Source organism: Vicia villosa, linkage group LG2 (assembly GCF_029867415.1).
Source record: "Vicia villosa cultivar HV-30 ecotype Madison, WI linkage group LG2, Vvil1.0, whole genome shotgun sequence".
Classification (NCBI taxonomy): domain Eukaryota; kingdom Viridiplantae; phylum Streptophyta; class Magnoliopsida; order Fabales; family Fabaceae; genus Vicia; species Vicia villosa.
Genome location: NC_081181.1, coordinates 34,575,242 through 34,647,330, shown reverse-complemented (window position 1 = coordinate 34,647,330; position 72,089 = coordinate 34,575,242). Strand labels below are relative to the sequence as shown.

Sequence of the window (72,089 nt, the reverse complement as noted above, 5' to 3'; positions counted from 1 at the left end):
TTCAGCATGCAACATCAGAACATGGTCTGGCAAGACATCAGAAGATGGTCGAAGCAGAATCAGAACATGGCATCAGAAGAACATGAGATCAGAAGCACTGAAGATCAGAAGATGGTATCACGCAACAGAAGCACTTCAAGATCAGAAGATCAGAAGATGCTATGCACCAAGCTGTTTTGACTCTGATGATATTCAAACGTCGTATTCACAAACATCAGATCAGAAGGAAGTACAGGTGGCAGACTACGCTGACTGACAAAAGGAACGTTAAAGCTACTAAAGGCAACGTCAGTAGACACAGCGTGAACAAGGCTCGAGGTAGTTGACAAAAGCGTATAACATTAAATGCAATGCTGTACGGAACACGCAAAGCATTAAATGCACTCAACGGTCATCTTCTCAACGCCTATAAATATGAAGTTCTGATGAGAAGCAAGGTTACCAATTCTTAACAACTCTGAACGAAAATAAACTTGCTGAAACGCTATTCAATCAAAGCTCAGAATCTTCATCAACTCACTACATTGCTGTTGTAATATCTTAGTGAGATTAAGCTTAAACGATAAGAGAAATATCACAGTTTGTGATTATAGCTTTTAAGAAGCATTTGTAAACTCTTGAATAGATTACATTAAGTTGTAAGGAACTAGAGTGATCGTGTGATCAGTATACTCTAGGAAGTCTTAGCAGTTGGCTGAGCAGTTTGTAACTAGAGTGATCAGGTTGATCAGTAGACTCTAGAAAAGTCTTAGAAGTTGTCTAAGCAGTTGTTCCTGGAGTGATCAAGTTGTGATCAGAATACTCTAGAAGACTTAGTCGTGGACTAAGTGGAAAACCATTGTAATCCGTGCGATTAGTGGATTAAATCCTCAGGTTGAGGTAAATCATCTCTGCGGGGGTGGACTGGAGTAGCTTCGTTAACAGCGAACCAGGATAAAAATAATTGTGCAATTTATTTTTATCGTCCAAGATTTAAAGTCACACTTATTCAATCCCCCCCCCCCTTTCTAAGTGTTTTTCTATCCTTCAATTGGCATCAGAGCGCCGGTTCTAAGGTGCAAGCACTTAACCGTGTTTAGAAAAGATTCAGGAAGAGAAAAACGCTTCATTTAAAAGATGGCTGGTGAAACTCCGACAAATCCACCTGCATCTACATCTGGCTCTGCTGAGCAATACAACGGTAACAATGGTTATACAAGACCGCCGGTATTTGAGGGTGAAAACTTTGAATACTGGAAAGATAAACTGGAAAGTTACTTTCTTGGTCTAGATGGTGATCTATGGGATCTTCTGATGGATGGTTATAAACATCCAGTAAATGCCAGTGGCGTAAAGCTGACAAGGCAAGAAATGAATGATGATCAAAAGAAGCATTTCAGGAATCATCATAAATGCAGAACTGTTTTGCTGAATGCTATTTCTCATGTTGAGTATGAGAAAATATCAAACAGGGAAACAGCCTATGATATATATGAATCCTTGAAAATGACTCATGAAGGAAATGCTCAAGTCAAGGAGACAAAAGCTCTTGCCTTAATCCAGAAGTATGAAGCCTTCAAGATGGAGGATGATGAAGACATTGAAAAGATGTTTTCGAGATTTCAAACTCTGACTGCTGGATTGAGAGTTCTTGACAAAGGATACACCAAGGCTGATCATGTGAAGAAGATCATCAGAAGCTTACCCAGAAGATGGGGTCCTATGGTGACTGCATTCAAGATTGCAAAGAATCTGAATGAAGTTTCTCTGGAAGAGCTGATCAGTGCCTTGAGAAGCCATGAGATTGAGCTGGATGCAAATGAGCCTCAAAAGAAAGGTAAATCTATTGCATTAAAATCTAATATCAAGAAATGCACTAACGCTTTTCAGGCCAAAGAAGAAGATCCTGAAGAATCAGAATCTGAAGAAGAAGATGAACTGTCCATGATTTCCAGAAGGGTAAATCAACTCTGGAAGAGCAAGCAAAGGAAGTTCAGAGGCTTCAGAAGTTCAAAGAGAATTGGACATGGAGAATCTTCTGATGACAGAAGATCTGACAAGAAGAAGGTCATGTGCTATGAATGCAATGAACCAGGACACTTCAGGAATGAATGTCCAAATCTTCAGAAGGAGAATCCCAAGAAGAAGTTTCATAAGAAGAAAGGTCTTATGGCAACCTGGGATGAGTCAGAAGATGATTCAGAAGATGAGCAGGCTAACTGTGCGCTGATGGCGACAGAAGATGACGGATCAGAATCTACATCAGAATCAGATTCTGAAGAGGTATTTTCTGAACTTACTAGAGATGAGTTAGTTTCCGGATTAACTGAACTTCTGGAATCCAAGTCTCAGATTTGTATTAAATACAAAAAGCTGAAAAAGCTATTTGAATTTGAAACAAAGAGGCTTGAATTGGAAAATTCTGAATTGAAAGATAAACTTTTAAAATTATCCAATGATGTTGGATCTCCTTCTAATTCAGAAAAATTCACTCCTAGTCTAAACCATATTCTGAAAGAATATGATTTAAGTTTCAGGAAGTTCTTATCTAGAAGTATTGGCAGAAGTCAGCTAGCTTCTATGATATATGCCGTATCTGGAAACAAAAGAGTTGGCATTGGTTATGAGGGTGAAACCCCATACAAACTTGAACCTGTTGATGAAATGAAACTCACATACAAGCCATTGTATGATCAGTTCAAGTATGGCCACTCTCATGATATTAGGCACACTTCACATGCACAAAGTTTTCACATAACACACACCAAGAAGCATGTGACACAACCTAGGAAATATCATGAAACTCATATTAAAAATTATCATGCTGTTCCTCCTATTGCTTATAATGTCAAACCCAAGTTCAATCAGAACTTGAGAAAATCTAACAAGAAAGGACCCAAGAAAATGTGGGTACCTAAGGATAAGATTATTCCTATTGCAGATATCCTTGGCTGCAAGAAGGACAAAGCACAACATGTCATGGTACCTGGACTCTGGATGCTCACGACACATGACAGGAAGAAGGTCTATGTTCCAAGACCTGGTGCTTAAGTCTGGAGGAGAAGTCAAGTTTGGAGGAGATCAGAAGGGCAAGATAATTGGCTCTGGAACTATAAAGTCTGGTAACTCTCCTTCCATTTCTAATGTACTTCTTGTAGAAGGATTAACTCATAACCTCTTATCTATCAGTCAATTAAGTGACAATGGTTATGATATAATCTTCAATCAAAAGTCTTGCAAGGCTGTAAATCAGAAGGATGGCTCAATCCTATTTACAGGCAAGAGGAAGAACAACATTTATAAGACAGATCTGCAAGATCTTATGAGTCAGAAGGTGACTTGTCTTATGTCTGTTTCTGAAGAGCAGTGGGTCTGGCACAGGAGATTAGGTCATGCTAGTTTGAGAAAGATCTCTCAGATTAACAAACTGAATCTTGTCAGAGGACTCCCTAATCTGAAATTCAAATCAGATGCTCTTTGTGAAGCATGTCAGAAGGGGAAGTTCTCCAAACCTGCATTCAAGTCTAAGAATGTTGTTTCTACCTCAAGGCCATTAGAACTCTTGCACATTGATCTGTTTGGACCAGTCAAAACAGCATCTGTCAGAGGAAAGAAATATGGATTAGTCATCGTAGATGATTATAGTCGCTGGACGTGGGTAAAATTCTTGAAACACAAGGATGAGACTCATTCAGTGTTCTTTGATTTCTGCATTCAGATTCAATCTGAAAAAGAGTGTAAAATCATAAAGGTCAGAAGTGATCATGGTGGTGAATTTGAGAACAGATCCTTTGAAGAGTTCTTCAAAGAAAATGGTATTGCCCATGATTTCTCTTGTCCTAGAACTCCACAGCAAAATGGGGTTGTAGAACGAAAGAATAGGACTCTGCAAGAAATGGCCAGAACCATGATCAATGAAACCAATATGGCTAAGCATTTCTGGGCAGAAGCAATAAACACTGCATGCTATATTCAGAATAGAATCTCTATCAGACCTATTCTAAATAAGACTCCCTATGAATTGTGGAAGAATAAAAGGCCCAACATTTCATATTTCCATCCTTTTGAATGTGTATGTTTTATTCTGAACACTAAAGATCGTCTTGGTAAGTTTGATTCCAAAGCTCAAAAATGTTTTCTTCTTGGATATTCTGAACGCTCAAAAGGCTACAGAGTATACAATACTGAAACATTGATTGTGGAAGAATCAATCAATATCAGGTTTGATGATAAGCTTGGTTCTGAAAAACCAAAGCAGGTTGATAATTTTGCAGGTTATGATATTGACATATCAGAAGTTGTTGAGCCAAGAAGCAATGCATCAGAAGCAGAGCTTCTCAGAAGCAAAGAATCTGAAGATCAAGTATCAGCTTCTCTGGAGGATCTAAGTATTTCTGAAGAACCATCTGTCAGAAGATCATCTAGACTCATCTCTGGTCATTCAGAAGATGTCATTCTTGGAAAGAAGGATGATCCAATCAGAACAAGAGCATTCCTTAAGAACAATGCAGACTGTCAATTAGGTCTTGTATCTTTGATCGAGCCAACTTCTGTTGATCATGCTCTAGAAGATCCAGACTGGATAATTGCTATGCAAGAAGAACTGAATCAGTTTACAAGGAATGATGTTTGGGATCTTGTTCCTAGACCAGATGGATTCAATATAATTGGTACAAAATGGGTCTTCAGAAACAAGCTCAGTGAGAAAGGTGAGGTGGTAAGGAACAAAGCCAGATTGGTGGCTCAGGGTTATAGTCAGCAAGAAGGGATTGACTATACAGAAACCTTTGCACCAGTGGCCAGGTTAGAGTCTATTCGTCTATTAATTTCTTTTGCCACTCAACATAACATCACTCTCTATCAGATGGATGTTAAGAGTGCCTTCTTAAATGGTTATATAGATGAAGAAGTTTATGTCCATCAACCTCCTGGTTTTGAAGACTCTATGTCTCCGAATCATGTGTTTAAACTAAAGAAATCATTATATGGATTGAAGCAAGCTCCCAGAGCTTGGTATGAACGCTTAAGTTCTTTCCTTCTAGATAATGGTTTCACTAGAGGAAAAGTGGACACTACTCTCTTTTGTAAAACCTTTGAAAAGGATATTTTAATCTGTCAAATATATGTAGATGATATTATTTTTGGAACATCTAATGCTACACTTGGAAAGGAGTTTGCTAAGTCTATGCAGGCTGAGTTTGAAATGAGCATGATGGGAGAACTCAAGTATTTCCTTGGAATACAAATAAATCAAACATCAGAAGGAACATATGTTCACCAAACCAAGTATGTGAAGGAACTTCTGAAGAAGTTTAATCTTCTGGACTGCAAAGAAGCCAAAACTCCTATGCATCCAACATGCATCCTAGGTAAGGATGAGGTAAGTAAGAAGGTAGATCAGAAGTTATACAGAGGTATGATTGGATCTCTTCTATATTTGACTGCTTCTAGACCTGACATTCTGTTCAGTGTTTGTTTGTGTGCTAGATTCCAATCAGATCCTAGAGAATCTCATTTAACTGCTGTTAAGAGAATTCTAAGGTATCTGAAAGGTACTACTAATGTTGGTTTAGTTTACAGAAAATCTAAAGAATACAACTTAGTAGGATTCTGTGATGCTGATTATGCTGGAGACAGAATTGAAAGAAAAAGTACTTCAGGAAGTTGCCAATTTCTTGGAAGTCATTTGATCTCTTGGTATAGCAAGAAGCAAGCAACTATTGCTCTATCAACAACAGAAGCAGAATATGTCGCTGCTGCTGGCTGTAGTACACAGATGCTCTGGATGAAGAGTCAGTTGGAAGATTATCAGATATTTGAGAGTAACATTCCTATATTCTGTGATAATACTTCTGCTATATGTTTATCTAAGAATCCTATTCTTCATTCAAAAGCTAAACATATTGAGATTAAACATCATTTCATAAGGGACTATGTTCAGAAGGGTGTTATTTCTTTAAACTTTGTGGATACAGACCATCAATGGGCTGATATCTTTACAAAACCCCTGGCTGAAGATAGGTTTAAATTCATTCTGAAGAACATCAGTATGGATCTATGCCCAGAATGAGAAGATAAGATACTCTTATATATAAGTATCTTCTGAAATGAAATTACTTTTATAAGAAGTTCTGATTGAAATCTTTTAGAAATTATGATTCGGTTATTACTAACGTTTCATTGTCTAAGTTGATTTAGAACCTCTTTTAAAGCAAAACAGCTGTTACGTTTTATCTCGGGATGGTAAACCTGTCGTTACTATTCATGGATAAACGCGCGTGCAGTTGAAGGGACGCCGACCATAGGTAACTGTGCTAGTCACCTCATTTGTCTTTATTATCTCTCCTCACGTCACGTAACATTAAATGCTAGTCATCATTCGTTTCATTTTATTTCCTTTTAAATACTCTTCAAAATGGTTTTTGGTTTCCTATCTCTCTGTTTTCCTCTTAAAGTTTTTTTTTTCTCTCTCTCTCTCTCTCTCTCGTTTTTCATTTCTTCTCTCAAAGCCTAGCCTTAACCCTAAGCCTGTTGTAGCTCCATGACTCAAAGGCGACAGATCTCTGTGCATCTCGGGATGGCTCTTCTAATACCTCTCAAGTCAGATCCTTCTTTGATGTTGTTATCAACTTTCATCCAAAGACAGAAGACTTTCTTGAGTTGTGGGAAGATAGGCTCAACGTCTATGTTGAGGGAAAGCCCCGTTTGCAACATTAGCTCTCTGTCTGTGAACTGTCCCTCACTTCCTCCTTGGTTCTGGGATCTCTCCTACAGTGGAGGTTTCAGTCTGGAAGACAAGAAGTCCTCCGGGATTCTTGATGGGTTGACACAGAGCGTGTCTAGCTAGGGTTCTGTTTTTAATTTTTGTAGTAATTTCCTCTTTGGAAATTCTACTTTGTATTTGCTAGGAATGTTTCTCATCTTGTTAAACATAGGAACCTTTTGTAATATCTTTTGATTATCAATGAAAAGTTTCTTTGTGTTTTACATTCCAGTAAATGTTTTCTTTTGTTGTTTTTTTTGCATCTGAATCTTTTTAAATATTCTTTTTGATGTTATGACAAAAAGGGGGAGAAGATAAATGATAAATGATTTGATTAAATCTATCAGTTGCTGGGTAAAGAGGCTCCCACACATTCACTAACAAGAACTGCAAGTTCTATATGGTTTAAGTGTTTTGCAGGTACAGAGAAGTGAAGTGAATCTTCAGAAGCAAACACTAGAAGCAAAACCATAAGAAGCGTTATTCTGTAAAAGGGATAAGCTCTTGGAAACTGAAGCAAGCTGAGTGCTGTCAAGCTTCAGAGATCAGAAGCAAGAAAGAAGAATGAATCAGAAGCACTGATAATAGAATTTGAATATCATTGTCTATCCTGTTCTGACAAAATTCTATTTGCTCTGATACATATAATGTTATGGCTCTGATACATTATTTCAGCCTATATGGCTCTGATACATATAATGTGTTCAAACATACATTTTATGTTCTAACTCGTTCATGCTGACTTTTGTCGTTTAGTTTTTGTTCTGTAACATTTCAGGATGTAGAGATGCTCTGATGATGCTCTGGTACATTCAACAATGTTCTGATACAAATCTAGCATGAAGTGATGATTGGTAGATATTCAAAGTTCTGAAGCTATCCGAGGGAAGCAGAAATCAGAAGATGTGAATGTTCTAAAAGATCCAGAAAACTCAAGTTCTGAAGCTGTCCTGAATGGAAGCAGAAGTCAGAAGCTGTGAATGTTCTGAAGATCAAAGAAATTCAAGTTCTGAAGCTGTCCACGATGGAAGCAGGAATCAGAAGCTGTGAGTGTTCTAAGGATCTAAAGAAATTCAAGTTCTGAAGCTGTCCAATGGAAGCAGAAGTCAGAAGCTATGAATTCTCTGAAGGCAGAAGCTTATATGATCGTCTCTACCGAAATAATCAGGGAAGTCTTTTATCAAAGTTCTTCGAGTATTTATTTCAGGGGGAGATTATTTATCTCAGGGGGAGATTGTTAATCTCAGGGGGAGACATATTCATATGCTTATGCTATAGCTGTGTCATTTGTCTTTTGCCGTCTACTCTTTCTGATCGCAAATTCATATCATTTATATATGTTTTTGTCATCATCAAAAAGGGGGAGATTGTTAGAACAAGATTTGTTCTTATCAATTATCTTAGTTTTGATGATAACAATAATATGAATTTTGCTTAAGATAATATGGTACTCTAATCCAATGCAATTTCCCTTTCAGGAAATATATATAAAGAGTACGCATAATTCAGCGCTCAGAAGTTGTGTCTCAAATAGTTCAGCATGCAACATCAGAACATGGTCTGGCAAGACATCAGAAGATGGTCGAAGCAGAATCAGAACATGGCATCAGAAGAACATGAGATCAGAAGCACTGAAGATCAGAAGATGGTATCACGCAACAGAAGCACTTCAAGATCGGAAGATCAGAAGATGCTATGCACCAAGCTGTTTTGACTCTGATGATATTCAAACGTCGTATTCACAAACATCAGATCAGAAGGAAGTACAGGTGGCAGACTACGCTGACTGACAAAAGGAACGTTAAAGCTACTAAAGGCAACGTCAGTAGACACAGCGTGAACAAGGCTCGAGGTAGTTGACAAAAGCGTATAACATTAAATGCAATGCTGTACGGAACACGCAAAGCATTAAATGCACTCAACGGTCATCTTCTCAACGCCTATAAATATGAAGTTCTGATGAGAAGCAAGGTTACCAATTCTTAACAACTCTGAACGAAAATAAACTTGCTGAAACGCTATTCAATCAAAGCTCAGAATCTTCATCAACTCACTACATTGCTGTTGTAATATCTTAGTGAGATTAAGCTTAAACGATAAGAGAAATATCACAGTTTGTGATTATAGCTTTTAAGAAGCATTTGTAAACTCTTGAATAGATTACATTAAGTTGTAAGGAACTAGAGTGATCGTGTGATCAGTATACTCTAGGAAGTCTTAGCAGTTGGCTGAGCAGTTTGTAACTAGAGTGATCAGGTTGATCAGTAGACTCTAGAAAAGTCTTAGAAGTTGTCTAAGCAGTTGTTCCTGGAGTGATCAAGTTGTGATCAGAATACTCTAGAAGACTTAGTCGTGGACTAAGTGGAAAACTATTGTAATCCGTGCGATTAGTGGATTAAATCCTCAGGTTGAGGTAAATCATCTCTGCGGGGGTGGACTGGAGTAGCTTCGTTAACAGCGAACCAGGATAAAAATAATTGTGCAATTTATTTTTATCGTCCAAGATTTAAAGTCACACTTATTCAATCCCCCCCCTTTCTAAGTGTTTTTCTATCCTTCAAATATGCCTCCCACACACCAGCCTTCCTTGAATTGCTTCCTTAAAGTCATCTTTTGTGTTAAAATAAGTTCCCAACTCCCATTTATAATGAGACATATCTTTCATTAACTTAAAAATGGGATACTTCTTCTTTGTTGGTTCATCACTCTCCTCACTATCACATCCACTATCTAACTCCTCACTGTCATATAAACTTCCATTCTCTTCTTCACATTTCTTACTTTTACTTGTTCCTTGGTGGTCAGCATAATCACTCTCAACAAGATTATCTAAGTTTTCAGCAGAATAATCCTCACTCATATCAGAATCACTAAATGTAACTTCCAAAGCACTGTCATACTTGTAACTCTCATCCTCACTGTCATCAGAGCTTGTATTCTCTACACTAGCACCATTCAGACCCTCAACACCAGCATTGTTCCCTTCACCAGATACATTCAGACCCTCAACACCATCATTGTTCCCTTCATCACATACATTCAGACCCTCAACACCAGCATTGTTCCCTTCACCAGATACATTCAGACCCTCAACACCATCATTGTTCCCTTCATCACATACATTCAGACCCTCAACACCATCATTGTTCCCTTCATCATTACCTATATTTAAGTCCTTATTGACATCTTCAAAAAGATCTTCAATGATGGAATCTACTTCAGGATTAACAACATCTAAAGTTTCTTCCTCTATGGCTTCAGCATATTCTGGTTGGGATACAATATGTGCTATGTAAATCTCAACTTTCAAATGTACCCTAAAGATTTCAACCACCTTATATGCAGCCATATCATCTGTAAGAACACACATCCCAACAGAGGGGTCTTTGTAATAGATAGTGTCTACCTCAGTGTAACCTAAATCTTTCAAAACACCAACCAATTCAAAGTATGACCATCTATCCACATCTACATCTAACTCAATACATTTACCACCCACATAGTCAGTTTTTTCAGAATCGACAAAGTCACCACTATGATGAATTGTCAAAGTTATAATATCATCCATTTCTACCTAAGACAACAAAACAAACATTACAAACAATATTACGCAACATTACACGCAAGGATTCGTAACATAATCACAGATTTCAAAAGGGGCAAAAAAAACCCTAAAAACCAAATCATTTCAGAAAACGCAACAACATAAATACACATTCATACTAGACAACGACATGCAAACTAACCGTTTTTTGAAGTTTGGTTTTCGTCTTCCTCAGAGCATTCTTCGTTCTCTCTTCGCCTTCTCACAGTCTTCTTCGTCTTCTCACTTTGCTGCTACGGCTTTCTATTTCATCATATGCCAAGTAATAATGTTAACCAAGTAATAACATGTTAATCCAAATGACACCTCAACAATGAGTTACTTTCCAGCACACAAACAATTTAACACGTCAGCAACTCAACTAACGTTTCTAATAGTTGGGACAAACGTGGTACATTTTACTAACGTAAGGGACCAATTTGAAACTTTTAAAAGGAAGAGGACCAAAATGGACCCAGAGGCATAGGTACGGGGCCAAAAAGGGTATTAAGCCATTTATTAATTATATTTGAATCACTTATGGATGATCGAAGTACCACTGCTTCACCATACAAATCTCGGATTCCGAAGCATAGTCAACAACGAACATCCAAATCATACAAATACATGATATCAATATTTAATATTAAATAATAAACACTTTATTATTTTATTATTATTTATAACAATTAATTACTATTATAATTATAATTAATATATAATAATAAACAAACTCTAACCTTTGTCAAAACAGCATGTAGCTATAATCCGGTTGCCTTAATTTTGATAAGGAGATAAACTGTAACACCCTATAAAATTCTTTATTTAATTTAATTGATTTTTGGATTAAATATTAGAATTATTTGAGTTATTTGAGAAAAATGGAATAATAAGGCTAATGGGCCAGTGTTGCTTTTAGTAGAAGGGGGTGTCAGTCGTGAAGCCCATTGCTAATAATAAACTTATTTTCATAAAATAGAAAAGAGAATGATTTGTGAAAATAGAACCAAAAGAGAAGATAAGTCTGAATGTGAAAGAGCATAGAAGCGAGGAAGTGCGAAGAGAGGAAGAACGAACAATCAACCTTCAGGTAAAGGGGAACTCTTCTGTTTAACTTCTATTATGGGATTATAGATAGTAGGATAGAGTGAGCATGTTGTTTGTATCAATTGGGTTATGTTTAGGTTTTAGGATGTTAGGTTTGGGAGAATTGTTGAATTGTTTGTATTGATTGTGTATGGTAGTAATTGGATGTTTGAAATGAGTTATAAACATGCCAAATTGTGTTTGTTGATGCTGTTTGATGTTGCAATACGTTATGGTACGTTCTGGTACGGTTTGGAATTGATACAGGTATTGTAAAAATGGTGATTTTGGATTGCAGACTCGAAGTAATCGGTTACCATAGGGTGGGTAATCGATTACTCATAGTAAAAACAGCAGAAATGGCTTTCTGTGAGTCGGTAATCGGTTACCGAAAGGGCAGTAACCGGTTACCCATAATAAAAACAGCGTGGGGGTTATTTTGAAAGTCAGTAACCGGTTACCCTGGTTTCAGTAACCGGTTACCACCGATTCTTTTTTGAAAAATTATTTTATTTTCTAAAACTCATATCTTTCAAACCGTAAGTCAGATTTTGGTGTCGTTTCGAGCACGACGAAGCTAATTAAATGATTTATACAATAAAATGGTGTTTGCAGTCGTGACTCGATTTTATTTTAAAGCACTCGATTTTATTTGGTGGTGATGGTTTATGCGTACAAGTACATTGGTGAATGCTTTATCTGTTATAATGTCGTGGTTGTGATTGATGATTAATATACATATATTATGGATGTAAAATATATGTTTGTGATGGTTGAGAAATAGCATAACTATGTGTGGCTATTGATTGTTGCATTGGTTGATGATTATGATATTCAGTTGATTGGTGTTGATGATTAGCATGTTATATGTGATGCATGCATTTCATAATCATGTTGTGGGTTGTATCCCTTATGGTGGTGGGACAGCGATAGCTAATTCCCATTGTGTGGAATTAGTGAGAGAAGTAGCCGAATCATTATGGTGGTGGATCGGTGAGATGGGTTATCCCATGTTGGTACCACTTGCATATAGTTGCATTGCATTAGGCTACTTGTATTATTATAACATGAATGGAAGATTGTCCAATGTTATAATATGTGATGATTGTGTAATTGTTGTGATTAATTACGTTGTGGTGAATCTGATCATAACTGTAATTGGGTGAATAATATGTGATTGATATTTTATTATTTATATCTTATAACATTGGTTAAATGTGAATGAGACTCACGCTTACTGTTGTTATTTTTCAGATTGAGGAGTAGCTTTTGTACTTGGTGAGGATTAGCTCGTCAAGTAATTCGTTAGAGTCAGTTGGGTCTGTGTCATGCTCTGGTCGTGTAACACTGGGAACGTTATTTAGAGTTAACTGATAAACTCTTGTTTTTGGATATTTGTTTTATGGTTGAATTATGAGTCTCCGACTCCGGATGTTTTATTATTCAGATGTTAAGAATATTCCGCTGTGTTAACATGTTATCTGGATAATTGTGGTTTATCGTTCCTTTTATGGCATGACATGAATATTCGTTTATTTTGCTAGAACTATAATGCCCTTTTTCATGTTTTACTCTGATTATTGTTAATTTTCCGCGGGATTTAGAAGGGTGTTACAATAGTGGTATCAGAGCATGGTCGGTTGTCGAGTCAGAATCTTAGTGTCAGTTAATCCCTCGTATGCGATTAGTGTAAGGTTGACACTGTCGATACTTCTTGTTCTAATGAATATTGTTTTATATTTATCAGAACAATGGCCGGAAGAGGAGGAAGAAACGACGATGCGATTGCTGAGGCTCTGGGCATGATTGCTGGTGTGTTGGGATGGAATGCCAATGGAGCTGGTATTGGTGCTGACAGACAGCTGAACAGTTTACAGAGGAACAATCCTCCGTTGTTCAAAGGCACTCACGATCCCAAAGGCGCTCAGAAGTGGCTGAAGGAAATTGAAAGAATTTTCCGAGTGATTGATTACGCTGAAAATCTGAAGGTGAGATATGGTACTCACATGCTGTCTGAAGAAGCTGCTGATTGGTGGATGGCTAGTAGGGATGAACTTGAAGCTGCGAGAATTCCTGAGGAGGTACTTTCCTGAAGATGTTTGGGGCAGGAAAGAGGTTGAGTTTTTGGAGCTGACACAAGGTAATATGACGGTACCGGAGTATGCTTCAAAGTTTGTTGAGCTGGCTAAGTATTATGTCCACTATAACAATGATGAAGCGAGTGAATTTTCAAAGTGTGTTAAGTTTCAGAATGGTCTCCGTGATGAAATTAAGCAGGGTATCAGGTACCAAAGGATTCGTCGGTTTACTGATTTGGTAGATTGTAGTAGAATCTATGAAGAGGATAATCTCAAGCTGAAGTCATCTCACTCTCGCGAGTTAGTTGACAAGAAAGGGAAGAAGCCTATGGACCGTGGTAAGCCATATGGTAGAGGTAATCAAAAAGCTGGAGCTTGGAGGAAGCCTAGTGGGGGAGACTCTGGTGCTCCTGTTAAGTGCTTTAAGTGTGGAGAACCTGGACATCGCGTTCACGAGTGCGAAAGTGAAGAAAAGAAGTGTTATAGGTGTGGTAAGGCAGGCCACGTTGCCGTTGAGTGCAAAGGAAAGATTGTGACTTGTTATAATTGCGGTGAAGAAGGTCATATTAGTCCACAGTGTCCTAAGCCAAAGAAGAATCAAGCTGGGGGTAAAGTTTTCGCTTTATCAGGTTCAGAGACTACTCCAGAGGATCGAATGATTAAAGGTACGTGTTTTATCCATGGCACTCCTTTAATTGCAATTATATACTGGAGCAACTCACTCATTTATTTCGTTAGATTGTGCTAAACGACTGAACTTGGAAATATCTGATATAAATGGAAGTATGATCATTGACACTCCTGCGTCGGGTTCAGTGACTACAGATAATGTTTGATTGGCAATAAAGTACTTAACTCCACCACATCAAGGGTCCATAGTGGGTTTAGGTCGATGGGTGGTATACACCTCTATCACTATGAGAATAACTTATGACACTTACATAACAAACTATGTAGTATTCTCATGGTAGGTCAATCTAGTATAAATATTATTCCTAATATTTATACCTATGTGAAGACTTGATATCTCCTATTCATGACCCGTGAGATGCAGTCATCAGTCTACTCCCATAATAGTCGCTATGCATTACTGTTGTCATATTTGACAGTAAAGCTTGACTACGAATACTTAATGAATAACGTCCTTATGTTTAATGAGGTCTCACGATTAAGTCAAACTTAATAGGTCATTAATAGACTAATTATTCTAAAGACTTTAGTATGTCATATACAAATAACATGATAAATATAATGCCTAATAAGTATATATTAACAAACAATATATGTCAATGTTATGATACAAAATCATATAAAGCCATTACTGATTGGATATTAGGGCTTAGTCCAACACCTATGAGGATGATTCTTTTTGCAATGTGTTCATCATAATGAGAAGATCATTTGACTCAAAGAAAATTGAAAAACGCACAAGCCAATTGTGAAAGGCCTTGGTTCAAAGTAGTGTGAAATTCTGGTATGACAGACTCAGGATGTCATTCACGATGTCAAGACATTTGATCTGTTATCAACTTAGCAAAGGCAAAACAGAAAGATCCCCTAGTTTTTGATTACCCCTAAGAATAAGGAGTCTATTGAGTACTTGGATCATGTTAGTTCAGTCAGCATAATCAGATTGTAAACTTTATTAGTTCTGTAATTGGACAAGCTATCAAAACTGAACCTGATGTTATATACGATGTTACAACATCCAAGACTGAATAAACAATACAATGCAGAAGATAAATAACACAGTGAATTGTTAACCCAGTTTGGTCTAACTACTTGCTCCGGGGGCTACCAAGCCAGGAAGAAGATTTTACTATCAGTAGTACTATTTTATGTAAACAACCTCTGGTTTACAGATAAACAACCTCTGGTTTACCTAGTCACTACCCAATGCAACCTTTATCTTAGAACTCCATCTAAGACAAGAGAACCTCTGCTCACTCCCTAGTGATACCTAACTGTTACAACCCTACAACAGCTATTTAAACAATTAACAATAAACACTAACTTGATCTGAAGGATAGAAAAACACTTAGAAAGGAAGGTTTGAATAAGTGTGACTTTAATAACTTTTAAGATAAAAACAATGAACGCAATTATTTTTATCTTGGTTCGTTGTTAACGAAACTACTCCAGTCCACCCCCTTAGAGTGATTTACCTCAACTGAGGATTTAATCCACTAATCAATCTTGATTACAATGGTTTTCCGCTTAGATACCTTCTAAGTCTTCTAGAGTATACTGATCACAACTTGATCACTCTAGGAATACACCACTTAGAAACTTCTAAGTCTTCTAGAGTCTACTGATCTCACTGATCACTCTAGGAACCTTTTACAATCAATGTAAAATAAATGTTTACAAGAGTATGAATTGCTTCTAAGAAAGCTATAATCACAACTGTGATATTTCTCTTAAGTTCTAAGCTTAACACTCACTCAATATTACAATAGTTGTGAGGTTGGAGATGAAGTTCGTAAGCTTTGAATTTGACAGCGTTTCTGTATAATGCACAAGTGTTGTGTTTAGAGCTTCACATCAGAACTTCTATTTATAGGCGTTTGAGAAGATGACCGTTGGGAGCATTTAATGTGTTGCGTGTATAGTACAGCTCTGCATTTAATGTTTCACACTTTTGTCAACTACCTCGAGCCATGCTTTTGCTGCTTTTACTGACTTTTCCTTTTGTAGCTTCTAACGTTCCTTTTGTCAGTCAGCGTAGCCTATCATCTTGTACTTTCTTCTGATCTCAGATTTGTGAATACAACATTTGAATAATCAGAGTCATTCAGCTTGGTGCAGAGCATCTTCTTGTCTTTAGACCTTGAAGTGCTTGAGCGTGATACCATAAGAACTTCAGTGCTTCTGCTTCTGATCTCATGTTCTTCTGATGCTTCATAGACCATGTTCTGATTCTGCTTGATCATCTTCTGATGTCTTGCGAGAGCATGTTCTGATGTTGCAATCTTGAACCTTCTTAGTCAGTGATTCAGAGCGCTAAATTGTGCATACTCTTTATGTATTTCCTGAAATGAAAAATGCAAAGGATTGGAGTACCACATTGTCTAAAAAATTCATATACATTGTTATCATCAAAACAAGAATATTGATCAGAACAAATCTTGTTCTAACATGATCTTGCTTCACAGCTTGAATCAAGAACATAATACTCAACTCTTACCTATAGGTTTCGAGTGAGAACAATAACTTCTCTTACCTACAGGTTTCGAGAAGGACATGGCAGCCAACCCACAGCCTGGGTGGTCTTCCTATAGAAACCTTGATGACTACATCTTTCCTAAACACGATTTTCTATATAAAACTAGCTGTTACAAATCGCAGCACTACAAATCGCAACACTACTGGCTGTTATAAATCTGCAGATATCTTCTGCTAAAAGAAATTGTTGAATCTTCAATATTCTGATTTGATTCTTTAATATTCTAACTGGATTCTATTGACCTTTAAATCTGCGTCACATTGGATTACATAATATTCCATAGAATATTTTGTATCTGTTGAGTATCAAACTGAATCTTCATGTTCCAGTTCTGCAGGCGCGATATCATGAGTTGATGTCATGACATTCCATATAACATCTTGCTTTTGTACCTGTTTTATTCTTTTATATTTACAAGACTTATACAATCTATTACATTTTGCTGCTATTATATTTTAGCCAAACATATATGCCAATCAGCCAATAAAAACATCAACAGTCTCCCCCTTTGGCTTATTTTGGCTAAAACTATACATACGTTAAACTGCAGTAAAACATAAATACTTCAACTTTCAAGACAACAAAGAAGAACAGATTTTTACATTCTCAGAATTGGACACTTCTGTTCTTCAAGGCTCTTCTGCCTGCAAATTCCTTTGTTTCTTTTGACAGTAGCAGAATCAGAAACTTCTCCCCCTTTTTAGCCATAATATGACAAAGACTGGACCGATGTCATAATATGCAGTGGAACATCTTCATGCAACACTAGTGTACATGAGGAAGACGATGGGAGAAGGCCTTTGTCTTTGAGTACCAAGGTGGCATAAGAGAACTTTTTCTCAATCTTTAACTAGAAACAAAATCCTAGCTTAGAGCCTAAAAGAGAACTTGAGTGAAATCTGACCACCACTCCTCATAACTCAGAACACAAATCACAATTATAGTCATAACTCAGATCACGAATCACAACAACAAAAGATCCTATACCGAATGTTGTATATGATGGAACTCGTTTGTTGAACTAAAAAAAACTCATGACAGAAGCGATTAACTTCCCCAGCCCGTGTTTTTCTTTGACTTTCCAACCTTTGGCAAAGGAACCCTTCACAGTACTAGACCCAGACATGACTTATAAGGACACACACGAAGCACATATTGAGAGAGTTTAATTTCTGTAATCTGTGGAGACGCCATTTTATAGCCATTTGAGATCATAGGAAATAACGATGGTCATGGTCTTGTTCAATGGTCAAACGGTTGATTAGGAAACAGTTCCAAAAACAATTAATCTTTCCAAAGCAGTTTTTTACTGTTTTTCTGATAGGAGTTATATTTAAAACCAGTGCATGCATAGTCATTGATTGAACTTTACACCGTCCACTGATGTGTAGAGATAAACTCAAGACAGATTTCCTTGTTTGACTCAGTAGATTCAATATCTTTAAACATGTCATGACATCCTGTCAAACATTGTCACTTTTTCACATAGCTCAAGATTCTTCAGCAGATTTTGACAAAGCATCCTATGGACCAAGTAACAGACCTCCTATTCACTCTACTAACTCACTAGTCATAGACATAGACCTCTGTTGTTCTGAGTACCTTGACACTGTTTAACGCAACCGTGAAGAACCATCCAATACTTGTTGATACACAGACACCTCATCAATCGAGAGAAAGAATTGTGGATTCCAGTTGCACATGGTTAGGTTCAACTATTCACAGATAACTGACAATAATGTTACACTTTCTCTATGATGTTAGAGCATTTTTGACCAAGACAACTTTCTTGAGAAAAATATCTTGACCTAGGAAGTCACTCCCCCTATCTGAGATAGTCTGAGCTTCTTCAAGGAAAAACTTGTAATGATGAATGGAAAACATAAGACGTATCTTCATATCTTCAAGAGCTCACTCTCTGTTCAACTATCCTGCTGAACACACTCACTATAGCAATGTTGCTCCTTTACATTAGATACTCTCTGTTCAACTATCCCGCACCACATTGGATTACATAATATTCCATATAATATTCTGTATTTGTTAAGTATCAAACTGAATCTTCATGTTCCAGTTCTGCAGGCACGATGTCATGAGTTGATGTCATGACATTCCATATAACATCTTGCTTTTGTACCTGTTTTATTATTTTATATTTGCAAGACTTATACAATCTATTGCATTTTGCTGCTATTATATTTTAGTCAAACATAGATGCCAATCAGCCAATAAAAACATCAACATAGTGCACTCAAATGTGTAAAAAACTTAGAAAATGTTCTAAGTGTTCAATCAGTTTTTATCACCAACTTGATGGAATCATAAATTTTGATCAAGATACCAAATTCAACCTTTCCAAGCACATTATGATCTTTGTAACCTCAGCTTTCCAAAGAGCCCAAGATTGAATCATAAAGCCTCTTACATTGCTTGCCCCGTGAATTCAAAGTTGTTTACTTGAAGTTGAAGTTACATGACCACAATGATTTGCACAAACCTCTAATTCTCAATTTAATCAAGCTTTGCACGTGTTTCTTTCACTAATTCACTCTAATGAATTTCCAGAAGATGATTAACACCTTAAAATGCAAGAATTGAGTGAGTTTTGAGCAAATACAAGTCACACTTCTCACGCCTTTGACCTTCACACGAATTCACTCAATCCTTGATCATTTTACATGCTTTTTGATTCCATCAGCTTCCCTATAAATAGAGGATCATTATCCTCTCATTCCCCAAGCTTTGAGAGCCAAAAAAACCTTGCTGCAACTCACACTACCCTCCACTAAAATTGAGATTCTAATTCAGTCTTTCCTTTGAATTCCCTCAAAATTCTTTGTTGAGTTAACTTCTTTGATACTTCCTGAAGCTAACCGAGCAAGAATTAAGCCTTAACTCTACTTATATCAAGCTCACAAACTCCATTTTCATAGCTTCCCAAGTGAACTTCTACAGTTAGATTCCTCCACCAATTATCTTAAAATTTGTGGCTACAATGTAGCTCTTATCACTCTGATGCTCGTGGTATGGTTTGTTTTCAACTGTAAGTGAGTTATGTTTGCTTATTTTCAAATCCCCTTTCAAATGATCTTCTGGTTTTTTCCCAAAACGACTAAGCTACAATTTAAATAAATATTTCTCGAGGGTATGGTTGTCTTTGTCTTGATGAGACGAAGCGAATGACATAGGTCTGAGCTCTTGATCTTACCATTTGTGGAGGATGAGTTCAGGGTGGCTGGAGGTTGAAGAGGATGACGTGTTCGTCTTCAACCAATAAAAAAAGCCACACATTATTTTCAAACGTTTTTTAAATGTGATTCCATGTGTTATTCACTAAGGACCATGAGATGCACAGTGCGCCAGATCCATTAGATTTGATTACTAACGCGTTTTGACATTGATCAGGTGGTCTAAATTTTTTTGCTTTTATTTTATTTTCTAAATTTGATTTAACTTAAAAAATTAATAACTCTTTCATTTTAATTCCAAAAAATACCATTGCTTTTGCTATATTTTTCCATATTTTTATTTTTGATTTTACTATTTTTCTTGATTTTTGCTTTGGTAGCTTTATTTTAATTGGTTTAAAATTGTTTTGACTTTCAAAAATTATAAAAAATTTGTCAACACTTGTTAACTTGTGTTTGACCTATGGTTAATTTTTGGGATTTTTGTTTGATGTTATGATACAATTCATGTATGTCATCACAAATTTCCAATTAATTAATCATTTTATTATTATTTTTAATTTGTTTTTGATTTTGAGAATTATGAAATCTTTTTCTAAAAATCATATAGGGTTTTCCTGATTTTATTATGGTCTTGTGAGAAATTTATTTGGTGTTATCATACTCCTAAGTATTTCATCAATAATTTCTTACTTTTTTGACCATTTTTCAATACTTTTTATTTGTTTTAACTAAAGTGTTTGCTTCTGATTTTATGAATATTTTGTGGTACCTTAACCCAACTTTATTAATATCATTGGATCTAGGATGGTGATAGATTTGAAAGAATCAAATCCATAATATTAGATGAATGATATTAATGATAGTTTGAGTTTTCTTTCATCTTTTTCTTCTTTGATTAGTAGGTGTAAGTCTTGTTTGAATTCATTGTATAGAGGTTTTGACTCTATCAATCCTCTGATGAATCATCAAGATGAAATCCCATTAAAATCAAAAGAAATTCATCTGTACATTGTGATTCTAATTCACTTCTTCCCCTTTCTTTTTCTTTGTCCCGTATCGGAGAATGATCATTCGTGGCCTAAACTTATGTTAATCAGCCCAAGGATGGTTGACTATTTGACAATTGGTTCAACAACTTAGAAAGCTTGTTGTGTAGAGGCTTTGATCTATCAATCTTCTGACAAGTTTTCATAAACCCTAACCTAAGTTCATTGGTCATCCATTATTGATCACTCATGCTAACTACTAACTACTAGTTTCTAACAACTAACTTCTAACTTTTATTTTTATGCTTCTTTTGTTGCTTTGCTTTATTTTTATGCTTTACATTTCCATCTATCATTCATATCATGTTTATGTTTATGCACTTTTTCTTTTGTCCACTTGGACCATACTTTTATTTTGTGCTTAAGACATTAGTAATCAAACTTGAACCATAAAAGACTTAATGAGGACTTAGACTTTGGTTACCTTACCCTGAGCTTGGAAGATGAGCTATTGGACTGAGACCTTGATATTGTGATTGTATTTTGTCTTTTTAGAAGTACTTGGAGTTTACTCCAAGGCATTGGGTTATTTCTCTTTGTGTATGCAGGTGGTTCTTTAAAAGTCCTTCATGGTTAATTCCAAGACATTGTGATTGGGAATTAATTTGTACACAGCTGTTACTCTGCCCAATTTTTGTCTCAAGTTCTATGGTGCATTTCTAAAGCTTTATGCAAGTTACATATGGAGATGCAATGATTCATTTGGAGCTTATTTCATCTGGTACCTTGGTGTTGTGCTTGCTTGGTTATGGTTTAAATCCAAAGGATGGGAAATCTACATTGACTCTTTAATGTCAAGTGTTGGCTTCTTGTTTGGTTAGATTGTTCTTATCTTTGTCTTTTACTTTATTCTTTAGGATAGTCCCTCCATCTCCTCCCCCTTCTTAGATTTTCAAAATCTTCTCCCTTTTTCCCTAACCTTCTTATGTTTGCAAATTTCTTTAAAAACTTTCTTAACAATATCTTTTTCCTTAGTGGATTTTCTTTCAAAGTTTAGACATGATTAATTGTTCAGGTGAGATGTAATTCCCCAAATTCTTGATACTGATTTATAAGATGGAACCTTTTCCACTTGAAAGAGTTAGTGGCATACTTGCTAATTTATCCAAGTTGGAGTCATTCTTTCATTTGTGATGCAAAGGGTCCATTTATTTTCATGTTCAAGATAATTGACTGAGTATTCTCTACTATGATGATAAAGTGTTTATCGAGTTTTAAATCTTTTGTTTCCCTTTTAAGTGGAACTACAGTTGCTCTGAATTGTCCATTGTACTCAGGAGGTATGTAGGCATAAGATGTTATGTCTTTCCGATCATAGTTTGAAATCAAACAAACTCTTTTTCGTTTGCACACAATTTCTTTTAACAACACAAATTTTCAAAAAGGTTTCTGTGGAGTACCACATATGTAGGGGGTGCTAACACCTTCCCCTTACATAATCAACCCCCGTACCTAAGATCTCTGCTTTTTGTTGTTTTTTATTTAAAAACTTCTTTAGGTTTATTTCGCTCTTTTCCCTTTTGTTTTGCAAACAATAAAGCAAGATGGCGACTTTTACTAAAATGTGAGTCAAGTCAATCAATGGGTTTGATCTCAATTTTCCCCCGCTACATCGTGGCTAAGGGCGGCACTCCTATGGTTGATCTAAACAGGGAGCCCGTGTTCGATCTTGTTCTCATCAACGTCAAGGAGCTCCTTGAGCGTAGGACGACCGAGGAGGTCGAGGAGTATCTGGGTAGCCATGTTGTTTTAACTGGTTTTTGTACGTGTGTGTATTTTGTCCTCGTTTGCTGACTTTTCTCCATTTTTGTTTCAGGTACACTGTCGACTGCTCATGAACGTATGATGAAATATACGGAGGCCAAGACCAAGAAGGGGCAAAAGGGCATCAAGGCTCGGTTGGTGGAGGTGGGACCCACCGCTCAAACTGGTTCAGGGGTATCTTCCTCTGCTCCTCTTATCGGGCAGCCTTCTCCTTAGAAGGCTATATCGTCAAGGTTCAAGAGGCCTCTTTCTGAGGATTTGGTTGACCTGATTGTAGACCGGGGAAGGGAGAATTTTTTCTTTCCCCATGTGTTTCATGACCGGAACTTCTTCGAGGGTTCTTCTTTGGAGATGGAACGGGAAGAGTCTCTACAGCTGGAAGAGATGGACCGCTCGGGCAGCTGTTTACGGTGATTTCCGGTAAACAACCGCTAGTCTTCCAAACTATAATAAATATGATTTGGTTACTCGCAGGATCGACTAGATTGATCCTAGGACATAGTCAAAAAGGTTGTTATTCATGATAGTTTGAATTATGTCTATGATTGATGTGTCTCGAAATAAGAAATACTTGAACAAAGAAATAAAGGTTAGCAATCACCTTGTTATACACGTAAATATAACACCAGTGAGAAGTGAGTTAAAGATAAAATATAAGACAAAACTGTAAAGGTGCAAGAATCTTAAAGTGCAGAAAAGGTTAAATGCTTCGAAGATAAATGACATGAAAATAAAGAGTGCAGATAAATGACAGAAAGTAAATGAAACGCAGTAATATCGAAAGATACTTGAATAAAGGAAAGTACACATGTATTTAAAATGGTGTTGGTGTCATACGTACATTTCTCAGCGAACTCTTTCTCTTAACACTTGATACTTGAGTAATATGTGAGTGATTTGTACAAAATGAACACACGGAATCCTAACATTAAGACCCTTATTTATACTAGTTTCGACCCTAACGGTCCTACACTAATATAATGCCACGTTGCCCGCAGAAAATCCAGGGATGCCATCTGTCTTCGTACGGTTATATAAACTACTTCGAAATTCAAATCATCCCGCCTGAATATCCCTTCGACGTGTGGCAACATAATTGGAGTCGAGAATGCCACGAAACCACGCTAAGCTTCAGTACTTCGCATATTTCGCAAAAACGTCTAAGTCCCAAAGACTATTCTTTCCGAATTTTAACTTCAGTGCTAACTATCTTTGTTCCAACTTAAACATCATTCTCGAAGCATGGTCATCAGTAGCCATTTTTATCTTCAAAGATGATCATCAGTAACCATCTCCTTCGAATTTCAGACCTTCGAAGGACATTCTTTCCAAACGAAATCTTCAGCTAACAAATTGCCCCCAATAAATGCCTGTTTCGAAAAACAAGAGAAATAGGCGTTTCTTGTTGTAATAAGATTTCGTTTTAGAGTTCCGAGACTATTGATTGTCGTCATAATCATTTATGACTCTGTTTCCAAAACGTCTTGTCATTTTCAAAGATGTCTACTCATAACTTACATTCCCACGTTCTGGTCTTACTTCATGATCATTACTCCTACATACTAGGAGTAAAGCTAATAACTATTCGACCGCCGTTGGATTAAATCAACGTCTGCCGCGTGTCTCTTGGCTTTTACCCAAAAGATTTGAAAGGGTTTCCGTTAAACCTTTAAATACCTGAACTCATACTCTCATATAACTTTCACCTCTATTTCCTCATTCTTTCCACAGAAAAGAACGTCTTTGGTTCCAATCAAACCCATTTCTCAAATCAAACTTACTCATGGCGTCTTCCTCAAACGTTCTTCAACCCGCTTTGAAACTTCAGAAATCTACACAGATGGGGGATCAAGAATACATACCAAACCCAAATACTACAGAAGTGCGCGCCATTTATGCTTCTCAGGTAATCATTCCCTTTGAACTTTCTGGAAAACTCATGCCTTCATGGGTCCTTTACCAGGAGAAACTAACTCTTCTCTGAATAAATTCTTTCCTGCTTATTATAAAACTAGGCCCTTAGTTAGTAAGAATAAAATAGATGAAGATGGCCGTCCTATCTTAGCAGATCCTGATGGTGCAGAAGACACTTCGACCGTAACCCCTTCAGCCCTAGAGAAAATTAGGTTAAACTATGTAACCAATTTTGTGAAAGTTTTTAGGTCAATTCCCTTAGCAAAAGACCCTGAACTGTATTATGCCTGGCTAACAAGAGTAGAGAAACACAAGGCTTATTTCTGGAAACAACTGGGCATTTACGATTTAAGCCAATTGTCCAAGACTGGTTTAAAGTACAACCAAACCATATTAGTAGCATCAGTTCATTTCTGGGACGCTTCCCATAACACTTTCCATCTCCCGTGTGGAATGGTCACCCCCACTCTTTTCGACATAGCTGCTATCACGGGGCTTCGACCAACCGGAGAGACCTTTGACTCCAATGTCATGGATACCGATACCATTAACTTTAGCGAAGCAACAGTTACTTACACTGCGTTCATTCAACAATATCATGACGAAAACAATGAGGTAGTCTCAGATGAAGAGCACATTGCTTTCTTAGCCTTATGGCTCTCGAGGTGCGTTTTCTGCTCTAGGTCCATACAGGTAGCAAAGAGGTATCTTTGTATGGCCAATCAACTACATGCTGGAACACAACTGAACCTAAGCCAGTTAATTCTAGGGTTTCTCTATGAGAACCTAGGTGAAGCAACAGACCTTGTTAAGAATTATGATTCAGGATCTCTGCTCTTTGCTGGTCCTTTCTGGTTTTTGCAATTGTGGCTTAATGCTACTTTCGAAGATCACCTCCCATTTCGAGGTACTGTCAACGAAGAAGATCCAAACATCAAAAATCGAGCTGTAGAAGGAACCAGGTTGGCTTTGCTAACTCCTAAAGAAGAAACTAGGAAGCTTCGTGAACACTTTTTAGCATATGTCAGGATGTTTGCTCAGTGTTATCAATTTAGCCCTTCAATGGCTCCATTCTTACAAAGGACAGTGGGTCCTGAATGGTTCACTCGAAGGTTTCCAACAATGTCCCCATATCAACAGACTAAATCCGTGATTATTTGGGAAGCTTTTCTTACCCCGAGGCTATTCTATCACCGTCTTCGACCCTCCAAAGGCCAATGTGTTCTTCTCTGCTACCAACCAAATCTGGTGTCGAGACAATTTGGATTGGTTCAAATAAAACCCAAATGCTTGTATGAGAAAAGGAACCATATGTGTCTACATACTTTGTATCTAGCTGAAGATGAGTGTGAATCAAAAATCGCCAGATACACTGGTGTTACCAATCTCTCTCCTATTCCTTTCGAACCTGCCTTTTATTCTACTCCAGATTTCCAACAATGGTGGATAGATTACTACACCATGCAAATCTTCGATGCTGAGAGCCTTACTCGAGAACTAACTGAAGCTTTTGCTGATGTGCAGGAAAACTTTCGCAAAGGTACTTCAACCCATATTAAAGAAATACAAGCCTTTCAAAAATTCTTTGAGACTATCTACAGGCCAGATGATCTTAGTCGGACCGTTCGTGAAGTTGCAGTTATTTTACGCGAAAAGTTCTCTGCTAAACTGGATAAGTTGAAAGTGCCCTCGTCTGTTCGACCAGAACTACGTTATGAAGTGGCTTTCAAACTTAATCCTCCAAAATTCCCTCCACTGCCAAGTGCTGATTTTGGTGTGGCTTTAAGCCCTCATTTCCCAGACTGGTTCGTGTGTGGGAACGCTTTTAAAATTCTTCAGGAAAGCACTAAAAAACGCGCTGAACGAGTGGTCCCGACTAAGCATACCATGGATACTTTCAAAGGACATCTTCATATAGATCTTGAACATGTTCGTGTCTTGACTCCAATACCTGAAGGTTTGGGTTTAGACAACTTTCGACTAACTTTTCTTTCTTTTGACTGAAATACTGATTCCAGTTTTAACTACAGCCGTTGCTCGAAAGAGAAAGATCAAAGAAGCCGCTGTACAAATGGATTCTGGAGTTTCGAAGAGCAACAAGGCAAGTAGGAGTGATTCTACCACGACCGGTAAGAAACCCACGGTATATCCGCACTTTATATTCCAATTGGTATATTTCTGTGGATAGTACTTACTTTGCTCAATTCATATTCTTCAGACTTCGAAACCTCCGGTACATTCGAAGCGAAAAGATTCTCAAACAGTTGTTTCAGACGATGAAGACAAATCTCCTCCTCGCACCAGGCAAGGACATAAGAAAAGACAGAAGACTGTCACTCCTTCAGGCAAAGAAAAGGGGTCTGGTTCTTCGAAGATTACTTCACCGGCTGATAAGGTATCCTCCGAAGAATCACCTTTGAAAGGTGGTAGTAACGTTCTTGTTGTAGAGAGTCACAACTCGAGCCCAGATAACATTCCAACCAAGGTATTTGGATTTCACAACATAATCATCTCTATAAATTTTAACTTAAACAATTAAGTTAACATTTTACCTTATGGTTGTAGGATGATGCTGGCACAGCCACTTCTGATCTCAAAGCCTTCAACCTTACCATCGACCTTGATAATCTCCAAGGTAAGTGTATGTTCTTTCTTATGACAAACAGATTTCTTGCAATCTTCCCATCATAATGTGTTCTAATTACTTAATGCAGACAAACCTCACGTGCTTTCACCAGTTGCCGAAGATGCTCAGCCCTTAGCGACCATCATTCCTAATATGCCAGTTGAAGAAAGCCATTCAACTGATGATTCTCCTCCTACCCACAAAAGCGAAAATATGGGGGCAGATCGTCAATGTTCAGGTAGTAACAATGCAGCTGAACACCCAACTGGAAGTGAGGATACTGTATCTGAACGAGATGCTATGGAGGAAACTTCCAAACTAGCCACAGCTGGCCCTCACGAAACTTCATCCTTTGGGACCATAGTTTCTCCTGAAACTACTTCGACGCCTTCCCCAGCAAAGCCTACCTCTTCAGAGTTGGAGCAACTCAAACAGACTGATCCTCTCAGCTTCCTCAAGGCCATGATGAATATTGATAATATTTCGCCCTCTGAGCTCGAAACTTCTCCAGCTGTCCAGACAAAATCTGGTGATAAAGAGGACACTTCTGATCTTCTTCGTCAAATAAAGGAAAAGTTCTTCGAAACCAACCTTGTCGAAGCTCTTAACAAGAATCCTACCAAATGTCATAGCTTGAACCAACTTTTGAAGAAGGTAGATCTATTTCTGGTCTCAAAAGAAGTCTCAGAGGTGATTGTACTGCTGAGTTCTCTAATCGAACAACTTCAGTCTGACATTCTTCGAAAGCAAAATGTTGACGAACAACTTACTGCGAAGATGGCTTCTCATAATTCTTCATGGAAAGCTGCTACTGATGCAACCAAGAAGGGTGACGCCCTTAAGCTTAAACGCTTGAAGAATCAAGAAGCATATGACGAATGCGAGAAGAATATCAAATCCTGGAAACAGGAATTTAAAATGCTCGAAGAGAAGATAAAGGAGGCTGAGTCTCATCAAGCAACAATTCAGCAGACCAATCAGCAAGAATTAACTGAAGTGGCGCAGTCAGGGATCCAATACTTTGAGGCTGCACAGAGACTAGTGCCAGAAATTGAAGAATTAAAGAGACAACGAGCATTGCTTGATCTTCGGATGTCTTCGTGGGAAACTCAGTATTCGAAGATAAAAGATAATCTTCCTATGGATTTTAATTAGTTGCTTCGAATCTTGTAATCCCTTTTTGTAATGCGCATTGATTTTGTCTTGTAATCGAATTCCACCAGGAACATATATATGCGCAACTTTTGTTTTCCAATTTACACACTCTACTCCATTTTTCAATGATCATGAGTAACATTCTAGCAATCCTTCAAATCTTGCCAAAAAATATTTTATTGTCACAGTAATCTTAATAAATGCAAGCACGTGACTTGACTATCCTTCGCACTTCTTTTAGTCTAAACTTGACGTTTCTACTCCCTTAGCCGTAACCATCATTATGTGATGACGTCACTTCCTTCAAAACGTCTCTTTAAGATGTACGTGCACCAGTTTTTTCATGATTACATCTCAACTTCCCAAGGCGGGAAACGGCGTAAGCCATAACTTCTCTTTGGAATACTAAACGCAGTCTAATCAATCATTAAAATTGAACCGTCCCTTTATTGCCCCAGGTCTATATAAAGGATTAACATTACACTTCTTCCTTCACACTTGCTTCAAACTTTTGCTCCAGACTTTGTTTCTCTTCTTCCGTTTTCTCAACTCACAGAGTTTAAAAGAAAAACCCATTTCAAACTTTTTCCTTTCCACATGGCGCAACCTCTTACCTACAATAACATTAGAGCTTGCATAAAAAAGGAGTTCAAACTCTCTGAAGAGGAGTTTGATGAACACTTCATAAGCATCAGTGCTCTCTTTGCCAATCAAGAACTCGATTTCTATTATGAAATCTTAGAGGGACCTGTTTATCCCAACATGCTAGCAGATTTCTGGATGTTTGCGTCTCTGCGCATAGATCCGGAGGGCAGAAATACTATAGTTTCTGAGGTTCGACATGCCCACATCAGAATCACTCCTTCCACCATCTCTAACTTGATGAGATGTAACAACTCTGGTGAGACCTTTGATGACAACAGCTTCAACATGACGACTCATCTTCTGTTAAGGACTCTTATGGACAATGATCCTTACAGCGCCAAAGTCATCAGGGTTTGGCATCAACTGCTCGTGGGCAACTTTCATCCACGAAACCATGATCAAAACAGCATCATGGTGGAGGACTTGGAATTCATCCTCTGTTCCCTTCGTGGGAAGAAAATCAACTTCCCCTTAATGATTTTCAAAGGGCTTGTCGAAGCAGTTTCTATGGCTGCTGCTCGTCAAGGGGCCGTAACGTGTCTTCCATATGGAAGGCTCTTGTCTTACATATTCCTCAAAAAGGGAATAGTAAGGAGGATGCGAAACTCTGGCTCCATGGACATGTTCGAGGCAGAGAGCTTGCCCCTATTGCCCCTAGAAGGCTTAGACCAAAGGATCAACTAGGAGGTGGTTTAGTTTAGTTTTTATTTGTTTTAGTCTTTTGTAACCTTCAATGTTTTGAAAACCAATCCTCCTGTTATGAATGTACTCCTCTCTTAATATTAATGGAAGATGTTTTGAAATTTCTTTGTCTTCTTACTTTATTTGCCATGCCTGTTCGTTTGAATACAAAGCCATTTTGGTGTTAGTTCAACCATTTTGGCTTACGTAGTATACTTCAAATACCTACGTTTTTGTAATATTTACTTCGTGCATGCTTGGTTTGTATCTCTTCAGATACTTCCCTTTTACTCTTAGGATCCTGCGATCTTCTGCTAACTCTTCTATCTCGTAAGCGTTATTCGAAAATACTTTCAAGATTCGAAAGGGTCCCTCCCGGTGTGGGGACCATTTACCAAGTGCTTGATTCTTTCGATCTATAGGTAAAATAACTTTCCAAACTAAGTCATTATTGATAAACGTTTTACCTTTCACCTTTTTGTTGTATGCTCTGGACACTCTTTCTTTTTGTCTTTTTATCATCTCCAATGCTCGAAGTCTGTCTTCGTCCAGATCTACTAATTCATTCATCATCAACTCCCAATACATGTTAGGAGGGATTTCTGCCTGTCTTTGTATCCGAACTGACTGCAAATATATCTCAACTGGGAGTACTGCGTCATGTCCAAATGTCAATTGGAAAGGCGTAGTGTTTGTAGCTTCTTTTGGAGATGTTCGACAAGCCCAAAGCACTTGGTCCAGGGTTTTGTGCCAATTCTTAGGATTTTTTCCCACATGTTTCTTTATGAGACCAATTATTATCTTATTCGCTGCTTCGACTTGTCCATTTGCCTGAGCATAGTAAGGTGTAGAAGTAAGCAACTTGAAACCCATTTCTTGGGCGAAGTCTTGCATCTTTCGCCCAGTGAACACTGATCCTTGATCTGTAGTTATACTTTCTGGGATTCCAAATCTGTATATGATGTGTTTTTGAATAAACTCAATCACAGCCTCTTGGTCCACATTCGCCAGTGGTATCGCTTCGACCCATTTTGTGAAGTAGTCTATTCCTACTAGTATGTATCTTTGACCCTTAGAGGATTTAGGGTGAATTTCTCCAATTAAGTCTAGTGCCCAACCTCTGAAAGGCCATGGTTTTATTATTGGACTTAACTCATTTGCTGGAGCGTGTTGAATACCTGCATGTTCTTGACATTCTTGACACCCTTTTGCAAATTCTATGCAGTCTTTTAACATAGAAGGCCAATACATTCCATATCGAAACAGAAGCCATTTCATTTTGTGCCCCGCTTGATGTGCACCACACGCTCCACTGTGTACATTTGAGAGAGCCAAATACGCTTCTGCTTCCCCCAGACATTTCAACAAGACTCCTTCAGGAGTTTTCTTGAACAATTCGTTCCCCATCAGGAAATATGACAAGGCTCTATACTTCACCTTTCTGTCCGAGTCTGTCGAAGGATCTTTTAGATAGTTCACAATTGGGCTTCTCCAATCTGTGTCTGCCATAGAGTCTATATTTAATACTTCAAATTCTTCTTTGCTGGCGAAACCTAATTGTGAATTCTCCAAGTCACTTGGGGAAAGCTTGGTAGCCATTGCTCTTCCTCTTACTTTGATCAGTTCCTCTAATTTCTCTTTTGATACTCTATATCCTGAGGCGAACTGTGCCAGATCATTGGCTTCTTGATTCTTGGTCCTCGAGACGTGACTTAGCTCCACATATTCGAATTTTTTAAGCAACCTATTCGCTATAACAAAGTACATGATTAAGTTTTCTTTGATGCATTTATATTCCTTCGTCAGTTGCTTAATCACTAATTCAGAGTCTCCTTTAATTTCAACTCTGGTTGCCCCCAATTCTAACAAAGCTTCAAGTCCAGCAATCAGTGCTTCATATTCAGCTTCATTATTGGAGCATAAAGGACCTTCAATCTTGTACTTGAGCTTTGTTGGAATTCCATCAGGAGAAATTATTAGCATTCCAACACCAGTTCCCTCTCTATGAGTCGAACCATCGAAGTATAGCTTCCAAGGCTTCAATTCTACATATTGTTGAGGGTTCTCAACCACTGCATGGTCAACAATGAAATCTGATACATACTGACCTTTCATTGCCTTAAGCGGTTGAAATATCAGTGAGTACTCAGTAAGGGCTAAAGCCCATTTGCCAATTCGACTATGCAATATTGGTTTTGATAGCATATGTTTGATAACATCACAATGAGACAAAACATAAACATCAACTGGCTTTATATAATACTTAAGTTTGATACAAGAGAAATATAAATAAAGGCAGAGTTTTTCTATTGCGGTATACCTAGTCTCTGCATCATTGAGTACCCTACTTAAATAATAAATGGCTCTTTCGATGCCATTTTCATCTTCTTGCGCTAACATGCTGCCTATTGTATTATCTGAAGCCGAAATATACAGGCGCATGTGCTTCTTCCCATTTGGGGGAGACAAGATTGGTGGATGGATCAAGTATTGCTTGATTTTATCAAAAGCTTCTTGATGTTCGGCACGCCATTCGAACTTTCCTTGCTTGAGTCGAAGTAGAGGGGAGAAAGCTTGCGTGCGTCCACTCAAATTAGATATAAACCTTCTCAAGAAGTTTATCTTCCCCAGTAAAGACTGCAATTCTTTCTTCGTGGATGGAGGCTTAGTTTCCATAATAGCCTTCGTTTTATTCTGGTTAATTTCTATTCCCTTTTTATGGACTACGAAGCCCAGGAAATCTCCAGCCTGCACAAAGAAAGCACATTTAAGGGGATTCATCTTTAAGCCATGTTTTCTCATTCGTTTGAATGATTGGCTTAGATGATCAAGATGATCGTAATCCGAAACGGATTTCACAACGATGTCATCTATGTATACTTGCATGAATGTTTCTATAAAATCATGGAATATAGAGTTCATTGCTCTTTGATAGGTTTCCCCAGCATTCTTTAAACCGAAAGGCATTACAACCCACTCATAGGTGCCTATTGCCCCTGGGCAGCGAAAAGCTGTTTTAGACACATCTTCTTCTGCAATGAAAATTTGATTATATCCAGAATACCCATCCAACATACTTAGGTATTCAAAGCCTGCGGTTGAATCTACTAGCATTTCTGCCACAGGCATAGGATATTCATCCTTAGGAGTCGCTGCATTCAGATCACGAAAATCTATGCATACTATTAACGAACCATTCTTTTTTATAACAGGTACAATATTGGCAATCCATTCAACATACCTTGTAGTTCGGATGAATTTGCAACGTAGAAGCCTTTCGACCTCTGCTTTAATCTTTGAATGAATCTCTGGCGCGAACCTTCTAGGAGTCTGCTTTATGGGCTTCTTCCCTTCCTTTATTGGTAACTTTAGTTCGACCAGGTCTCTTCCTAAACCAGGCATCTCGTCATAGTCCCAAGCGAAACAGTCTTTGTTTTCTTTTAACAATTTGATGACTTTTGATTTCAACGCTGGGTCTAATTTCGCACTGACGTATGTTATCCTCTTTCGATCCTCGTCTCCAAGATTTACTTCCTCGAGTGGGTCTTGGGATAACATTTTTATGTTTGATGCCATCGGGTCCTTCTCGAATCCCAAGGGTTCTTCGTCGTAGATTGCGTCTAATCTTTGACTCGAATCTTCTCCTGAGATTTCTCCGACTTGAACTAAATCTTCAGGGGGTTGAGGGATCATGTGTACCCCAGAATCTGTCATTTCTTTCTTTCTTGAAACTGCATTAACCACCATATTTGATAATTCGGCTTCAAGAGCCGTCTTTCTTTTGTTCTCGGCTATATAAGCCGAAATCTTTTCGAAGAATGAAGACTCAGACATCATCAACGTCATCATCCCAGCCTGTTGGCCGTATTGTTGGATCATGCTTTATTGGTGCGGTATCTTCTGGGCCGTCCATTATTTCTCTATTCCACTAAAATCCATTTGGGTGCAAAGATAAGTAATACAATGCATTCTTATTCGGGGTGTATATATCTTCTGCAGCATGGCAAGGCCCTATGTTTGCCAAGTTCCTATCGAAGTTAGTTTTATTAACTTGATTAACTTCAGCCATGTAATAACTCTGATCCCCCTCAATATTCTCTACTATGCCATCTTCTCTCCAAATGGTTAACCTTTGATGCATTGTCGAAGGCGCAACAGCAACTCCATGGATCCATTCCCTTCCGAGCAAGAGGTTATAATTTGCTTTCGCTGGTATGACCATAAACATAGTTGGCCTGGTAACTGAACCCACCGTTAAATTCACTTGGACAACTCCCAAGGTTTGCCCTATTTTGCCTTCGTAGTTAGACAAACCATGTTATGTGGCCTTATATCAGTATCAAACATACCGATTCTTTTCAGCATGTATTGGGGCATTAGGTTCACCGCTGCCCCTCCATCTACCAGGACTTTGTTAATGCCAACATTTCCAATCTTAGCCCTTATGTAGAGTGGTTTCAAATGATTTCGCATACCTTCATCAGGCCTCTCGAAGAAAGCATTCTACTCTTCAACTGCACCATTGTTCAGCACATAGTAACACACAGGTCTATGTTTTTCCATCTCTTCGACATCAGCCTCTTCACAGTCTTCAACTTCAGTTTCTTGATTAAACTCATGAGGGAGTACAGACACAACATTGTAGTTGAGGTTTATAGATGATACCCCATCAGAGTCAAAATCATTTGTCATTCTATCATCTTCTTTCCAAAGGCTGGAATGCATCTTCTCCTCTTCTTTCTCATTTTCAGAATCGAACAATTTACGCTCTACTGGAGGCTTGCTTGTCCTTGCCCCCTGCATTGGGATTTGATTGCTACTTGTCTGTCCAGCCTCCCTTGGTTTGAATTCCCTTTGGGCTTTCTTCATCCTCTGGTGTCTTCTCCATTGGGATCTGGACATAGGATTTTTGCCTTTGTAGTTCTCCAACCTGTACATCTCTGGATTTGAGGTTTGGAATTGTTTCCTACACGCCATTGCAGTTCTTCCACCTTGGTCCCAACTTCGCCATTTGTTAGTCCTTGCACCAGCTTGCATCCATCTGTCCCTAGGTATGTCTGCAGGGACTTTGAATGTGACTCTTCGAGCTCTAGGATGTGGACTGTCAGGTCTCTTCGATGGAGTCCATATATCGAAACCATACAGGTTAGGACGAAGTCCCTGAGTTTCTCTACCCATATAGCAATACACCCTTTCGAATGACCGTGCCTGCATTTCGTCATAGACTGCTCCACATCTGGGACATAGTGCAATTTCAGTGTTTTCCCTGTGGCATTTGACCAGGAAGCCCACCAAGCTTTCTTCCATTTTTGGGTATACCTTTAGCAAAGGATTACCTCCTCTCCATGGCTGCTCCAATCTTTCTCGCAGGGCCCTTTCGAAGTTAGCCTGGACCCTTCGATTCAGCAAGATCGAACATCTTGGACACATCCATTGTTTTCCGCCAGTCTTTTCATTGCAATTCCAGAGATAATCTTTTAGGGTCTCTCCTCTTGGCGGAATTTCAATATTTCCCTTTTGCCTTGTCAACCATTTTTTCAGTTCGTCTATTTCAGACAAAGGGCGTCGAACATTGACCATGTTAACAACTGTTGGGGGAACTTCAGAAATCTGAATCTGTTGAAGTTTCGCCCTAAGGTCCTCAGTGGCCTTGCTGGTTTCTTCTTTCAAAACTTCAATCATCTCTGTATTGGAGGATTCTTCAACATCAGTATTGAAGACTGTATTGTTATTTAGGCCTTCAGTAGCCTGCTTTCCAGTTGACATCTTTTCCGGTTCAGCAACTTCGACTTCAGACACCTCTACCATGTTGACATCAAGTGGTTCACACAGGTTAGTGTCAGCAATGTTCAAGGGGTTTGTGTCGACCTTCATGTGGCTTTTGGCCTTATCAGCAAATTTCAAACGTCCATCTTTGATAGCATTCTGAATTAGATCCCTGAAAAGAAAACATTGTGAAGTTTTATGGCCTAAAAAACCATGATATTTACAAAAACCTCTCTTCTTCCGTTGTTCTAACGGAGGAATTTTAGAATTAGGAGGCACTATCATTTGGCCATCTTTCACTAGTAAATCAAATATTTCGTCACACTTAGTGACATCAAATGTATAAGTTTTCTTAGGAAATCTATCGCTCTTATCATTCTCTATTGGATTTTTTCCATTGGCAGGGGTAAGTAATTTGCAAGCATAAGGTGGTGCTTCTTTTAGTTCGGCTAAATCTATTTCGACCTCTTCTACACTGTACGAGTCTTCGAAAGATTCGCTATCAACGTCTTCTGCTTTGACGTACGCTACCCTTTCTTTCTTGTAGCCCTTGTTTGCCCTAGCCTTTTCTGCTTTTAGGCGTTCGACCTGTCGAACCCTGTCTGCCAACTGGGCCATATCCCTTAGGTATTGAGTATCCAGTTTCTTTCGAATTGAATAATCTAAACCACCGGCAGCCATTTCGACTAGTTCATGCTCCGGGACGATCGTGAAACATCTTGATTTTAACAAACGGAACCTGTTTAGGTACTCATCTATAGGTTCTGTGAACTTCCTCTTGATGCTAGCCAATTCTTTCAGACTTATCTTGGTCTGACCCATGTAGAATTGTTCATGGAATAATCTTTCCAAGTGTGCCCAAGCATCTATCGAATTTGGGGGTAAGGTAGTAAACCAAACAAAAGCATTTTTTGTCAGCGAACTAGGGAAGTATTTAATCCTTAAATCCTCATTCCCTGCTAAATCTCCTGCTTCTGTCAAATATCTGGCAATATGTTCCACCGTTGATTCACTAGTGTCCCCTGAAAACTTCGTGAATTTGGGTACTTTGGTCCCCCTTGGTAATTCTGTTTGCATAATATAATCCGCTATGGGGGATGTATAATTTGGACGTCGAAGTCCAGTACTGAGGCCATTATTGGCCATAACTCTCTATCATGGCAGTTAGGTTATTTTCTGTAGCCAGGTTTTCTCTTCTGACTCTCTGAACTACTTCATCCGGGTGTTCGTTCCTACCTACTACCCTTAATCTGGGTCTTTCTTCCTCAAACCCTTGCTGGACGGGAACAGCTCTTTGATTCGAAGCCTCTAAATCTATTACCCGATTCCTTTCGATCGTTGTTGTTCTTTGTGGAGGAATCACGCCAACAGTGTTCGTACTAGGCGGAGGAACTACATTTTGGATACGTTCCAGAATGGGATCCCCTTCTCGATAAGAGGATTGGTTATTTCTTCGCTTGGGTGGTTGAACTCCCATGAATTCTGCCATTTGGGTCATCTGGGATGATATTTTTTGAAAAGTTTCCATATTCTCCCGATTAGTATTAGCAATATTTGTTGCTAAAGGATTTAAGATTGACGCTAATTCTTTGGCCAGGATTCCTAACATATCATGGTTACTTGCATCCATCTCTTGTCGGAATGCTGCTTGATTACTTGTGGTAAAATTGGGTATTTGGGCAGAGAAGCCAGTATTTTGTGCGCTTCGACCCACTGAACCAGCATTTGGCGAAAACATCGCAGGGTTAGTTGTAGTATATGTAGGTCCTGCTCCTCGTGTACCTGTCATGTATGCATATGGCATTCCATATTGACTGTTTGGTCTCCATTCGAATGCAGATGATCCAGGGGAGAATAACTGGTTTACAGCATTCGTCGAAGCAAGTTGCATCTCGCTTGCACTTGAGGATGGAGGTGCGGTAGTCGATACCGAAACTGGAATAGTCCCTATCGTTGCTGTATTGTTTTCAGGTATAGCCTAGGAACTATCCATGGGTCTCGATCCATTCGGACCTGGTATGTTCTGTGCTCCTTGAGTAGAAGTCGAAACATGCGTAGAATTTGCCGCTCTTGTTCTTGACCCTTGTGGGGGATCTTGATCTCCCCCCGCACTGGTCGTAACGACCATTTTCTTGTTGTACCTTCGTTTGGGAATCGGTTGTGCACTGTTTGTTAATTTACCGTTCCTAAGGTTCATACAAGGTCTTGATATTTTCTAGACAAAACAAAACAATCGATTAATAACAATCTGCTTGACACTGTCCCACTGGGCGTGCCAATTTGTTTACGGTGATTTTCGGTAAACAACCGCTAGTCTTCCAAACTATAATAAATATGATTTGGTTACTCGCAGGATCGACTAGATTGATCCTAGGACATAGTCAAAAAGGTTGTTATTCATGATAGTTCGAATTATGTCTATGATTGATGTGTCTCGAAATAAGAAATACTTGAACAAAGAAATAAAGGTTAGCAATCACCTTGTTATACACGTAAATATAACACCAGTGAAAAGTGAGTTAAAGATAAAATATAAGACAAAACTGTAAAGGTGCAAGAATCTTAAAGTGCAAAAAAGGTTAAATGCTTCGAAGATAAATGACATGAAAATAAAGAGTGTAGATAAATGACAGAAAGTAAATGAAACGCAGTAATATCGAAAGATACTTGAATAAAGGAAAATACACATGTATTTAAAATGGTGTTGGTGTCATACGTACATTTCTCAGCGAACTCTTTCTCTTAACACTTGATACTTGAGTAATATGTGAGTGATTTGTACAAAAGGAACACACGGAATACTAACATTAAGACCCTTATTTATACTAGTTTCGACCCTAACGGTCCTACACTAATCTAATGCCACGTTGCCCGCAGAAAATCCAGGGATGCCATCTGTCTTCGTGCGGTTATATAAACTACTTCGAAATTCAAATCATCCCGCCTGAATATCCCTTCAACGCGTGGCAACATAATTGGAGTCGAGAATGCCACGAAACCACGCTAAGCTTCAGTACTTCGCATATTTCGCAAAAACATCTAAGTCCCAAAGACTATTCTTTCCGAATTTTAACTTCAGTGCTAACTATCTTTGTTCCAACTTAAACATCATTCTCGAAGCATGGCCATCAGTAGCCATTTTTATCTTCAAAGATGATCATCAGTAACCATCTCCTTCGAATTTCAGACCTTCGAAGGACATTCTTTCCAAACGAAATCTTCAGCTAACAGCAGCATGCTGCTGTCATGCTGAGGGTCCTCGGGATGGATGCACTGTATGCCAACGGTGTAACACCCTTCTAATGCACAAGGAATATTCACAATATAATACGAATTAAATCAAAATACAATCACCAACAAGGGTGTCACATCATCAAATAAACTTCACATTAACTATAGTCCGGCTCCGTAATATGGGTTCTCAACATTTATTTAAAACTATATCCCATTGTAAGAAATTCATATAAGATTGACTATTTGTGAATATGAAATACAATGGTAAAGTTTTTATTTATTTTTTTTTCAAATCTCTGCCTCTGATAATTTCTTCGAGCGTACGGAGTATTCTCGTGAAGAAATCTTGGGAAAAATTGCAGGTTAAATATATTTTAAGACTCGATATGTGTTTAGATCTTGGGAAGTAATATAGAAGGTTTTTGCATTATGATAAATTTCCATGTTATTTAATTAGAAATGCATTGACAATCAAACAAAAGTTACTCTGCTGCTCATTTATTATACCAAGACGGATAACTTTCATGACAAAACCAAAATAATTAAATTGTCGTTGAATTTACATCAGTTTTGTTGCTAATGCTTTATTTTCAAATTCATGATTCCATAGTTGCATAAGACATTTGCAGTAACAGGAAACGCCAATTGGTGTGGAACTAGTAGAAGACGACTATATATTACACGATGAAGGAACAATCAGCTCTCAGAGAGTAATTCGCCACATTGGATCGACATGTTGGCCTGGTCTGTAGTTTGATCTATCAGATCATTTATTTTTATAGTGCATTAGAATTTATTAAGTTGATTTATTTGCATTGAAGTGTGAATTTTGCTTGTGTTATTGTTAAGTAGGCTTACACTGACCAATTATTCTCTTTACTTCGAGACTTCAGGAATAATAAAGTATCAAGACGCTCTCAAAATTGAGTGTTAAACCACGTGCCACAGGTAAACTTTCAAGATTTAAGTTACTATATGCATTTGTGCTGAGATTGTTGCTCTGCTAAACTTCATGTCTGAGTTGCTGGTTGAAATGTTTAATACAAGTTTGTTTTCTTCATCTGACGGGCTTCTTAATGAATCGGCTGGAGTGAAGACATAACATGTTTCTCCCTTCTTCTTTTAACGTGAAAACAATTCTTTCTTTCCTCTGCATTTTATTATTTCTTATGCGTTTGATACGTAGTTTGTGTTTTTTGGGTTCTTCTTATGGTTCCACATTTCTATGTTCCTCCATTTTTCTTCTAAATTTCATTTTTTTTTCATTTTTGCATTTCTGTTGTTGGTTGTACACTACTAGATTTGTAAGTTCTTACTTTATAGTATTTGTTTTATGTTTTTGCAAGAGAGTCTTCATGGAAAGCATTCACAAGTCTACGGCTGATAAGGCAAGAGATATGACTTTGTCTTGTCAGTTTGAGGCAAAACGTGCAAAGAACAAGGCTATCAGGGAAAGGAAGTTCGTCAGGTGTGAGGAGCGATTTGCTCAAGTGAGTAGTTCAACAATGACATAACAATTTATACACTTGCATTCAATATCATGAATTGCAACTTTCATTGTTGTTAAAGAGTATGTTAGTAGATGTTTGTAATAAATATTGACACAAACACACTTAAATTCTGTGTTTGTTTTTTATTAAGATTTTGCTAACTTAAATTTCGTTTAAGTAAGTTTGTATGAAGACGAGATAGTTGAGTTTTTCTGTAGTATCAAAATACTCAATATTGCTACTGCTAGAATGTAATTGCAATTTGCAATGTTTGTGCCCTTGAAATTTCACTACTCTTATTGCGTCTTTGGCCATTACGAACCATTACAAAAATGAATTGTGGGGAACGACGATATTTACGCAAATTTGATTTTTTATTTTTCCTAAATATCCAAAAATATGAATATTCTGGTGACTTTAATTTTGTCATATTTGTAGGCACTTTCATGTTGCCGTTGTATGCTATTAACCTAGGTGCTACAAGATTGTTTGCAGATTCACCTTTTTCAATTTTTAGCGATCTTGAATTTGTAATGATTGATGTATTTTTTAATTTGAATGAATGAATATCTTTTTAGTAAAAAAAATAGCCTTTCAACTGAATTAATTCAGTCCTAGTATTTTGTATACATACTTTTGTGAACATATAAATAAGCTAACTCAAACTACACACTTATTGCAGTTCCCTTGCTCTCATGCTTTCTATGCAAAAACGTATTTGACTGGTTTAAATCAAAGTACAGTTTCCGACGAGTCCAGTACTTGGCTAACCCTGACGGATTTAAGGTCTCAATTATCTGAAAAAGATTATAATATTGTTATAGAAGAAATCAATCAACTACTTCCAATGTATAAGGTCTTGGTCCAAACAAAGTTCATGTTCTGTCTACTTCAAACGACTATGATTCTAAGAGTGAGCTTGTCTTGCATATCAAGTTTGGAGAAACGAATTGGGATGCACCTTGATCAAGCTGCTTTGGAAGATCCCTTGATGCCAAGTTTTTTGTATTTATCGGAGACACTTTACAATGTTGATTCTATGCAAAGAATTCTTTAACATTTTCTTGCAATGGATCTGGTTACAGGTTGTGCCTCTCCATGCTCAGTGTATTTGAACCTTCATGTTCTATCGATCACCATGAAGCACAGGCACCTCTAATAGTAGGCGTGTCGCGGTGTCTGACACGCGTTGGTGTCCGACACTTGTATGACACCCGTACGAAACGTGTCGGAAAAGTCAGACGAGTGTCACCTACAAAAATAGTTTTTTTCATTGTTTCGACACTCTTTAAATCGGTGTCGAACACTCGTATTATACTCATACGACACTTGTAAAATAATTCAGACAAGTTTTTCCAAAAAAAATTGTTTTCAACATACCTTACACATCTTTTGGACATAAATTGAAACAATATTATCAATGAAAAATTAAAGACATTGATTTTCATTAAAATATTTTAACTCTTTTAATAATAGATAGATAAATGAAACTTAAATACTATCATGTATATAGCAGTGTTAGTGTCTTATGTTTTTTATATTATCGATGTCGGAGTGTCTGTGTCGTATCGCAGTGTACGTGTCAGAATTCGTGCTTCATAGATCGATCAACCTATGCAATGATAACTTTCACCGACACTTCTGATTTAAGACTGTAGTTTACCATCCTTTCCAACACCGACACATCAAATTATATATTTTTCCATGTTTTCTATAACAAACAACCTAATTTTATTAGATCCACTAGCTCCTCATGACTTCATGAAACAGACAAGCAAATTCTTTCTTTTCCAACATTTTCCCATAAAGCAATCAGCTTGTGAACCCATACAACAGAATTTCATAAGTTCTGTAGTTTTCTTTTTGCAATAACTTTGAAAACAATTTTGATGTGAAGCATTTCATTGGTTCTATGAGAGATCAAATTTTAATAGTGAATATGGATATACTAGCTTTAGCTTGAGTTTTTCTGTTGTTATTTTATTACAAGTGATAAAATATGTTTTTCTTTAGACTTATTATATATGTTAATCAATTTTTTTGGATTTGTACGGTTCTTAAATTAATTCTGAAGGTGTGATTTGAAAATCACTTGCTAAGTAACTGAAGTAAAATTTTGGAGTATTTTGGTGTACTCTTGAAATTATATAGAAAAAAAAATAAATTACATAAAATAAATATATGAGTGCATAAAATAAAATTGTTTAAAAATATTTTTTATGAACCAATTTATTAAAAGAAAATATATTTATTAGTAATTTATCTTTTTGTGAGAGAAAATGTGTATTGATGTCAAACCAAATATCAACTTAAATGTAATACTGTATAATTTTTTTTATAAACTCTTAGATGGTTGATAGATGATATGGACAAAGAATTAGCACAAAAATACAATAAAATACAATAATAATATCTCTTTCGCTGGTTAATATTTACACAATACTTATTTTATTAAATCAACCATTGTCATGCAAAATTTTAATCTTTAAATATTAAATTTTTTTTCTTTCTTCATCTCACAAGTCTCTTTTTTTTTTTCATTATTTAATACAATTTATTTTATATGATTATTATTGATTTATAATTAAATAATTCATTTTAATTTTAAATTTATAATGTACATCTAAATATATTATAAAACACTTAACGTATTAGATTATTGAAATACATAGACAAAATAATAAAAGGAACGCCTCTATAATATCAGGTGCTTTTTCTCAACTCGAAATATAAATAATTTGAAAACAAAATTATTTGATGATGTAGTTTGTACATGAATTATATATCATTTTTTTTTAAGAAATAGAATTTAAATTAATATATCATTTTAATCATGTTAATTATATTTAGTGACATGAGTAATCACATAAAATTTAAATTTTAACTAATTACTAAAAAGAAAATTCATCAAGTGACGCAGACGATAAAAAAACATAAATATATCTTTTAAATGATGACATGGTTATCGACTTATTAGACAATTTGTGTCGAAAAATACTAAATATCACGAACATAATTATCACGAATATTCGTGAAAGATTTATCGCATAAGTAATTTTCTCTAGCTTTTTCATTGTAACCACATCAATATTTCAATGAGATGGAATTTGGTGCTTTGAAAATCAAACTTTTATCTAAAGAGTTTCTCACGCTTTTAAATTGGAGAGTATAATTGTGTGTCTGATAATGGTGATTTAAAAGGTGTTTTTTTATATGAAGTTTTTTTATTGATACTGGAATTCGGGATTTGGAATTATAAGGTTTTTTTGTTTGATGTGGAAAATAATAAATGGTCTTTAGCTAAGCATATGAAAGATGATTATTTTATCTATTTTTAAATATCAGCTTAAGAAGAAAAAATAGTGTTCGTGATAATCGCGAGGCTTTTTGTTTCGTGGCATATATCACCTCTCATTTGTGTCTATACTCTAATCCTTTCCTACCTAAATTTCCTATTCACTTTAATTCCATTTAAAATAAATAATCTAAGATATAAATACTTTTTACCCGTGTGCGACCCACGATCTTTTGTTGACTTAAAAAAACAGTGCCTTCTTTGTTCTTGTTTGTTGGTTGCTTATAAATTCCGGACATAGTAAAAGTTAAACCATCACAATTCACAACACATCCCTCAAGCAAAGCAACCATGTCAAATTCCAATACCCACATTCTGGTATTCCCATACCCAGCACAGGGCCACATGCTTTCGCTTCTCGATCTCACTCACCAACTCGCCCTTCAAAACACATTCAACATAACCATCATCGTCACTCCCAAAAACCTCCCAATTCTAAACCCACTCTTATCAACCCACCCAAACACCATCCAAACACTCATTCTCCCCTTACCTTCACACCCCAAAATCCCCCCCGGTGTAGAAAACATCCGCGACATCGGTAACGCCGGAAACTACTCTTTCATCAATGCTCTTTCCGGTCTCCATAACCCAATTATCCATTGGTTTAACAACCACCCTAATCCCCCTCAAGCTCTCATCTCCGATTTCTTTCTTGGCTGGACTCAACAACTCGCGGTTCAACTCAGTATTCCAAGAGTCGCTTTTTACTCTCTTAGTGCTTTCTCGATATCTGTCATGAACTGCGGTTGGAGTAACCCCCAGCTCTTAAAGTCCAACGAGGTTGTTCAGTTCTCAGAGTTACCCGGAGCACCATCGTTTAAGTATGAACACCTTCATAGTATACTCCTTCGTTACAGAGAATCGGACCCTGAATCTGAGTTCGTCAGGGAGAGTTTCATTTCCAACTCTGCAAGCTGGGGATTTGTTCTGAACACTTTTGAAGGTTTGGATGGTGCTTATTTGGATCATTTTCGTGCTCGATTTGGTAAGAGTAGAGTTTACGCTGTTGGGCCATTGGATTCTATTCGGGTTGATGCAAATCTTGATGGTGGATCTGAGGTGTTACGGTGGCTTGATCAGGTTGAGGAGGATGGTTCGGTGCTGTACGTTTGTTTTGGGAGTCAGAAGTTTCTGAAAAGGGAACAAATGGAGGCATTGGCGTTCGGGTTGGAGAGATCCAGGACCCGATTCGTTTGGGTTGTGAAGGCGCCATCGGCGGTGGAGCAAATAGAGGAAGGTTATGGATTGGTGCCGGACGGGTTTGAGGAACGAGTTTCGGGTCGGGGGATTGTGGTGAGGGGTTGGGCTCCGCAGATGGCTATATTGGGTCATCGGGTTGTTGGTGGGTTTTTGAGTCATTGCGGGTGGAATTCGGCATTGGAAGCGGCGGTGACGGGGGTTGGGATTCTTGGATGGCCAATGGAGGCTGATCACTTTGTGGTTGCAAAGCTGTTGGTGGAGGATTTGGGAGTGGCAGTGAGAGTTTGTGAGGGGGCGGATTGGGTACCCGACCCGGATGAGTTGGGTCGGGTGATATCAGGGGTTATGAGTGAGGATAGTCCTCAAAAGAGAAAAGCTAAGTTAATGAAAGAGGAAGCAATTGGTTCTGTGAGTAAAGATGGTGTTTCATCAATAGTGTTGGCTCAATTTGTCCAAGCCTTGAAACAACTTGGTTTTAAAGAAGGATCGTAGTCCATATGTGATGATGACCCTACAGTAAGTCTTTATCTTTCTTGTAAAATTTATGCAACGTTTAAAACATGTGTTGTTGGTTAGTCTCTATGATCTCAATTCTTCCTAAGGATGTTTATTCCATATATAATATTTTAATAAAATGTTTGATGGAATGTAAACACGTTGAATGAAAAATAATAAGAATGAAACTTCAGGATTGAGTTGTGTAAATTTTAGATCTTCATTCTTTGTCCTCCGCCTCTCTATTTAAAAGAGGTATTCCTGCGGGGATGATGGAGAAATTTGGGAAGTTAGTAGAGAAGTTAATGTAAATTAAAGCTTGTATTAAAGTTCTGGTGTATTAAGTGTTGTGTATCTTCGCCATTATTTCAACGGTTTGGCTAGAGTTTCTTCAAAGTCGTTTTGCAGGAGGTATCGAATCCACTCTTGGTATGTTGCAGGTTCTGCCATATTTTTCGGGATTTTTCATAAGTTCAGTAATTGTTTCGGAGGCTGGCCGTGTGGTTGGGTTGTATTTTAATCTGCGCGGGGATGTTTCAGCACTCCGATCTGAATGGTGCATCAAGTGTTATGTACAACGGGGGAGTTATGTTAGCTGGATTAAGGTCGCAATTCTTTCGTCTAGTTTATTTTTTATCAAGTTCGTCCAGTTTATTTTTGATCGAGTTCTACAGGAGGTTAATGGAGCGGTTGTAGTTAGATGGAAATTGTTGTGGTGTCTGGTGTTCTTGTTTTTGGGGTATACTGCTTTTGAATATGTTTTATTTAGGTGTCCCATTGGTAGCTAAATCATGTATGGAATGTCATAGCATATGTATTAGGCTTCTGGTGTATTATTTTAATATGGCTGGACATTGGTCTTTAGGGGATTTCATTCAAAGTAGAATTTGGAGAAAACGTGAAAGAAGAGAGAGCTAGGGCAAGGGGAGGAGAAGATCAACAGTAGGAATTCAAAAAGGGAATAAGTTTGGATAACAATCTAAGGTAAGGGGGGTTATCATGATTATTATGTTTGGTTTAAGGGATTGATACTGTATGTTGATTTTGGGGATTTTATGAGGAATTGATGATCTTGATGAAATACCTTGTTGATTGTTCGAATTATGTTGTTTATGTGTTGTATGATGCTGTTAATTAATGAATTGGTGAATGATTATATGAACTAGATTCAAATCCACCATGTCTATGGGTTTGACGGTCTAGGGATTAATGAAGATTGATGGAGGTATGATGAAAATTGTGTTTTTTGATTAGACTGATTAAATCCATATTAGAACTATGTTAATAAACCTTAAATTGTAGGAAATTATCGATTAAAACAAGTTTTGGGGAAAAAGATTGGGTCTGGTTTGATGCAGGTCGTGCAGGAATTTTCTGTAGAATCGCAGAGCCCGCTTAGCGCGGTGGAGCCCGCTTAGGGCGCTTTGGAAAATAAAATGGGTCTGATTACAGTAGGCATCACTCTTAGCGCGGTACAGGGGCGCCTAACGCAGTGGTCTGAAACAAAAGTTATTATTTTTGAAGAATAATTTCAGAACATGGAAGCTTATGTTTTAATATGATTTCTGAGAATTTTCTGGAATTTACTATGCACGTTTGGGTAGGTTTAGAAGGCATGTTATATGTAACTTAGTTCTCTGAATTCTTGTGTTCCTATACTTGATTTTGATGAATGTTTTGTGCTGATTGATAACATCGTTATTTGATGATTGTGTGTTGAGTTGACCAAGATGCTTGTGATGTTGTATGTGTGAGTGACATGACTTTGATGAACACGTGAATGATGATGCCATTATGACTAGTTGTGGTCGTTGATTTTGTGAAGTTTAGCATCATGCATTCATTGCATAATTGTAGGACAAAATTCCAGTGATGTTGTAGCACCATTTGTAACAACCTTCTAATCCACAAGGGATATTCACAATATAAAAGGAATTACATTAATTAAAATCTCCAACAAGGGTGTCACATCGTCATAGAAACATCACAATAAACAATAGTCCTGCTCCGTAACACGGGTTACATTAGTTTTAAAACATACATCGAATGACAAATCAACATATTTATTCAAATACTTCGCAGCAGAATTCATAATCTAAAACAATCTTTAAAATAAACTTCATAAACATCAACCGAACATCATGGTTCATGAGTTACAACTCAAAGCATCAACATCAAAATGTAAATCAACTCAAATACTCAAAGAGAACATAATAGTTCAAAACATAATAACCCCATCCCCGATGTTAAGTATTAGAGAAAGACTCCCTTCAAACTAAACAACGGTAAAAAGAAGCCATGAAGCTATCCTCAAACTTCAACTGACTACTCTTGATTACCTGCGCGTTACCCCCGTGGAGGAAACATTCAAATAGAAAGGGTGAGTATTTCATAATCATTATGCAAGACATAAGGAATAGATATAATAGTCGTATACAAATAATCAACCGAACATACACCGATACAACTTTCCCATCATATACACATACTTACCCACACCTGCACATCATCACATATTCACAATATCACCTTATGATTCAATCACAATTGTCAATTAGATACATCACATCACAAATAATCAATATCATCAAATCATACATCATCACAACAATTCAATGCAACAACAATGAACTCATGCATGTGGTACCAATTCATCATTGATGACTCCATCACCGTCCTCCAAAGATCCCCACCATAGGATCGATTCCCACTTGGAACCAGAGCTCATTAACAAGTTGCACTCAATCCACACAATGAGATTAAGGTCCATCACTGGACTGAGGTCCTACAACATCACTGGAATTTCGTCCTACAATTATGCTATGAATGCATGATGCTCAACGTCAAAAAATTAACGACCACGGCTAGTCAAAATGGCATCATCATTCATCTATTCAACAAAGTCATGTCATTATTCAAACGCACGACATCACGACATCTTGGTCAGCTTAACACACATCATCAACACATCACGTCATCAATCATCACAACAACATTCACCAAAGTCAAGTATGGAAACACAAGAATTCCCAAAACTAAGTTTCATACAAAATTCCCCTTAAACCGACCCAAACGGGCACAATAATTTCTCAGAAATTATATTAAAAAGAAGTTACCATATTCTGCAATCAATTTTCAAAAATAGTAATTTTCATTTTCAGAGACCGTGCTAAGCATGACCATACCGCGTTAAGCGGGCTACCAAATGTAATCAGACCCATTTTATTTCACAGAGCGTGCTAAGCGGGCTCTGCAATTCTGCAGAAAATTCCTGCGCGACTGTAACGGTGAAATTGGTGAGACTAAAGCCATGAGAAAGACTTAGCTCATTTGTTTTAAACAGAGTCGCCACCATGCTTTAATGTTTCCAAAAGGAATGGGATAAAGAGTGAATAAAACCCACAAAAATTTTTAAAATCAAAACTAATAAACTTATCAGAGATTTGGGTAAGGGGGTTTGTTATACAAGGGGGAGGTTTTAAGCACCCCTCATATCCATGGTATCCCATGGGAACCTCTTTGAAAATGTTATTGTTTTTGTGTACATTTATTTAAAAACCTATGTGAACTTGTTTTTGTGTACATACCCCTTTTAAAGAAAAGGGAAGTCAGAGCTTTTGCAGTTCCTCTTAAAAGAAAAATAAAAGGGGGCCAAAGTGGCCAAAATATTTTTAGGTATTGAGTTTTAACAATACTCAACGGTTTTTTAAAATGTTAATCTTTAACAATACTAAACAAGTTTAATAAAAAGGGACCAAGCTTTAACAATACAAGGTCAATGGACTAAGAGTAGTTTCACCAGGAATAATTCTTCTCTTAGTACCAAGATTTTAAAACAAATGGTTGGTTGAGCTTTAACAATACAAAACCAAGTAAAAATGGACCAAGCTTTAACAATACAAGGTCAACGGACTAAGAGTAGTTTCACCGGGAATAATTCTCCTCTTAGTTCCAAGGTTTTAAAACAAAGGGTTGGTTGAACTTTAACAATACAAAACCAAGGTTGGGTTTAAAAAGGTTAAGATTTAACAATACAAAACCATTTTTTTAAAACAAGTGAAAAGATTTAACAATACTTAACACAAGATAAAAGAGATTTGAAAAAGAGTTTGAGTACCTTGACAATTTTAGTCAATACCATTCTCATTCCTTTGAATTTTTAACAAAAAACTTAAGCAATCAATCAATGAATACCTCAAGTGTGTGTGTGTGATAATATGTGTCACAAAAGACAAACAAGTGAGTATAACAAAGAGATAAACTCAAATGATAATGGATAAAAGATGTTTTATATCTTTGGATCATTTCATGTATGAATGAATATGATGGATGATGGATATGAATCTCATGCATGTGAGTTAGTGAACAAAGTATATATACAATGATGATACAAGAGATAACAAGTACAAAAATACAAGGATGACAATCAACAAGTATATGTACATAGACAAAAGATAATGATCAAGGTAAACAAATCACACTTAACATGGATAAACATAAATCAAGAAGTTTTTGAATTAGGATTTGAAATTAGGTTTTTGAAATCACACATAAACCTAATTGATTTTTAATGATTTAAATACCAAATTCTAAAAGAGAATTGGTCTAAGGGTTGATGATATAATCAAGAGTTATTGACATAACTCTAGAAACATTCTCATAAAAATATTAACAATTTATTTAGAGAAGATATTAAAAGGAAAATGATTTTTTTTGTATTTTTAGCATATAAAACCTTTTTTTGATTTAATTTAAAAATAATAAACATTTTTGGATTTTTAAAATATATTAACAAAATAGACCACATAAACAAGAAGTGTGCAAAAAATTAACTCAAAAGGAATTAATTTGCTCATAGAAACAACTTGGGAAAAAAGACGAAAAAACAAATGATTTTCAAAATTGGCCTTTGGAAACGGGTTTCCCAAAATGAGCAAACCGGTTTCTTCTGCGAAGAAAATATTTTTTGATTCAGGAAACCGGTTTCTTAGAATGAGGAAACCGGTTTCTTCTTCAAAAAAACTAGATTCTGCTGCTGAATCACATTTTGTTCAAGTTTTCAATTTCTTAAAAATGGTAACTTTCTTATTTCTCAACCAAATGCAAAATTGTAAACATCAAAGTTGCTTAGAATTTCACAAGGAACTCAACCATATGCTTAGAACAAATTAATATTGAGTGTAGCTTTCACATTTTCAAGAAAAACATAAATAAGCTAGTTTTTTAAAAGTTAATTTAAATGACAAATCAAGTTCAAACAATGCCTATTTTCATAGGACTTCAAGTCACACCAATCATATGAACAATAATGACTAAAAAGTAAGCACAAATGATAGCTTAAACTATGAGTTTCAAGTTCAAAATTTTCTTACTGAACGGGAAGAGATGGTACCTCCTTTAAATGATGTTCCAACAACAAATGGAGGATTCTATGAGCTTCCTTGAACCTCCTTGGTGTTATTGATGTGCATACCTAGCTTTGAATTGCTCTCAACCTTTCTGCCCAACTCAACACGCAAATACGATGGATGAAAATAGAGGGTGGTCACAGAGATGTTACAGAGGTGATGTAAGGGTTTGGATAGCTTCATATGGTGTATATGAAGTGTTTGGATGGTTGGTTTGCAAAGAACTTGAGAGAAACTCAGAACTTGCACGTTTGAGCTAAAAATGACAAAGTGGATGAGTGACTTTTGAGATTTTTGCTTGGGGTATTTTGAGGGTAGTGATTATGGTGTAAAGCTTCTAAATGATTATTAGAAGCTGTTGGGAAGCTTGGTTGACACCCAGAACTTATGGAACTCAAAATGACTTGGAAAATGCAAAGTTGGAAAGAATGAGAATTTCAAGTTGGGGGTCACTTGGAGAATTCTGGTGTTTTTGATGCAATGAGCAAGGGTCTCTATTTATAGGCATAAATTAGGGTTTGTGGAGGGAAAAGTCAGATCACATGTCTTCATAATTTTCAAATTGTGTACTTTTTCTTCTTTGTGAAGAAATGAGAAAATTGTGTTTCTAATGTAAGGTACAAGCATGCTTGGAGTTGTTGGTTGCTTTCTCAGCATTGTGGAGGCTTGCTTGTGACAACCAACTTGCTTTTGTTGCTGAAGAAACAAGTTGGAAGCTCAAGGAGAGTGGACTTTGTGATTAAAGTCACTTTTCCAAAATGGAAGCCATGGCTTTTTGCTTAAAATGGCATTATGCATTGGTTAATAGTTAAATCACTTGGTCCATAGCTCAAAAGCTTGTTAATATACTGATTATTATGCTTAGAACAAGCAAGAGGATCTGCAAGGAAGGAATCTTTCATTAAAAAATGATTTTGCTTCATAACTTTCTCATGTTCATGGCTTGCATTCAAGTGTCATGGAGCCTTCTTCACAAAATCATATCTCATGGTTCAAGTGATGAAAAATCATGCTAATGGTCTCTTTGAAAATCCATTGCTACATACTTCAATTTACTTGTCAAACGTTTTCTCAAACTCTTTTGGGATTATGGAGAAAAATGGCCCCAAAGTTAGGAAAAATTCAAGTTTTTTGAACATAATCTTCTTAATTCCATATCTCTCAAAATAATCATTTTTGGTTGAAATGAGATAAGTGACAAAGTTTTTTATTTGATCAAGATCTACAACTTTCACGTTGAGAGATTTTTGAGTTTGTAGGTGAGGTCAAAATCACTTAAAAACCCTAATTTTAACTTTTGTTGACTTTTTTATTCTTGATGAATTTTTTTGATTTCTCTTGGTCAAATGTCTTCAATAGTCATATGTTGATGATTTGAATCCTCAAAAGTTCATGGTTGACCATTTGGGCCTCAGGTGATCTTGAAAGTTGTTGATCTTGAATTGGGTGGGCTTTGATATTGATGGGAGAACCCTTTGAACATAGGAGAATGTTTGAATTTCCTTGTGGGCCTCAAAACCCTAATTTGTCTAGTCTCCTCTTGATTAGTCTACTGTCTTAGGATACAAGTAACAAACAACAATTTTTTTTGTATTTTTGGTTAGCAAATGATATATGCATGATGATTGTGATGATGATGATGATCGTACTATTTAGAATATGGTGGGATCTCAGTGGTAAAAAATTAGGGTACAACAGCGACCTACTTCAAACCAGACCCTATCCTTTGCCCAAAAATTGATTTTAATTGATATTTTTATGCGATTTAAGGCTTATTAGCCTAGTTCTAACATGGATTGCTTATTTCAAACACCAGATTACAAACACCAAATTACAAACATTCATTATACTTCCAATGATCTTCATCAAGCCCTAAACCTCTAAATCCTCAACAATGGTGGGTTTGAGTCTAAATCACATTATCAATCACCAATATACCAATCATCATCATTATACAACATATTAATCATGCAATCAGCATAAGCCATCATTATAAATTATCAATTTCATCAAGAACAACACAAACCCCAACATACAATTATACACCCCTTAAATCAAACATAATAACCACGATAACCCCTTACCTTAGATTATTAGCCGAAAAAAATTCTCTTTTCGAATTCCTACGGTTGATCTTCTCTTTCTCCTTTTCTTGCCCTAGCTCTATCTTCTTTCACATTTTCTCCAAATTTTAGGTCGAATGAAAAATCTCTCCTAATTCCTCTTTTTACCTAGTTAGCCTTAGGACCCCTATTATGAGCTTCCAATTATGCCCTTACTAACTCTTCCTCATTATCCCTTATTTTATTTTATTTAAATAATAATGCTAATTAGAAATTATATTATCATTCTAATTAACACCTCAACTCCACTACCCCACACACGTCACATAAACATCACACGTCACACATTATCAACTATCAAACAATCAATTAAATAATTAAATCTAATTATCGGGGTGTTACACCATTGTTCTAGTGACGACCCTGAATCTCATTGTGTAGATTGAGTGCAATTTGTTGTTGTGCTCCGGTTCCAAGTGGGAGTCGATCCTATGGTGGGGATCTATGAAGAACGGTGACTGAGTCATCGGTGAAGTATTGGTACCACATGCATGAGTCTGTTATTGTTACATCACATTGTTGTGATATTGTGTGACCTATTGATGGTTCATTATTTGTGACGTGATTGATGATTTAAAGTGATGATATGGTGATTAGGTGATGATATGCAGGTATGAGTAAGTATGAATACATGATGGGTATGTCGTATCGGTGTATATATGTGATTCACTACTCGTATGCAACTACTATATCTATTCCTAATGTTTTACATAATGATTATGAAATACTCACCCTTTCTGTTTGAATGTTGCCTCCACGTGGGTAACGCGTAGGTAATCAAGAGTAGTCTGTTGAAGTTAGAGGATAGCTTCATGGCGTCCTTTTACCGATGTTTAGATTGAAGGGATTCTTGCTCTGATATGTAACATCGGGGATGGGGTCGTTATGTTTTAGAACTATTATGTTCACTTTGATTATTTTGGATTTGAATTGCGTTTTGATTAATTACCTTTCAAAGGAATGTGATGTTGATGTTTTGAGTTATAATCCATGAACCATGAGGTTTAATTGATGTTTTATGAAGATTATTAAAGATGTTTGAAGTTATGAATTCTACTGCGAGATAATATGTTTTCCTTTATGATGATGAATGAGATATAGTTTTAAATAAATTTTGAGAACCTGTGTTACGGAGCAGGACTATTGTTTGTGAAATTTTTATGACGATGTGACACCCTTGTTGGTGATTTATTATTTGATGTTAATTCGTATTATATTGCGAATATTCCTGTGGGTTTGAAGGGTGTTAAATATTCAATCCGTTAATCCAGAATGCAACTCAGACGAATTTGCAGAGTGCCCAAGCGAACCAATAGATGGCTGTGTAAATGGGACGAATAACATATTTTTAGGGGCATTCAAAGAGGAAATTCGGGTAAGAGAAAATTTGGGTAAGAGAAAATTTGGGTAAGAGAAAATGGGAAGAATCTCAGAGAAAGATTCCAACCACCCAATTTTGACTAGGTAAGAGAAAATTTGGGTAAAGCATTCAAAGAGGATCCCACAATTAATCAGACCTAGCTAATCCCATAAAACATTGGTGAAAAATCTGGGAATAAGGGTCGAACCACTTCGAAACCAATAAGCTATACCTAGGGAGGAAGAACCTCGTAGGGTTTTGATCGTTGATCGAAATCAGAACACTGACGAAGTGCTCCAACGCGTTTGACAAAATGAGATGTTAGGAGAAAATAACCTGGCTACCATGATTGAAAGGATTATGGCACAATGGGGTGAAAATTGGCCTTCGAAGGCCAAATTATACTTCCCCTTTATTAGAATATATCTTGCAAACTGAATTACCCAGAGGCTGGAAAGTCCCAAAATTCACAAAATTTTCTAGGGACACTAGTGAATCCACCATCAAACACATAGCCTGGTATCTTACCAAGGCCGGAGATATAGCAGATAATGAAAACCTACGAGTGAATTATTTCCCCAGATCGCTAACCAAGAACGTGTTTATGTGGTTCACTACCCTTTCACCAAATTCCATCCAAGAGTGGCCTCGTTTATAAAGGCTATTCCATGAACAGTTCTATATAGGCTAATCGAAGATAAGTCTGAGTGAGTTGGTTGATGTGAAATGTAATTTCAGCGAACCCATAGATGAATATCTCAACATATTCCGCATATTAAAGGCAAGGTGCTTCACACAAGTTCTAGAACATAAACAAGTTGAGATGGCTGCAAGAGATTTAGATTTCTCCATAAGGAAGAAATTAGATCCCAATTATCTGAGAGATATGACCCAATTGGTGGATACAGTTCGACAAGTATAGCGTTTAAAAGCGTAGAAGGCTAGGGTAAATAGAATTAATAAGAAAGAGAGGGTTGCATATGTCAAAGCCGAGGAGGGAGAACAAGAAATTTATGATTATGTTTTAGCCTTCGAAGAAGGAGAAGTAGATATGACTGAATTAAAGCAAGGACCACCCTATCCTTATAAAATGTTAACCCTTTCGAATGGGAAGAACCATATCAAACCTGAAAAAGAGCGATAAGTTTCCTAAGAAAACATATACCCTCGACGTAACAAAGTGTGATGAGATTTTTGATCTGTTAGTAAAAGATGGCCAAATGATAGTTTTCAGAAAATATGACAATTTTTTAGGGCATAAAACCTCACAATGTTTTCTTTTCAGGGATCTCATTTAAAATGCAATCAAGGAAGGGCGCCTAAGGTTTGTGTGAAGAACAAGAATCAAATGAAGGTGGATCATGTGAAGGTAGAGAAAAGCACAAGAAATGAGGGGTTTGAATTGGGTTTTCAAAACTTTGCCCTTCTTAGAAAATTACTCGTTTAAATAAACATCATCACATGCAATAAATAGAAAGAAGACACATTCATTTATCCAGGTTCCCCTTAGAAAAGGTTAGTCCTGTCCATCAGCCAAGGTTATTTTTCCTTAGAAAATGACTTAATACACTAATCATTAAAATGATTACAATTGCACGGGCCAACTGCCGGTGACTAACAATAAAACATTGATCAACCCTGTCAGTGATCCCTTAAGGATTCTGACCCAACTGGTCCCTTAAGAGATATAACGATCAATGACTTCATTAAGAATTCTGACCCAACTGGTCCCGTAAAGAATAGTTTCCTAAAGCACGTTGATCAGCCTGTTAGTGATCCCTTAAGAATATTAACCCACCTGGTCCCTTAAGATATATAATGACCAACAACTCCTTTAAGAATTCTAATCCAGTTGGTCCCTTAAAGAAGATTTCCACGATGACAACCAGTCACCGTCTTCTTGAGTATTCAGACTAAGAGTAGTCACTCAAGGAACAATCAATAAAATGGATTAACATTGTGTTTACAAGAGTGCTTCTTAAAAGCATGTTACATAAATGTTTAAGTACAAGCAACACAAAAGTGTTGAGACAGATATTACATAAATGTTTTTCTAATGATGTATCTGATGAGTAGTTTAGAAACTACTTTGTTAGGATAGCATAAGAACATCAGAACTTAAAAGGAGCAGAACTTTGTCTTGAAAAAAATAATGACTGCAACCTTTCTGAAGTACGACACAAAACATCCTAGATCAAATATGTATCTTAAGAGATAACGATTTGATAGTGGGACAACACGAGCAATACGAGCTATAGTGTCCGAGTCCTTTCATAGTAGAACAATTGAAGGTGTGAAACACTAGAAAGGGGGTATTCTAATAGGGTTTTAAAAACAACACTTTTCTACGCTAAATCCCCTTTAAACTTTAGTATTGATAATAAGAATAGAAAATGCAAGAAGGAAAAAGCAAGGTATGTTTATTCTAGTTCACTTGAAAAATATTAGGCTAATCTAGTCCACTCGCCAAGGTGATTTAGCCTTATCAACAAGGTCTTAATCCAATAATTTTAATATTGTTACAATGCACAAGCTAACCGCGAGTGACTAACTTACAAACTTTAAGACACACTAATCTTAAACTTCTTAAGGATTTTGACCAACTGGTCCCTTAAGGAACAATCAAACAACAGTTTGTGAAAATTCTAGTAACTCACACGTAATGTCGTACTGGATGTTATGACATCCACAATCACACAGAATAAAACTTTAAAACAGAAGTGCATAAACTAGTAAAGAGCACAGCAAATTGTTCACCCAGTTCGGTATACAACAATACCTACTCTGGGGGCTACCAAGCCAGGAAGGGAATCCAATATAAGCAGACTTAATTCAGAGTTAAACTCCCCCGTTTACAACTCCTCACTTAAGACCTACCCAATGCAATTCCAATCTAATCCTAGACCTGAGTATCTCCATTCACCCCCCCTCAATCACAGCAGTGATTACAAACAGACATTAATCAAATAAGAGAGAAGACACACTTAAAAACACACCTTGATCTACTTAAAAGCTTCAATCAAGAGACACACACTCGTGCTTAAAAGCTTAGAGTGACAAATTACAAAACACAACCTATTCCAATACAATCATCAAAAGACGATTGCTTGGAGTACAAGAGACTTAAAACACAGACACAGAACTACGGTTCTTCACAATTAAAAAATCTCTCTACGTTCCAAATTATGATTGCAGTCTTCTTATATGCAACTCTTGGGCCTCAGGCTTTTCAAGAACCAAATTAGGGTTAACCAAGTTAACCTAATTTACACGTCATCAGGTTGTTACAGAATGTGCTGTTAACGAAATGTTCTAGGAGAAATATTCAGCAAACAATATAATGTTTCCTAAATTGTAGATTGAGAGAAATCAGGAAACATAATAATAAAACATAACAGTTCCTATTGTCATACATGGATGTCATGACATCGGTTATGACATTCTGTCATACCCCAAATTTTTCCTTCCATAGTTTCAAACTCAAGCTCAGCTAGTAATCAATGGCTCAAGATATCACATGAATTGAATGTATGCTACCCCTCCCAATCAAAGACCTCCAAGCTAGGGTTTTGAGTTTATCAAAGGGGATGATTAAATCAAGGTCTCAAATGGGATTCATATGACCACTTATGATTCAAATTACCTCCATGACAAGTTTCAAATCTTCACTCATAAGATTGCTCACTCAAAAGCTCAGAAAGTCAACAGTCGGCTAGTTTGACCTAAAAGTCAATTGTGGTCAAATTACAGTCAAAACTCCTGATTTTTGATCAACATCAAGAATATGTAGTTACATTCATCATTTGATCAAGTTTTGATCATGATTCATTAAGGAAAGAGCAGGAACGGGTAAAGCTCAGAGTTTTAAATTAGGGTTTCCTAGGAGAAAGTCAACCCAACTTTGACTAGCCATAAGTCTCTCATACTTTATCAGAAATTCCCCAACTAAAGCTCATTCTCAAGGAAATTCAATTCTCTACAACTTTTATGTTGGGCCCAAGTTCAAGAAATGCACCATTTGGGAGATATAGATCAAGACATTATAGGTCCTTTTAAAAGTCAACCAAAGGTCATCTATTTCAAATAAAGCATACATGAACATGGAAGATTAAATTGAGATGAAACCAAAAGGATCTTTTAGAGGACACCATAAGCTTTCTAAAAAAAGTCTAGGAACACATTTTTTAAGTTAAAATTAAAGGAGCGATGGTTGGTGCAAGTTGGAGTATTTTTGAGAAAATGAAGAAAGTCAAATTGAGCATTTTTGAATGTTTGAGTTAATGGGTCTAATTGGTGAGGTGTGAATATGAATATGACATACTAGAGGACCTCTAAGCCCATTTGTGCATGACCATGATTATTATTTCATTTATTTTTTTACTTTTTTTGTTTAATTTAAATTAAAATAAGTCTAATAAGTATCAAAGTGGTGCAAGAAGTGCATGGCTTATGCTTTTCAATCAGAATTCAATCAAATATTAATATTGAGGATCAATGGATTCATTTGGAGGTGATTGGACCATGATTGAACCAAATTTAGCAACTTTTTTTTTTTTACAAATTTCCAATCAAATATTTTACAATACTCACAAGAGATTGGTTGAAAGATTGTTAACCTAAATTAGTTCCCTATAAGTACATAACATTGCAGCCAGAAAGAGCACGAAAATTGGGAAGGAAAAATAGTGTTACAAGGTTGAAAAACATCAAAAGATAGGAGCAATATCGTGGCCAATATTCAAGCCCGTTCTAGCCAATTTGAAGGACTGATTCGTACTCCTGAGGGTTTTAGGAACCTAAACCGATAATTACACAAGCTTGCAGCCCCTAGAACCTCCCTACTCACCTTCACCGGAGGTAATGCTTTTCAAATTTCGTTTCCCTTTATTCATGCGTTTCTAATCCTTTTGCTAGTCATGGTTGTGTTCAGGAGGTTACTCAGAGCAGGTTTTGTCCATCACATGCGAGTTTCTACGTGAGAACCATGGTGCACCATTGTTAGGGCACCAAGGTCGTGAAGCTCTGAATCCATGGCTACAGGCCGTTTCACGCAAAACTAAACCCACCATAGGAATCATATGGGTCGATTTATGTAACCTGGTCTGTTCGTTGTTGTTGTCGATGATTATTTTTCAGGATGGGCATTTTAGGTGATCGGAGATGGTGATCGGATACACTGTTCCGGCAGCTGCACAGGTTTTGAAACATTGGACCTACACGCGTGGCTTCTTCACGTGTCCTCATTGGCCAGTCAACTTGGTCAAAATTCTCTCCCATTCTTGATTGGTTGTTCGTGAACAGGAGGGCCCCACCTTGACTTGCCTTTTGAATTTCCCTTTAATAAGTGTTTATGCATTAATATAATTTCGTTCAATGCATTAACAACTTGAAATGTGCAGCGAGAATGATAAAGGTTGATGGTATATCACTATCAAGTCCTGGGTTCGATTCCATGGTTTTAACTATTATTTTTCCTCTTTATTTATTCCCATATTTGGTATTATCCCCACGCGCATGACTATGATACGCCATCATATACCAGATGTTGGATTCATACGAAGGCAGATCAGACGGATTAAAACGCTTCCCCATCGTGTTTCTCCAGGAGAGTGCCACACTTGAACGGGAGCGCTGCAAGTAGTTGGGCTGGGCTTCTCCTTTCTCTATTCTCTCACTCTGATTGCTGGAGACACCACCAGGTTCTTTTTCTCCCTTTCTTATTTGTTTTCCTTTTAGTTAATTTATATTAACTTATTTAGGTTATCGTTTTTAATCGACCATTAAAAACACAAAATAATTAGGTTTAGGTTTAATTAGTTAAATAATTCTAATTAACTTATTAATTAGGTTTTATCAATTTAATTTTGATCTAATTTTAATTAGTTAGTAATTAGTTTTATTAATCTAACATTAATTTAATTAATTTAATAATGACGATTTATACTTAGGATTATTCTCGCCTATTTTTTTCTTAAACTCTAATTTCAATTTGCGATTATCTTCTCATCTCAAACTCCAGTGAATGTCACATGCTTGTTCTATTTAATTATTTAATTGTTATTTAAATATTAGAAATTATGTATAGGTCACTTATTCAATTTTTGATGTAATAGTAATTAGGATTTGATTTCCGTTTTTACTTTCCGCATCTCCCCGACAGGTTTTTATTGTAACTCCCCTAATCCCGAAGCCTTGTAATAGCGTAGGACTTTTAATTTCTGCTTTTATTTTTCTGCATAATATTAACTGCGTGGTTAGTAAAGTAGGGAGTGGTAACTTCTAAAGCGAATATAGTTCACCTTATACAAGATAAAATATTCTAGCTGAATCACATGATTGTGCACCCACACATCTTTAAGGTTATCTCTCTTCCATTGCTTTCTCGATTATAATAGTCATGTCCCTCGAGTGTAGGGATACCTTAGCACATGCTTCCTACAAATTCAAATCATCATAGTCCCTTCGATAAAAGATCATAGTCTCTTCGAGTTGCCTACGATTAAAAATGATCTTGTCCCTCAATGTCTCTTCGATTAAATGATGATAGTCCCTCGAATGCTAAGGTATCCTTACTGGTTTCCTTAAAATGACTATTCCATCCTTTTCTAATACTTCCTACCTCCCTTATGGTATGGATAGACTTATGGCAAACGATGACCCTCGATGACCTGATACATCAAATGAAAAGACTACCTACCCTCCTTATGGTATGGATAGCCTTTTCAAACGAAAGACTTAAAAAACAAGAAAGACAAGCTTAGGGTAGGTGGCTCTTAACTGCTTGCTCATAATCAATTCAAAAATCAAAATGCTTTTCACACCTCTTTTCAAAATAATTTCCAAAAGGCTACACTTATTCAAAAGTTAAAGTCCTTATTCAAATATTTTCTAATCACACACGATACTTTTCAAACAATTCAAACAAAATGAGCTAAACAATTAAGAGCCCATGGATAACCATGGATACAAAGGGTGCTTACACCTTCCCTTTGTATAACCTACCCCCTGATCTCGAAATCTTTTAAAAAGGTCTTTCCTATTCTTTTTGCCTTTCCAATTGGATAAAATAAAAGTCCGTGGTGGCTCTTTCTATCCGCACATTTCTAAAAGTCAGTTCTCCCACCATATTACAGAACTGGCATCTCTGCTGGAAATTATTTAAAGAGGGGTTACCTTAGAGCTAGGATCACTTTAATTGTTTGATTTAGGGCGCACAATTTGAGGTGCCATTATCAAGGACTAGGTTCTCTTCAAGGGGAAAGAGGATTTATTTTCCTCTAACCATATGTCTTCCAATTCAGAGACACAATACTTATCAAGGGGAAAGAGGATTTATTTTCCTCTAGCCATGTACCTTCAAATTCAGAAGTATCCCGAATCAGAGGCTATGACCCACTGGATATGGTGAGCTTGATTCCCATAGAGGAACATCCAGGAATCAGATTTCTTCAAACGAAGATGTGACCAAATCATGTTCTAATGTCGCAAACTAAATTTCCTAAAGATCCTTGAAAGCATTGCATTTGCATTCATAACATTGCATAACAGGTTCCCGCCACAAGCCTCTCATCCTCTCTCTGTTTATTTTAGCACAAATGGATCTCGAGCAATCTGTCAGAAATATGCAGGCTCAGAACAACCAGTTCCAAGAGATGATCCTTAACTTGGCCAAGGGGCAAGAAGAATTGAAGGCACTGCTGATCAAGAAGGAGAAGGATCAACATAGGCAGCAAGGTAGTCAAGATAATTGGAAATCCAAACCTAAGCGATCATTTACTCTGTTGCACATGTCGTTGTCTCAAGTTCTGCAACAACTGATCAATCAGAACTTGATAACCCTATTGCCTCCATATTCAGTTCCCGCCAATCCTGCTCCGGAGTACAAGTATCATGCGAGATGTGCTCATCATTCGAATAGTCCTGGTCATGATACCGAGGATTATGGACCATTGAAGCATAAGATTCAAGACTTAATTGATGACAAGGTCATTGATTTCAACTCACCTGAGGAACCTCATATGACTGTTGCTTCGCACAACCAAAAAGGTCGTAATGAACGCAACCAATATGTTGGGGGAGTTCTGATCTCCACGCTGGCACCACAACGACAACGTAAACAGTGCGCGCCCAAAAGACAATTCACTAAGATCGACATGTCTTTGACTCAAGCGCTACAACATTTGTTGAAAGCATAGCTACTTACATAGATAGCTCCTCATCGAAACCCCAACACTTCTTCTCCCCGCTATAATCCCAATGTGAGGTGTGCATATCACTCCAATAGTCCTCGACATGACACCGACAATTGCTAGACATTGAAGAATAAGATTCAAGATATGATCGATGCTAGTGAAATTGAGTTCAACAGTCCTAAAACTCCTGTGGTGATCACCGCTCCCACGCCTAGTCATGACAAGACTGATTAATGTCTAAAAGGACGGACTATTTGATCATTAGTCTTACTTTCACTTGCAATTTCTATTCTGTTTGTTTAAACATTTGACTTATGATAAACATTATCTGATTTAATAATCATTATTAGTGCATTGCATATGTTTGTCATGAATAATTCATTTCGCTATCACTCATTTAAACTGTATCTTTACCTTGTTTTGTTTTATGATATTCAACTCCTGCTGAGCGGTAAGCCTTTTAAGGGAGGATGACGAAAACGATACCGCAATCTCCTACAGTATGCTTTTGAACAGACTATGCTGACGATGTAAGCATTGTTTCAATTCCTAAACAATGGAGATATAAGGATGTTAATCCCTCGTCAACCCCTTTGAGCCTAAGAAGTGAAAGTTTTATTTCTCGTAGAGATAAAAACCTTGATCATAACCTAGGGCAAGGTAGTTACTCAGTTAACTCTGTTATACTAGCCGTTGTTTACACAAATAATGATGGGTTCCCGCAACCATTAAGTCAGGCAGTCAATATCCACCAAAAAGAAAAAAAAATGTTAACTCAAAATCTATGAAGAAGACTTATCAAAAATTGAAACATATCGCTAACTGTAATCTCAAAATAAACAGTTCAAGCAAAAGTTAGGGATAGCAAAGTCAAACAAGAGGTCTCTATCAATCCTCGACAAAAGAAAACATTTTAGAAAAAGGATGACTGCTTGTCCAAATAAACTCCCGGTGCTTTAACCATCATCAAATGTCAATGTTACGACTTCAAGCTCTGCTAGGACTTAAACGCAAAGTTAACTGAGCATAGGATCGAAGAACATCACGAAGATTGGGATGGTTACAAATATATTTTGAGCCATTATCCTTTGTTTCTTAAACCGGGAACCAAACCACATTACATCCCTTGAAAGTCCTTACTGAAGCATGGTTAGTTCGAAAGCACACTGTCACCAAAAAGGTATCCTGACTCCTTAAGATTTTCCATAAACGATGAATTTATATCACGTTCTTACAAAAATCACGCTTTTACATCTTCTGTTTCAATGTTTTTCAAAAATCAAGACATACATATGCATTACATCTCATGAATTCATTATTAAACATATTTTGCTACATAATTTCAAATGTTAGCATCAGGAACAATCTGCACAGGGTATGACTGATGACTAAAAGTCATCCCGACAGACGAAACCACTTCAGCAGTAACATCTCTTACAATTGACTCAATTAAAAGTCAGCGAATACAAGGGGCATGACATGCTTTGTCCAATCAATTCGGGGAAATCAGGTCAACATTCAAAGAATCTCTCAAGAATACCAAACAATCAGGGGCATGCACCCAAGTTGGTCTGAAGCTACTTCCCGATCAGTCAGGGGCATGCATCCAAGTGGATCTGAAGCTACTCCCTAATCAGTCAGGGGCATCATCCTAAGTTTATGAGTACTGGGGGCATGTCACATGTCACCCGTAATACACATCTCATAAGGTTCTCATAAGGAGAATCTCTTCAAAGTCCCTACTAGCTGGGGCAAAGCTATACAAGGTCTGTCTGACATTTCAATCAATACTCATTGGTGTGTCCCAATCAATACAAGTCTAGGAATGATAGTTACTATAGCCACTGGGGGCAATGTTCAAGGCATCTAGGTCTTCCCACAGAGCCGGTTTCATAAGAATCATATCCCCACAAAGGTTTATTCATCTCTCTTATCTCTAGTCAGGGTACATCAAAGATCAATCATTCAAATTGCACTCATCCCCAAGAAGAAATCATAAATCCCCAGCTGTATATCTTCAAGACAAGATCAGGCATCAGAATCAAAATGTTATGGAGTTTTATTTTCTCAGTCAAGAAGAAATCATTAATATACTCCAAATGGCATAAGTCGTGTTCATACATCATATATCACATACATATCCATGCATTGCATGTAGCGTCTCATAAACTCATGCGTAATATACAAGTTTCTCATTTATTTTGAGAACCTCATCACATAACACATGCATCATGACACTGCATAAAAGACTAACTTTACCTTTTCAGGATACAAATACAAGCAAATAAACAATATCTATCAATTTTTCCAAGATCTAATTCGGTCACCATGAACGGTGCTGACACGATCATCTTTCCAAGATCTAATTCTATCACCATGAACGGTGTAGACACGATCATCTTTCCAAGATCTAATTCAGTTACTACAAACGGTGCTGACACGATCAACATTCAAAGATCTAATTCTATCATCACAAACGGTGTAGACACGATCATCCTTTAAAGATCTAATTCAGTTACTACGAACAGTGCTGACACGATCAACATTCCAAGATCTAATTCTATCTTCATGAACGGTGTAGACACGATCATCTTTCCAAGATCTAATTCAGTTACTACGAACGGTTCTGACATGATCAACATTCCAAGATATAATTATATCATTACGAACGGTGTAGACACGATCATCTTTCCAAGATCTAATTTAGTTACTACGAATGGTGCTGACATGAACAACATTCAAAGATCTAATTCTATCATCACGAACGATGTAGACACGATCATCTTTCCAAGATCTAATTTAGTTACTACGAACGGTGCTGACACGATCAACATTCAAAAATCTAATTCTATCATCACGAACGGTGTAGACACGATTGTCGCACCCTAATTTTTGCATATTTTAAGAAAAATTAGACTTTTATTAAAGTCAACAAAAATAGTTTTCGTTTCACGTCTTTGCATATATTTATTCGAGTTACTTTTTTTTTTCCGATTTTTTATTTTAGACTCCATAAGTTTTAGTTATTTATCATCATCATTTTAATTAAAAATATAAACAAATTAGTTTTAGATAGTTTAGATTAATTTTATTTATTAGAATTAATATTATTTTATTTTTATTATAGTTTAGATTTATTATTAGTCAAAATGTACATAAAAAAAAGAGTTTTTTTTATATATATACAATTTAGTTTAATTTAGGCCCATAGATCATTTTTTTAAAGCCCATTTTTCTTTTTATCAAAACACAATAAAAAAAATTGTCCAAATGATAACAAACGTAGGGTTCATTTCTTCTGCATGTAGCCATTGTCCTATCTCTATCCCACTCACTGTCCCAACCATGCCAAACACAACTGTCCAAAAATCTACACTCTTGTGGTCCTAATACCCTGCATTTTTGCTGCATACAAAACTCCAAAATCTTCACCAAAATGGTCAACACATAACCTGCAAGAGAAAGCATAAAAATCAGTCAACCACAATTGTTTAAAAACCTTTTGATTTTCCCCCCATAGATCAAAGGGCTGCGGCTATAAAAAGAGGACACGAACACCAGAGGAAGGGGAGAAAAAAAAAGAACTTGGCAAGAAAAAACCCCTCAATAACCAAACTCCAAACTCTTCATCGTTCAACACAGAACCAATACACAACAACAACAACAACAACAACAAACCATCTGCAACCCTCACCTCACTGCAAAAACGACACACACACCCCAATCACCAATCGACCTTCATCATCACCATTACAAACTCACAAACTCCCTGCATAAACTCAAACAGAAACGCATCAATACACTGCCATACCTCACTAACCTTCAACCATTGAAACCGTTCACACTCATTGACATTCACCACCGCAACTTTGTCATCACTGCAAAACAAAACCGAACATCACAACCTCAGTAACACTGCATCGGATCGAACTTCGACAAAAAGCTCTCGGTTAAAGTTTAAAGCAGAAGAAGCGGAGGCACTCTACCTGAGTGGATTCGTCACCTCCGAGAACGTTCGGAGTTGGTATTTGTTTTTGATTTCTCAAAAACTTTCATGAACCGTTAGCTTGTAATGTATGAATTGTTACTTGAACCTTGTTTGCATTTTGGATTTGTAATTTGTGTTATTCTTGAAATATTGGATTTTGCTCGTTGTGTGTGAATCCCTTTTGATTGTTGGTTGAAACTGAATTGAGAAGAGAGCGAAAAACCGAGTGAGGCTACTGTTTTTCGTTGTTTTTCATAGAGAGAACCAAGCAATCGCGAGAGATTGAGAGCGGTGCCATAACGTTTCTTTGTTTGTTCCACATCTGTTGGTCGAGATCCGAATCAAGAAAGAGCGAGAGATTGGAACGAGTGAGTGAGAGAATCAGAGAGGTAGAGAGCATTTCGTTCATGGAATGCTTGAAACATCGAGAGGAGAGATGAGAGTTTCTCTTCCACCTTTTTGAAACCATGGATGATGCAGAGAAGAGGAAAGAGGCGTTGTTGCCTCTATGTGTTTTAGGTCTTTTGGTTTATTAGAGTTGGGGCCGGATCCGGGTTCCATTTGACCCGACCCGGTCCGACCCAGAGTTCTTTGTTTTTTTTAATATATAAAGCTCAGTCCTTTTTTTTTTTCTAACATTTTGGGCCTGGCACCCTCCAGCGGGTTTCACTCCCTCCTAGCCCATTAGATTTATTTATTTTTTCTCTCTTCTTTCTTTATTTTAATATGTTAGTTTTCTTTTAGGAATAAATTGATTTAACCTTTCTTTTAGTATAAATTTAAGAGTCATTTAAATACTAATACATATATTTTCTTATAAAAGGATTATATTCTAGATGCATGTTTAAGTTTGTTTATATTTTATATTTTATTTACAAAAAAAAAGAGATACAAAATATGCTTTTAATTTAGTTTTTTTCTATTATTCATTATTATTTAAAATACCAAAAAATATTAGATTAATCCTTCAATCCAAAAATCAATAAACCTTGGTCCAACGCCAAGTCGACAAATAATTTCTCGATCCAACGTCGAGTTTCTTCTTTTAAAACTTTCTTTAAACCATACCGAAAGATCGAGTGACAAGAAGTGTACACCTCTTGAATACCTTGATCTTTTGAATTAAAATACATTAATCAAATCAAAGTGATTAAGTGACAAGAAGTGAACACCTCTTGAATACCTTGATCTTTTGAATTAAAATACATTAATCAAATCAAAGTGATCAAGTGACAAGAAGTGAACACCTCTTGAATACCTTGATCTTTTGAATTAAAATGCATTAATCAAATCAAAGTGATCGAGTGACAAGAAGTGAACACCTCTTGAATACCTTGATCCTTTGAATCAAAACAATTTAATTAACAAGGACAACAAGTGACGCTCGCTCCTGTTGAATACCTTGGGTAAAGACGCGCTAGGTGAACACCTATGCTCAATCCTTTGCTAAACGTCCGCAAATACCCTCTTTTACCAACGTGGATAACAAGTGACAATTGGGCTCGCTCTTGTTGAATATCTTGGGTGAACAACGCGCTAGGTGCACACCTATGCTCAAAGGGTTCACTAAACATCCCTTTAAAAAACAATCTCGATTTCATTTAAACCTTCTTGCCTTATGGCTTTTTCATCTTAAAATCTCCTTTTTAAAACGAGACACTTAGTCAAGTTCATATGCGAACATACTTCCACATGTGAAGATCGAATATCTTCCACTCGATTGCGATGATGGCAAAAATCTCGTCTTACTCTTGATTTAGTCATCCATTCTTGTAGTGATCTCTTATCCATGTGCGCGTAGTATTGTCTCTATTTGAAAGCGATCGAGTACCTCTCGCTAATATCAATCAACAAAACTTTCGTGGTTCTTCGCCCGAACTACGATTGCTCTGACTTTCCCATTGCACGAGGGAATACGTAGGCACAAGATGCAAATGTCTTGGCGAGCATAATAATAAAAAATATTTTCTTTTTCTTCTTCATGATAAAAAACCCTTAAAATCCTTTCTTTTACCTTTTCTCGATTAATAAGCAAGAGAACACAAACATTACGCTAACACTCAAACACGAAACCAACTAAATGGGTCCCATCGAGTACGATGGAGGTGAGGGGTGCTAACACCTTCCCCTTGCTTAACCGACTCCCGAACCCTAATTTGGTTGCGATGAACATCTTATGCGTTTCTTTTCTCTTTGTGGGTTTTATCGATATTTTCCCTTTCCTTCTTGGAATAAATAAAGTTCGATGGCGACTCTGTTGTATTTCGAGTGTGCGAACACGTTCGAGTATTTTTACCGCTACAACGATCATCTTTCCAAGATCTAATTCAGTTACTACGAACGGTGCTGACATGATCATCATTCAAAGATCTAATTCTATCATCACGAACGGTGTAGCCACAATCATCTTTCCAAGGTCTAATTCAGTTACTACGAATGGTACTGACACGATCAACATTCAAGTCAACATTCGAACATCTAATTCGGTCACCATGAACGGCGCTGACACGATCAACCTTCAAAGAAAGAGGCAGATACAATCCATACGAAGATTCATTTTGACACTCATCAATACCCTGGATCCAGTCTAATGTACGACTCATCCTGAGCACATCCTCTCAAGAAACAACCTAACATACGGCTATTCCTGGCAATCATATGACATTTCTTCAGATACAGTCTAGCATACGACTCATTCTAATCTCTATCTTACTCCCAAGAATGGATGGCATCTACAAGTCCATCTCCAACATTCACTTCTCAATACTTCGAGCTCAGATATAGTCTAACGTATGACTCATTCTTACACGCGTCAATACATCAACTGATGGCATCTGCAAGCCCATATCCGATAACTTTCTGTCAACATCCAGATGGCAACTTTAAGCCCATCTCATATATCTTTCTACCAACATCAGGACGGAATCTCTAAGCCCATCTCATAAAAAGGTCCCCACCTCAGCAAGGGCAAATTTTTGGGTATTCTAGTGTTCAATCCTCTTCCACCTTCAGACTCCGACAGGCACACAAGCCAATCTACATCCTCAGGTATAAGAAGATTGAACATGGGCAGCTGTCATACCCCAAAATTTTCCTTCCATAATTTCATACTCAAGCTCAGCTAGTAATCAATGGCTCAAGATATCGCATGAATTGATTGTATGCTACCCCTCCTAATCAAAGACCTCCAAGCTAAGGTTTTGAGTTTATCAAAGGAGATGATGTAATCAAGGTCTAAAATGGGATTCATATGACCACTTATGATTCAAATTACCTCCATGACAAGTTTCAAATCTTAACTCATAAGATTGCTCATTCAAAAGCTCAGAAAGTCAACAGTCGACTAGTTTGACCTAAAAGTCAACTGTGGTCAAATTATAGTCAAAACTCCTGATTTTTGGTCAACATCAAGAATATGTAGTTACATTCATCATTTGATCAAGGGTTGGTCGTGATTCATTAAGGAAAGAGCAGGAACGGGTAAAGCTCAAATTTTCTAAATTAGGGTTTTCTTGGTGAAAGTCAACCCAACTTTGACTGGCCATAAGTATCTCATACTTTATCAGAAATTCCCCAACAAAAGTTCATTATCAAGGAAATTTAATTCTCTACAACTTTGATATTGGGCCCATGTTCAAGAAATGCACCCAAGTTGGTCTGAAGCTACTTTCCGATTGTTAGAACAAGATTTGTTCTGATCAATTATCTTAGTTTTGATGATAACAATAATATGAATTTTGCTTAAGATTATATGGTACTCTAATCCAATGCAATTTCCCTTTCAGGAAATATATATATAAAGAGTACGCATAATTCAGCGCTCAGAAGCTTTGTCTCAAAGGGTTCAGCATGCAATGTAACACCCCTTTTATACCCCAAAATAAATAAACATATAATCAGAGAATAACATGCATATAATTCAAAAGGGCGTCACATTGATGATTTTAGAAGAACTAAAAACCTAAAAAAAAATCTGACAGCATTTATCTACACAGCACAATACTCCTGGTCAATTTAATAACACTCAATATCAAATCACAATTTAACTTGGATATGCATTCACAGCGGAAATATATGATACTCATGTGATTTATAATGATTCATGTCCCATACCATGATCATACATCGACTAACAAATCTCAATTCAACATAAACATAATCAAAATGGTTTGGCTTGTAAACCTCTCAAAAGACATGTAACTAATAAATAAGTTCACCAGTCATAGCATAATACATACACAAATATAACATGAGTTCAATACACCTAGTCTACCCAGTGTTACATGACCAGAGCATCGACTCACTACCTAGTCTCTAATAACCAAGGAAGAACCTCCGGCTAGGTTACACGCGGCTACTAAACTCCAGAACCTGCATGTCGCCAAACGAGGGCAACATTAAAACAGAAGGGTGAGAATACGAACCATTATGAAGAAAGTATAACAGAATACAATGGTTAAATCAATACTTCAAGTAATTAGTCATAGTATGTAAAACGGAATATATAATAGAAATCAACACATAATTCACATGTTATCGAGTATACACAAGCTTAAATAGTATAATATTTCAATTCTACTATTATATTCCCAATTAAGTACACAATCATAATTCTCACATATTCACACATCGAATCAAATATGTATTCAAACTTCACTCGTTTCAATTATCAACTCATACACATATCACAACTACTTCAACTTCACATACTCAATTATCGCATAATTTTAATGTGACTCAATGCAAGATATGGGACGCTATGCATGTGGTACCGAATTGTGAACCCAAAGTTTCACCGCTTTCCGATTCAATATCTAGAATCCAAGCCACGCTTCCGATCCGGACAAGACCAAAGCCCACCAAACGTAAACATATAGTTTACCGCTTCCGATTCACTTTAGAATCTAAGCCTCGCTTATGTTTCAAAGCAAACCACCTTTGTTTCAAGGCATCCATGATATGAATGTATGTACAATGTTAATCAACCATATGCAATTAAGATCATCTCTACCATCTTAATATTTAGCATATCACAATAATTCACTCAATGAATTATTCCACAATATTGTACACAACATTCTCATCACATAAGCATTATTCACATATAATAATCAACACACAAATTCCAATCCGCATTTCAATTAACACTAATAATTAATATTTATCACTTCTCAACTTGTTAGTGACATAGAATTTATTCATTTTCATATTAAACTAATGATTCATTGGGATTTTTGTCATCTAATTATTCATGAAATTTAATTTTTAAAACCATAATAAAAATACAATCCATTTACTATCTCTATTAGAAACTTATTATTTTATATAGAATTTAATTTCATTAAAACACACCTATTTACCAATTATTCTAATCTATACATATACCATGTATTTCTATTAATTAAGTGTGATGGTAGTTCATATCTTTTCATAACTAACAGTATAGCTCTATCACCAAAATGGTGTTTAATCTACAATTTCTTTTTGGCCAATGGTTAGTAGTAGTGGCATGTGAACTAAAGAGAATAGAGCTGGCCATGTTCTAGTGTAATCACTAAATATTTGCAGCTTTATTAGTACCAATGAACAGTAACAGTGGCGTATTCCACTAAGTAGATGTATGGTTTCACGTTTTCTTGCAATTGGCCAATACAAATTAAACAGCAGCCTCTCATTCATCTAAGTGTGTGTTGGTTCATGTTTTGGCATGTAGTGATATAAACATCATCATCTAAGTA

General features: G+C 36.8%; 1 protein-coding gene across 2 annotated transcripts; it reads left to right on the top strand.

Moving 5' to 3' along the window:
• Positions 1–43,735: 43,735 nt before the first annotated feature.
• On the top strand, positions 43,736–46,442 carry LOC131649977 (UDP-glycosyltransferase 89A2-like). 2 transcript variants are annotated; one of them, XM_058919721.1, is made up of 2 exons: positions 43,736–45,301; positions 46,146–46,442. In XM_058919721.1, exon 1 carries the CDS (start codon positions 43,874–43,876, stop codon positions 45,275–45,277), a length of 1,404 nt encoding a protein of 467 aa, XP_058775704.1. In that variant the 5' UTR covers positions 43,736–43,873; the 3' UTR covers positions 45,278–45,301; positions 46,146–46,442. The 2 variants fall into 2 exon arrangements, with proteins under 2 accessions (XP_058775704.1, XP_058775703.1); XM_058919720.1 differs by having other exon boundaries at positions 45,721–46,442.
• Positions 46,443–72,089: the final 25,647 nt, after the last annotated feature.

Bases quoted from the DNA above. Each gene is read 5' to 3' on its own strand.
- LOC131649977 (XM_058919721.1), top strand. From the start codon at position 43,874: ATGTCAAATTCCAATACCCACATTCTGGTATTCCCATACCCAGCACAG.